The 72,089-nt window shown below is 44.1% G+C and overlaps 1 protein-coding gene across 3 annotated transcripts; it reads right to left on the reverse strand.

Annotated features, from left to right (window-relative positions):
* Positions 1-6,685: 6,685 nt before the first annotated feature.
* Positions 6,686-55,417, reverse strand: PRDM11 (PR/SET domain 11). Of its 3 annotated transcripts, XM_062575866.1 has the most exons (8): positions 55,365-55,417; positions 36,743-36,861; positions 36,093-36,196; positions 34,752-35,014; positions 33,768-33,835; positions 17,368-17,555; positions 13,638-14,288; positions 6,686-12,802 (listed from the first exon to the last, which is right to left on the reverse strand). In XM_062575866.1, exons 2-8 carry the CDS (start codon positions 36,856-36,858, stop codon positions 10,638-10,640), a joined length of 3,555 nt encoding a protein of 1,184 aa, XP_062431850.1. In that variant the 5' UTR covers positions 36,859-36,861; positions 55,365-55,417; the 3' UTR covers positions 6,686-10,637. The 3 variants fall into 3 exon arrangements, with proteins under 3 accessions (XP_062431850.1, XP_062431851.1, XP_062431852.1); XM_062575867.1 differs by lacking the exon at positions 13,638-14,288; XM_062575868.1 differs by lacking the exons at positions 6,686-12,802; positions 13,638-14,288; positions 17,368-17,555 and adding exons at positions 21,508-24,814; positions 26,584-26,996.
* Between the last annotated feature and the right edge of the window lie 16,672 nt (positions 55,418-72,089).

The raw sequence follows: 72,089 nt of genomic DNA on the forward strand, positions 1-72,089 counted from the left end.
CTCCAAGCTTTAGCTGCTATCTGAGCAAATACCTAAGCAGTGGGAAGGGAAGATGGAGATGGGGAGGAGAGCAAGGCGTCACCATAGAAACCAGCCTGCAACACTAATAGGAAAGTCACAGCCCTTTCTCTCAGCCTTGCTTGCTCATCTCAACTCATCTGAAACAGAGAACTCACAGCAGATTCAGTGCCCTCATCCTTAGCGTGTATCCTGAGATGCCCTGTCAAGTTTTAAGGAAATCTGGGAAATTATCATCACATGAGGAGGGAATTAATCCTGGAGCTAACAAGGGGAACCCATAGTTGCTACAGGAAAGGAAGCTGAGAAAAGCATTAACCCATCTACCCCTTCTCCCTCCTCCTCTCATGCATTGCTTCCCACATTTTATATTCAACCTTTAGAGAGGCAAATACCAAAGGCAGACCCCCAGGAAGCAGTGCGCAACCCCTATGATTATTATTAAAAGCTGTAGCATAGAAGGCCCCACAGAATTCCTATTTCCAGGAAGGAACAACACATTTGTTTTTTGCTAAATGAAGTTTTAAGTGCCAGCTGCTAGCAACAACCATCTCAATGAAGCATGCCCAGGACAGCAACTGAGCTAGGGAAGAGCACGCCAGGCTTCAATGCTATGGCAACCATCACAAAAGAGTTTTATGATTTCCTTTCCAGTGGTCTTACATACTCTTATTGGGATGAGAATCATCAGTCCTAGAAATTAAAGGCACTTTTAGCCATAGATGAGACAGATGACAGTAAACTTTCTTTTCTGACACTGACTTAGCATGCACTTCACTTGAAGGGCTCGTTCTTTAAAGTCCTTGGTTTGAAGCTGTCAGCAAGGAAGCTAATTACCGCCAACAGTGGTGGTGGTTTTGTGCAGTGGACACTTGACTTCTAAGAAATTAATTAAAAGTCAGCATGCACTTAACTCTTCACACACACAGTTGATCTGCTGAAAGTCAAGCATCTCCTTGCCTTACAAGCTACTAATTCACTAACAAGGTCAAAACCCCAAAGACTGAGTTTCTATCACTGGCTACTGTGTGCCCAGTGAATCCCTTTAAAAGTGGGAGACAACCCTTTGTCACTGCAAGCATTTAGCTGGGCCTAGATACTGCTCAAAAATAAATCATTTCAAGTCAGTGGAAGTTGCCAGAAAATGACAAAGTGTTTGTAATACTTGAATTACTCAATGATTTCAAGGAAGTCGCCAAGAACCATTTTTTTCTAATGCGATCACTAATTTTTGGCTACTTTCACCTCTGATTGTGCCAATGAACAAACTTTCCCCTCTTGTTTCTAGTCCCTGCAGTAGTTGTTGTCTTCAGTTAAAATTGAGGAGCATGTACTTTGGAAAACGAAGCTTCTGTATAGTGCACCATGCTAAGCTCCTGCAAATTTATTATTCCAAATGTGTTTTCCCCTCCAGGTCCATCAGCTACAGACTGCGACCCCCTCAAACCCCAAGTCTGACTCAACATCAGAATTCCTGTTCAAATTACCTTTTATTCAGGAATTCTAGTAAGCTGCAGAGCACCAGTGTACTTCTACATAACCAAAACACCAGTGGGACACAGCTAGCCACCGCTTTGTAGCACAAAGACCATATATGAGCTTTTACTCCCCTTTCTTAACCATACACATCCCATTGCATTAAATGTTTGCTACTTGGCTAAACAGCTTGTTGTTCACATAACACTAGTTCATGTATCCATTCCCAGAACCAGCTAGAGAACTGCAAATCCATCTTGGCCTCGTTAAATTAAAATGCAGATTTTGAGAGTTCTCGCCTCTAAATATTCAAGCCCAGCAGTATTACCAACATCAGCACTCTCAGTATGTAGTGCCACATTCAGGATCCAGGCATCAGCACAGTTCCTACCTGTGTTTTCTAGTTCTCCCCCACTGACACGTGGATGTGTTTACAGCTGAGTGAGCAAATGCTTTTGAAAATGCCACCTCTCATTCTCTCTCCATTCCCCCCCCCCTTTTTTTGCCAGACCTTTGACAAGACAAGGCACACTAATAGAAAGAAGGTACTTGCTTGTGGTTCTCCCCCAGTGATGATTTGGTGAGGTTTGCTCTGGAAGTAGTAGAGGTCTTTTTTGCCTCTCTTTCCCCCTCCCAGAGGTTAACATCCTTCAGCAGGGATGACCTAAACTTTTGAGGAAATCCTCCTTGTTTGCACTGAATGTGCAAAACTGAACTGAAAGGAAGAATGGGCCAAGATCCCCCTGCTGAGGTCTCTGCTGGGGGTTCAGTCTCTGAGGACGTTTGTTCAGAAAATGGAACTTGTGGCCCAGTATTAATCCATAAATGCTCATATTGGTGTCAAAGTTTGGCTCTTTGGCTCCAAACAATTTAACAGACCTAAGAATGTCTGTACAACAAATTACTTAGGTTTGGCTGAACAGGTTTAAAAATCATACCTTTAGTTAATCTAGTGTAGACCCAACTTCAGCCAAAATTTTCATGCCAAAGAAAAATATCCAAACTTAAAACACAGCCCTTTCTTTAAAGGGTAGAAAAAGCCCAGTTTCCCCTGCTTCAGAACACACAGAGCTCCAGAAAAGACTCTCCAGACTTCAAACAAACCCAACACACACCAGACTCTGTGGACGTACTCGAACAGGTGAGGGGGAGCATTTCAACTACACACCTCTGCAATGAAGCTGAAGATGCCACAATTTAGGTCACTGAAGCAGATGGACCCAAGGGGACACAGAGGTGGCAGGCACACCCGCACCGCGCTCTGATCCGGCTGCCGTGCACCCCGACACGCCTGCACTAGGTTTAACCCAGAGCAGCTGCTGCTGATGTTGAGCCTGTGCTGCTACAGCCTCCCTCGGGGCATAGCTCAGGCACAGCAAGCCCACATGGGTCCTAAGGGGCATCAAGGGCCCGCTGGCCCATCAGCTGGGGAAAGCATGCTGAGGGGTGCAAAAATGTGCCGGAGGTGAGGCAGTAAGCAGGTAAAGCTACCGTCACCACGGCTGGCTGCAGCTTGCTCCTCTGTATAGACACCGCTGTACCTGCTCATTGCACTCACCTGCCAAAGAGGACTGGGGAGCAGGAGGCATATTGGTTTAGGTGCCCTTGATTTGGGAAAATTACATTAACTTCCTACAATAATATAAAGAATTAGCAACCCAATTTGATAAATTTAAATGTTTTTTATTAACAATCATCTTACATTACAAGGATAATATGACAAAAGGAAGGTTCTCGTGTACATACTATGATATATCAACATAGCTCTATTCGTATCCAGTGTCCTAGGTCCTTTCACACAGGTACTATAAAGCATAGTCTGTAAAGTAATAACATTTTAATGTTCTCCAAAAGAGTGATATTAACATATTAATACATATGTAGTAATAGACTTCTAGATATTTTTCCTCTCAGTGTGTGTGTGTGTGTGTGTGTGTGTGTGTGTGTTGTGGGTGGGTGAGAGATAACTTCAAACAGTTCAGCAGGGCTGTGCTTGGATGTGGATATGGAAAGGTTTAAGACAAAACCTTCTGTTTTCTGGAAGTAAAAATGAAAAATGCATTTTGCAAACAGTTGGATGAGTCTATGAGGATGCCTGATCGGCAGAAAACTTTATAGCCCTCCTACAGCATTCATTACATTACAGCATATGAGACATGGTTCCCTCACTTAACCCAGGGAGCTTATTCAACATGAGGTGCAGTGCATGAGAATCCGATGCCAGGCAGGAATTCCCCACCGGCAGCACGTGGGCTGGGAGCAAATTTACTGAGTTTACATAAATGTCAGTGGCATGTGAAGGAGAAATCTGGGAGTGGGGAAACCATCTCTGAGGTTCACGAAGAACAAATGCTAGGGAGCTCTGCTCTCTGCTGTGGTGGTGAGGTGCCACTGAGCGCAGTATGCAGCCACAACAGAGAGGAAAGCTCTCGGAGGGCAGGTTGTGACTGAGGTGGATTACCAGTTGTGTGGAGGAGACAGGAGGCCTGGGAGAGGGCACTGAGGTGTGTGACAGAGTTTGTAGGGAAGCTTGCACAGCATCCGCTCATGCAATACCAGTGTAACTAGTCATTCAACTGTCAGAATTAAAATTCACCCTCCTCCCAACAGAAACTAAAAATTAAAATGAAAAGCTAGAAGCGAAGTGGGTGCTAGGCCTGACAAGAGCTGCAAAGCCAAACCGCCACCCCTCTCCTCTGACAATTCAATAGCTCGCTCTTGGGTGAGCATCAGCAGTGAAACTCTACCATTTACTAGCTTTGAATAAGAAGCCTCACAGGTCTTCCTAGGTGCAAATCAACAGCTTCACCACATAGCTGAGTCAGTGTGATAGAAACGGCTCCAAACAGTTTTTGTGTGATGAAAGGAATAGAGGGATAAGGTGCCTGTCCATCCTGCAGACATCAGCAGACACTCTGCAAAGGCTGATCCATGAATGCAATTGCCCAGATCCACCCAAAGTCCCAGCACAGAAATGCCAGTCACGTGAAAACAGTCTCTCTGCAAGGGACAGGTGAGAGGGCTCAACCCTTAAGTGCTTCAGTTTGGCAACATCAGCACTCGGTGTTGGGGCTTAACCGACCACGTGCATCACTGACTGTGTCTTCCACTTACCAAACTATTCCCTTCCCTCCAAAAAAGCCCTTGAGGTCACGAGCCAGGCAGGCTAACCACTAGCTAAGAAGCAGCCGCAAAGCCCGAGGAGGCGCAGCAGGAGCACCCTGCAGCCGCACTGCTACGGGCTGCTTAAGCAAAGCAGCGGCAACCTCGATCCGACGCGGCTGCACATGAGACTCGCAGCTTGGCTTCCACGCTCCAGTCCTTACGGCTCCTAATTCACAGTCCCTTTTCGTTCGTGCTGCTACATCTCCACACATCACTCCTTCCGTCTCTGACCATGTGACAGCGACTGTCCCTCAACTCAGTAACGCATTAACTCTCCTGTGTGCTTTATTCCAACTCCATCGCTGTGCCACTGACTGACAACCATGTGCGAAATACACTGTATAAATGAACTCTCTCGCACTGTGCTGTACTAGCGTCTGCAGAGCACAGGTTCTTCCCTACAGCGCGTCAGTGACTGCCAAGCAGTGTCAGGTAGGTAAAGCAGAGAGCCACATTTTCATGGAACTAGTACCCTCAGTTACCAAACACATCCATGCAGAGAGAGAAAAGTGCATATGAGGGTGGGATATGTATCTGCCCAAGTGTGAACACACAGGACCTTAGCCAAAGGCTTACTCAGAAGACAAGGACACTCAAGCATTTTCCCACACCAAGACATTCTGCTATTACACAAACCTTATTTAGCACTTGATTAACACACCAGCAAGGAATGCCCTTGCCCTAACCACAGCAAAGCCCCTCACTGTAGAGTGCTATACATGTAGGCCTCAGTGTATGGCTAAAACTCTTTCCAAAGTCCAAAGTCTTCAGTGTTACATGCCTTGTGCCAGAACACAGGGCCAGCCTTCCACAAGGGTGGTTGATACTATCTCTATATTATATCTTTATATCTATTGAAAACATAGAAATATATAAATATATAGGATTTTATTTATAGATATATAAGCACGTGATTTTGTTTTTTGTACTGTGTGTATATGTACTGGGATGTGCGTATATACAATATATAGACTGTATGCATATGTACTGTATACATACACTAGCTTACATGCACACACATCATACATGTCCCCAAGGGAGACCAGAATTGCATAGGCATTACTGCATTGAATACAATGGCTGGGGGAGCAACGTACCATTTCTCTGCTTTTAAGACCTCTTTTGACAGGGCTGAGAGGGGAATCTGGCAAAAGCAGAGGCTGTTGCTGCTTATTTGCAAGCCAGCTGCTAAGGCTGTTTTACCCATTGGTTGAACTAACAGCAATACTAACGAGATAAGAAAGAAGGGGGACCCCAAAAACCTTGTGGGCCACCTGGTTGAGTTTGTGCTGTGAGAAAGAAACAGACTTAGCCTGAATCATGTCTGAGAATTCGTATCAGCAGAAGTGCAAACAGCACAGAGGATGACGCCAAGGTCAGCCCAAGACCCAAGGTAGATGGCACACCAGGACCTTGTCCCCTGTGTATCCTCGCACTCCTCTGTGCCTCCCTTGCACTTCTGCTGGCACGGGAAGAGCTTTGGTCTCTTGTTCCATGAGGACTGTCCCTGTCATGTTCAGTCTTGTGGCCCAGAGGCCTAGACTTCTTGCAACCACTAGTGAGCCCTGTAAAAGGAAATGTCTGCATGTGCTTAATGGATTTCTGCTTTACAGCAGGGTAAAAGAGTAGAGGTGCCTGAGCAAAAAGTGGGCAGGAGAAATTGGCAATCAAAAAACCCATGGGCTAGAAATACAAATCCAAGGGTCTGGAGAAGTGCGTATTATTCACAGTCAGATGCTCTAGATAAGAAGAAAGAGAAAGAAGAGGATTAAAAGCTCATTTAAGGAAAATGAAGTCATTCCAGCTTTGCCACTGAAGCAGTTCAGGATGCTGTCATACGTTCAAAACAACCTCTTGGCTCAGAGTATCAGGGAGGGAACTGATTAAACCCGAGCCGCAGCGAGGTCCCAGCCCGAGGGGCCTCCGGGCGCTCCGGCTCCGGCCGCCCCCGAGAGCCGGGCGAGCGCCCCGGCCGCGGCCGTGCGCCCGCCGCCGAGCCGGGGCCAGCCCGCCGCAGCCCAGCCGCTCCCGTCCTCCTCGGAGGCTGGCTTGGATTTGCAAAAGGGCACTGAAATGCCCCTGCTTTCAGAAAAGCCTCGCTAGGCAGGGTGCTAAAAAGCCAAGGGCGCCTCGCATTGTCATTCCTCCCTGCTGACAGTCTCACTCGTGCCTGCAGTCACGTTTCGATCCGCAGGACTATCCATGTGAGTAACAGCCGCCGATCTGCGATAGGCGGGTAACCCAGAGCGAAAGCTTCCAAAGCACCTGCATTTGTCTTGTACAAAGGCTTGATTTATTTTTTTGATGTGAAGGCAATGAGGATTTCTTTGTGCTGCGCGACTCCGGCTGGGCTGGCTGCTGCACTGAGCGCTCATTTCCGCCCATAACCGCGGACAAGCCATCTCCGCCCTTTCCAGTTCACAGGTATCAGCAACACCCACTCAGAGCGGATCATTCTTCCTACTGACACCGTTTCACAGATGCATACAAGGCTTTTGCAAGAGAAACAAACGCTTTCGCTTTTCCGCAGGCCGCCTGGAGAAAAACCACGCTCTGCACGTTTCACAGCTGTCAGGAGTAAGAGCTCCCGGGGAAAGATGAACCTGACACTACGGGGATTTGCAAACAAACAGAAGGAAAAGGGGTAACGAATTAGCAGAAGCATTTCTGAACAAGTCTCTGGCAGCTTTTGTGTTGCCAACAAAGGCAACTAGTGGCAAAACCGAAGAAGATTAGAAGTTGTAAACGGGCCTTTTAAGTGGATTTAACACAAGCACTAGGGAAACTAGTTTCTCTTTACAAAAGTATCTGGAAACTGTCCACAACTGTCCCTTTCCAGCAAGAGGGCCAGGCAGTTTGATGGGCCTCTATGAAAAAGAGCCACATGCCAAGAAACTTTTATTGCTGCAAACTGAAGGGCAGATTTTTCCCCCCCCACTAAAGGAGTTATGGAGCTCAGCAAAGGAAAAAGAAAAAAGAAAAAAGAGGAGGAGCAGAACTGTCTTTACAGCTTCTTTGACACCCACAGCAGCTCATTTCAAATATCCTCTTTTGTTATTTTTGTTTCTGCTGCTGCAGTTTCCCAGACATCTGTGCATATCTAAAAAAGGAGATTCCTCCACCGTCCGCCTGTTCCACTCTGATGCGTGGACTCATTTCTTGTCTCCAACATCTAAGGTTACCTAGCTCATCTCCAAATTAGAGCCTAATGGAACACCAGTGCTTTTACAGGGACTACTATTTTTTTTTATGCCTCAAATCTTAACCACGGGAGGGGCCTCCCAGCCCCTCTGAAGGAAGGATCTGTGAGCTTTATGACAGCACCATGAACAAGGCTTACTCTCCAGGCCTGCAGGGGCTTCAAACACCTCCTGTACAGACATTCCTCTTTTATGGTTAAAGAAAGAACTGCCCCAATCTGTGCAGTGGCACATTCATTCTTACTCTTCTATGTGAATGGGTCAATTTGCTCACATAATTTGTGCAGAAAGAAAGGAAAAAATGCACATAACGTCATTTTTTGCTTGCTAGGTGTAAAATGCTGTCATGCCTGCGCAAACATGGAGCAACATCCTGACCTAACTCTCAACATTTCTATGAGGATGCCAGGGAGAAACGCTTGGGCGCCTGGGTCTTCATCCCGCAGCGCGGATTCACCCACGGTGTCACCCAGCAGACCCGCTCTCCTGCATCTGAACAAGCACACAAGCTGAATATACCGCGTGAGGCGAGGCAGAGGGGAAAGGGATTAAGTGCTATGGACTGTACCCCATCTGCCCAGCTAACGCGGCAACTTTTGGAGGGTCTTCTCTACCCCTTTCAACCTACCAAGCCAAAGAGCCCTGCTTTACAGCAAAAGCAGCAGAGTCAGAACAAAGAAGACAAAGACTCATCTTTACTAGTGCTTCAGATAGTCTCAATCTCTCCTCGCCATAGGAATAGAGGGGAAGCATTTCCAAAACTCTTGACATATATCAGTCTAGCCATTTCCACGGGTTTACAAGCTGAGCAAGTATGTAGTGGCGTAGTTGCGTATCTCTGCCTGACACTAACTGCACAGTTCTGCTTAGGGCGGGTTGATTAGTGGGAGGTGAGACTTAGGTAGAAGTGCGTGTTTTCTTGGGGAAGACAGTGCGTGAACCCTGGCAGTGAAAGTGACTCTGAGAGAGATCGGTTCCAAACATGCTACATCTCCATTGAAAACAAACAAAAAAGTTTAAAAAATAAAATAATATTATATATATATATATATATATTTATATAAATGAAAAGCTATCAACTAGCAGCAACGGTTCTAGAGATATCTTAGCACCAAGACCAAGGGCAGGGGGGTAACAGGAAAAAGGAAAGGTTCAGTGTTGCTGATACCACCGTCATGTTTCCAAACAACACAGCTTGGCACAAAGCTTGTCCCTCTGGGAAGTGAGAACATGTCAGCTTGGACACCTTCTGGACAACAGGTTCTCACTCCTGCGATGTTCTGGTCAGGTTGGTGCTGTCCATGCCACATCAGCAGGGCAAGGCACTAGCATCTCTGGAGTTTTTGCACCCTTTTTAAAAAAAATATATATTTTTTTGCTTTTCTAACCTGAAGTGATGTTGTGTGAGTGCATGGAGTTCATTTACTTTAAAAGAATAAAACAAAGAACCCCAAGCTCTCAGAACGATCTCTTTTGTGATGGAAGGTGCAAGTCCCCCATTCACATTTCAACTGGACTCTGCATCCCTTCAAGGAAGGAAGAAACATTTCACAGGAAGAAGTACAGCATCCCTTCTTCCTGCTGTCATCAGTCTGCTGTGCTGTGGAACACGTTACCTTGGTCACAAGAGAATACATGAACCTTTATAGGACATCATCACATGATTATAATCCAAGATAGATCTTGCATTGATAGCCCCTGCCACCAAACTGCAGCAGGTGTTTCTTTCACTCATTCCAAAAACAAAACAAAACAAAACAAAAAACCCACAACAATCTAGGATTATAAAGACATAGTATAAATAATGTAAATTAGAATATAATTTTTTAAGCCTTTGAATCTCTGCCCAGAGATGGCTATTGACTCATTGGCTGTCTAGCTTCCACAGCAGCCCTGGTTTTGAATGAATAGTTGTATATATATATTTTTTATCTCCTACAATATAAAAATATAAATGCAAAATTTTCCCCCTGCCTTCTCTATTTTGCTATTTTATAGTCTGCACATGACATCATGTTATAATATAGGTATGATAGACTGGTACTATGGTTATCATAAAAGGAGCTGAAAGCCAAGTACTACTCTACAGCCCAAAAGTAGGGAGAACTGAGGAAGGGGCATCACAGTTTAGTGGAGATACCTGTATTTAAATCAGAAAAAAGAAATAATTCCACCCCAACTCTTTTCCTCCTCCCAGTAATCTTTGTGAGTGAAGAAAGCTTCCACTCTAATGAAGAGAACTAGGGGGGAGTTGAGAGCAGGGGACAAAATGAACATGTGGGATGCTCTGTCGGAAATCGGAAAACTGACGGTTGTCAACAAAAGGCTCAAATGGCTCAATAATTGGACTAAACAATGAAAAGAGAGGCAGAGATTACAACCGAGAAAAATAAAACAAACAACCCAACGAATCAACAATACACATACAAAGGAAACCACCGGGAGGAGGAGGCTGACAAAGACCCGTCATCCAGCTTATAGATTGTTAGGGTTGAACATGTAGAGTATGGCCCCAGCACAGCTTCTAAAGAATGAAATGTTGCCACCTACACTGCAGCTGCCATGGTTGGAGACACCAGTAAATTTTTAAACATTGTCTCAATCTTTAAAATTCTGCTTAGCTTCTATCAGACGCACATCGCCTTAATTTTTAAATTTTCAGTGTGGGTTTTTTCCTTAATATATATAATATATATATATATTTTTATAATATATCAAAGTTTAGAGTATAGATTTAAAAAAATTATTCAACAGCTTTCTGATCTGAGGCATTCCTTCCTAAATATCGGGGTAAAATTCAGAGCCGTGGTCCATGCTCTGCAGCATCGGCTTCTGATCAAGAGACGACATCCTGCTCAGCATTTCAGCTGACAGTGCATAACTATTGCCCGACTTTTCTTCAAACCAACTATCTAGTGCCCTTTTGCAATCAAAGTTGGCAATGGGTGGCCCGTTAACAGCAATTGTCAAAAGATCACTGAGCTGCTCCAGCGTGAGCCGAGAGCGGTTGTTTTTGCGCACTCTCTGCAGCGCATTGCGCCCCTTCTCACAGCAGGCCGATGAGGTGGGAAGGACTTTGAGGATCTGAACTATTTTATTTAAGAGGGGAAATCTCTGTTTGTATTTACAAATGTGACTGAGTAAGTCTTTAAAACCATTTTTGGTATAATAATCCACCTTGAGTTCTCGCCACTCCATCAGCAAACTCCCTTGGGTGTCCATCCCCTCTCTGCAAACCTCTCTGGAAAACGATGGGACTGTCTCCAGGTGTTCAAATATTTGTACCATATCCTCCTTCCCATAGCTCATGAGCTCATCAGTGCTTCTGGGCCAAGCTGCGAGGTCAAATACCTGACAGGCTTTCACAAATGTCCGGCTACGGGAATCAAACCTTTGGGCTAGGATCACCTGGGTCTTCTGGCAGATCTTTTCTCTGATTGACTGGAATTTGGCTTCAGCCACCCGTAGGTTTTTCACAGCAATGCCGTTAAAGCTTTCACGGAAGTTTTCCTCAAATTCCTGCAAGTATTCCCCAGGTGAGTCTGCCAGCCGACTAATCTCCTGGATAGCCTCCTCGATTTTATCGTCCACTTGCGATACAAGAAGGTACTCCCCTTGGAAGACATAGGCAAGGCGTGAAAGCACAGCAATTACATCCAGCAAGAAGTAGATGAGCTTAATTGACTGGTAGTCCATCAAAAACTGCAGGAGGGCCAAGGCAATTGCGGAAGCATCTGCCCTTTGGGTCTGGCCACTGACATCTTTGAGATGGGCCACAACCTCAAGGTAATCCTTGATCAGAGCATTGAGCACGTTCTGCTCCCCAATGATCCACTTCACTGCTCGGATGTCTCCCAAGAACTCGGTCTCTTCGCACAGAGTGGCAGCAGTGACCCTCAACTCGCACATGAGTCGGGGAGAGTAACGATAGAAACTGAGCAATTGCTTCAAATTATTTTCTAGCTCCTCCAAGCATGGAAGCTCTTTCCCGCTAATTGCATCCAAAATTTCCAAATGGGGCCTGTGTACCATAAATGGCAAGCAGAGTAGCCATGGCAAAGTCTTTCTGATTGTCATGAACAAGTTAGCTCTCAGGCTGGCAGTAACGTTAGCACCATCGACTCCCAAGCCAATAGTTGGCTTCTCATCCTGCAATCGTATTCCTAGGCTGGAAAAAGCCCTGTCTAATGCTTGGAGGTAACTGTCTGTTGTAGAAAAGCCCAGTTCTTGAAGAGACAGGAATTCAGTTGCTGGAGGCCCATCACTACTTGTGTACTGCACATAAACTGCAACTGTATCTGCAAGCACGTCATCACTCTGCCCATCCAGAATGATGCTGAGGAAGGGAGACTGTCGGATCCGTTCCACCAGGTCCTCTCGAAGAGCCCGGGCAATATGGTGAATTAAGATTTGGCAGTCTCCCTCATTCATGTATTGATCGACCACCTTGAGCTCGCACTTTCTCAGTAGTTCTGCCAGTGGCCGAAAGTCATAGTAGGGCCTGCCTTCCAACGCCAAGTGGTAGGCCGTATTGAACAGCAGGGTCATATTTCGGCACATCTCTTCTGTCTTCTCTGGATGCATCCTGAGCTTGTAAAGCTGCAGGCACTTCTTGTGGAGGTTGCTCTGGCTGTGAAGCTTTATTGTGTGTATTTTGAATTGCTTGGAGCCAATGATGAAGGCTGAAGTCCGAGAGGATTGCACTGTGTACTGCCTGCAGACATGGCACCACATTTCATTCAGTGTCGGGGAGTACCGCAGAAACCAAAACTTTTTAAGCCACTCTTGCTTGAAACGCCTTATCCTCCGACCAGTTGCAGAAGACATTTTGGAAGGCTCGTCTGTAGCAGCAATCATGTCATTGGAAACTGATTCATCAGCAGAATCCACCTCTTGGTCATCGTCCTCCATGATCGTGGGAACAGAGATGATGCTTTCTGAAGCTGCAGAAAGAAAATAGAAGAAGGAGGAAAAAATAAGATATTTACAAAGTTGTTGAGCTTAAGAAGCACTCTACCGGTGACAGTAAAGCACTGCCTGATCAACTGGTTGTACCCTGCTTTCTCCTGCTCACAATGCACTACAGGTAGAATTTGAATCCTGGCTTTGAAAGAAAATAAATCAACGCTTCTGCTTATGAACTTTGTCTTCAACATGCCACGCTGTACAGCAAGAAATGGTATTACAGCCTGGTTACTTTCACAATATATGGGGTGACCCAAATACTCCTTTGGTGGAGGACAGCACATTCCTGGAGGAAATGAAATATATCTTCAGAAAGGGACACATTTGTGTGTAGTAAAGGCAGTGGAGCAACAGAGAGTGCTTTCCAACAAGGGACACAACAGGACATCATTTCATACACAAACAGTACACATTTCAGTGTTGCCACAGAGCCATTCAGACTTTCAAGCAAAGCTTTTCAGTGGCATGTAAGGCACCATGGAGGGGTTTCCGCTGAAAGAGAATGCATCAAAAATACAGCAAACAAACTGTCTGCAATGGAATGTCTTTTTTATTGGCACTGCATTATTGATTACAATGGAAACAAATAGAGCAAGTTATTACAAAGTCTTTCCCAGACAATGTCTTCCACTGTGCCAACAGCATCAGCTCCTGACCCACCCGTTTACAAAACCTCACCATGAACCCTCCACAAAACCAAGTGTTCACCTGAACATTCAGAGCAAAATATTTTAGATGGGCACACAGCACACAGGCATCTCACTACTTTCCTTAGGCAGAGTTTGGAGAATGTTCTTACTCGGCAAGGCTTACCTGTGGGGTCAGAGAACTCTTGGAGCTCGGGTACCTGAGGCGGTAACACTGCTGGCTCAGGTAACTTTCCAGATCTTAGCATATCTAACTCAGCCTGCAACTCCCGGATCTTCTTCTTCAGCCTGATGCAGTTGGGGCAGAAGGAGGTGGTGGGGATTTCATGAGAATTGCCTTGAGCAGAGGCCAGTAACAGCTCAGTTGGGCTGTCTGCTTTGAGTGACAGAGGCTCCTCTTCTTCATCTTCAAGAAGCCCCATCTCTTTGGCTGAGCTAAAAGAGGAACTATGGGGGATCTTCCATTCCCCCTCACCCCGGTCTCTGCTGAAATTCAGGGAGCTGTGTTGCATCGCACTGCTGCACCTCTCAAAGATATCTTCAGCTTGATATTTAGATGCTTTTCTGATGGAAATGGGTGTACTTGTTGCTAACTGGTTCTCTTCCAACTTGGCAGACTCTAAAGAAGCCTCTAGGACATCTTTGAAGATGAGGTCAATTTTTTTTTTCTTTGTTTGGGGGTGGGATTCCCCCTCATCATAGCTGCGTTTGTAAGGGCTCTTCCCTTGCTTCAGTGTGGTGAGCTGGGGCAGCCCCCGCATGTCCTCTTGATTTTCCATATTCTTTTCTGACTTCTCCCTCTGTAACTTTTTGTCTCCTAGAAAGGAAAATGAGGGGTGGGCATTATCACTGGGAACCAAGCAACATTTCTCAATATAAAACTCAAATGAAAAAAGAATAAAAAGGCAAGCTGAATCCCTGCAGGTTTGTTAATTGTGTTACAAACCAGGGAACTGACACAACCCAGTGGAAACCACTTGCGAGAGGAGGGGCCTCTGCAAAAACAGAGACAGTCCTAGGTAGCTACAGAGGAGTAGGACTCCCACACTTTGAAGAGAAGAGAAACTACAGGCAGCTTGTTTAACCTAAGAGGTATAACCAACCTGCGCTGAAAGGACACTACAAGGTGAATGACAGACCACAGTGGAACCTAATGGCCAGAGCCCAAATGCCAGTTCAGCTGGCTGGAAGACTTGTGCCTGTTTTGACTTGGTAAAAGGTATCAGGTGTACAGTAGGTGCAGCAAGAGATTCAGACTGTTTCATGAGAACCCCAGTGTCTGTGCATGCCACAGCACAATGTTTGCAAGCCCCTTCACTCTGTTTCAGTTTGGAGGCTGCTCCAGAAATGCAAAGGCAAAGGAGTAAAAATAACTTGTACTCTTAAACCCCAAGGTATGCATTGCCAACTGAGCTAGAACTGGTGAATGACCTCCAAGGATGGGACATCTAGCTTGTCCCAGTGGAGTCTAAGAGAGTGGCTGTTATTTAGTGATAAAAATAAATAAATAAAAAAGCAACTTCATAAAAGTTATTAACTGCTTAAAATAAAGGGAATAGCCAGTTTTCCTTACCTGGAAATTCAAAAGACGAAAGGTTTGGCTCAATTTCCATCTTTCTTCTATCTTGTAAATAACTTCAAGCATTGATGGCTTCCCAAACAAGACGCTGCTTTATGCTGACTTTTTTGGTTTTGTTTGCTTTTAAAGTGTATTCATGCTTTCATAAGAGTAATAGGATAAAAGCTACCAGTGCCTCTCTAAGGAGAGCAATGCTAATATGCAGAAAAGATGCAAAACTCAAGACAGAGTATGTCACTGTAAAAAGGGCTGACCTAGCTGGCAAGTTTTCTGGTAGGGTTTGATACTGGCTGGCAACTCCAGTTACTTCTTGAGTGAATCAGAAACAACAGACCTGGTTTTCAACACATTTTGTCAGAGTATCTCTAAAGGCAAAGCTTTGAGTTTCTGCCCTATTTCTGCCCTTTGAGTTTTCCCTATTACAGACTATTACAACTGTTGGCAGAGGAAGGGATTTAGAAGATGGATCCTCCTTCTTCCTGTGTGACTTTTTTTCCCTTAACAGAATGGTTCATACCTATGAAAAAGGTAGAAATGACAACAGGACCCCTCATATTATTAGTATCAACTCCATTGATGAAGTGGGGCAAAAACTAATAATAGAAACAAAACCTGGGAACTACGTTCTTTTTTTGTGATTTAAAAAAGTGCCATTGCACTTGAGAGGAATTTGCAGAGACTTAGGATTCTTTTAAACATAAAGTTCCTCAATGATTTTAAATACAAAGCTCCTCGACAGACTTTTATTTGTTTCTCTGATCGTCTCCCAGTGCCATCCGAGCTGATGCTGAGACATCTGGGCAGTCAATGTGTCTGTGCTCCTTTTGTGAATGTGTAAATGCAGTCCTGAGGCCAGTGCACCGTGGGATGAGCTCACTGGGATGTGAGGGGGCTTCTTGGATGGTCTCCAGAGTCACCCGGGTTTCTACCTGACTGTGTGGAAGGATGGAGGGGTCGTGAGAAGCCCACAGGCAGATCTTCACAACACTTGTACAGAGTAGGCTGTGAGTTATTATTTCAGTTCACACAAACCATGGCACTAAACACAAGTCTGTAAGCTAGGGCAATTGCTCTCAGCCTTGGTGCCCTTCCAGACCAACAGTGGAGCTGCACATGTTTCAAAAGCATACGCTTTCTCCTGTAGTACTTTCTAGAAAGTACTAAGCTACCTAGACAATTAATGTGTATGTGGGATGCAGCAAAATTACTGCAGCAAGTATCTAATGATTCAACGATCAATAAAACCATTAATATAAAAACAATAAAAACGCACATTCATACCAGAGTTAATTCAGAAGTGGGCATTGCCAAAGTATAGCCACCAAGATGTAATGCTCCAAAAGTATAAGAACTCCAATGTGATGGAGAATAACCAATTCTCTTAGGACATTTTATCCACCCCTACGTTTAAAGAGGAGACACCTTTTACCAAGTCAAGGCAGCAAGAGCAGCTGTGCAATAATATACAAGGGAATCTTAATCAGAAAGTTATATTTAGTGTGGCTGCCCTCTGAGGCCCTGCCATTCTGTTGCTAGGCCTGAAAAGAAATGCCTTTAATTCCCTTCAGGTCTCAGCATTGTATACATGAATAGATGCATTAAGGTTTTTTGTCTTCCTCTAAAGCTTCCTGTATTGCTGACATTACACTGACCTAAAGGATCACTGGATTTGTTCCAGCATGACTATTGTTAAGATTAGATAACAATTTTTATCCAGGGAAGAATCAGTCTGACAAGTACCAAGCCTCCTGTATGTTGTACAATCACTCTAAGGTTGTGAGACTAGGGAGTCTCTAGCTGATGTCGCGCTGATCCCAAATTATCTCTCTGAAGAAAGAGGAGATAAATTAAGCCAGGAAAATGGACATACAAACACACCAAGGATATCTCACCTTCACATGCACACAAAACCAGCCAGAGCTCCCTCAAACAGGAGCCAGAGGAAACAGCACATTCAAATGAAAAATCTAATGGCTGTCTGCAGGACCACCAGCTCAGCAATCTTCAGGCCAGAAAGTCTTCTAACAGGGGAGCTCTGAGATTCCTGGCCTTTGTATCAGGCCCTGATAGCACATACACAGCACAGCACAACACAGATCTTTCTTTTGTGATCTTTATGACCTTGGTTATATTATTCTTTTTATACATCCAGAGCTAAGGACTCTTGCCATAATGGGCTCTGCTTCTAGGAAGGCTAATCTCCTTGCATAGTCTGTATATTACCTGTTTCATCCAATGCACTTGGTGCAAGAAGTGTAGTGATCAGAAGGAATTAGGGGAGAGGGTGGAAAGGGATGAAGGAAAGGGAGGGACTCACCTCTAGTGAGATTTCTGTTGATGGTCTCCTGGGACATACTATGCAACCGCTTCATGTAATCCTCACTGTACCAGACCCTCAGTTTCTCGCCAGGCCGGATGTCACGACAGGCGCGGAAATAAATCCTCTCACTGTGCTGAAAGGCCATCAGGTTCTGCTCCCTCTCCTCTCGGGAGATGATCACATACCTGAGGGTGAGGTGACAAGGCAGGCGTGAAGTACAAACTTCTCTCCCATGCACCCCCGGCCTCAGAACTACAACCACGATCAAGCCAGAATGACCTTCAAGAGGGCCACAGACACAGCAAAGTTGGATAGTACAGATTTATAAATAATGATATGCACATTACTAGAGATACAAGACAATGAACAATGAACATCTAAGGAATAATAAACCATTGGGTTCATTTCTGCTGTGGAAGGGAAGTATGTCTGATGGTTACCACTACAACAACATATATCCAACCTGAGGGAGCATCTCTGCCAGTAATGGTGATGTAGACTTTCACCAGAGGAGAATTCTTTGCCTAGCAATAGAAACAAGGACTTCTGATTCCTCACCATCATTTTACATCCTAAAGTTACCCTTGCTCCCAGGATCATCCTGAATATGATAGGGTCCCTCTGCCAGTCTGTTTCCCAAACACCATTTTCCTTTATACTAGAAACCAGATTTCCTTGCTTCCTCTCCTCTCGGACAAGCAGAATGAGAGATGTTCAAAGGAGAGAAACACAGGCAAGTAATGTGCACAGTGGTATTATGTGGTAGTCCGAAAGGAAACTAAGGACGTGCCAATATTTGCACATTTTGCACTTGGGACATTCAGTGGGGTCTGACATAAAAATACAATCAGTCCTGCAAATTTAGGGAAACCTTAGCTGCTTGAAAAACCAACACTGCATAGAGGGAATTTCCTGGAAATTCTGATAGAAAGATCATTATCTGAGCATGGGATTCGTTCTTCTGCTCCAAAACAGCTAAACTGCAGCTCAGCAGAAACATTAATTCACTGCTCCCATCAACTGGTCCTCTGTGCGACTTGACAACTTAGAGATCTATAGGAAGGATTGTACTATTCATCCTTATATTCCTTGTTTTCTTGTTAGAAGAAATGAAAAAGGTTTAATATTAATGGTTCTAGCTGCTGCTGTACATCATCTCATAACAACTCCCCCCTCAGAGCACATACAGAGCTGAGAGCAGATCTGAACCGTTTATAGCCAAGGCTCTTTTCCTCTCTTACACCGTTTGCCTATGTTATTCAGTGCTCCCTATCACAGTCACATTAGCAAAGGCGAGCAGCATGTTGCCTCCTTTGACATCTGTTGCTACTAGTCCTTGTCCAAATGTTCCCTTGTAACTCTCAGCTATTTCTTTGGCTTGAGAAACCCATCAGTTTTTCTTTGAATGCCCTCTCCTTCTCTGGCCTGTGTGCACACACACAGACAGAACTCCACATGCACGCAATCCGACAAACCCACACATGTAAGATCACAAACTTGGTTGAACTTCCTGCAAAACACAGAAAACGAGTTTGCAGTGTCTCAGGTTGCCGGAGGCTCCAGTAATTCTAGTTTTAATGTAAAGCAACTGTGTTTTTGCTTGTAATCGGTTGTGGTTTTCATGTGTGTTACCCAGGGTACTGTACTCTTCAGTAATTATTTAAAAATCAGGCTCAGACATTGATTGCCAAAATAAGCCAAATGCTGACGTTTGTTAACCCTATTTTATGGTTTTTGGATCACAAGACAAGGGGACTTTTAAACCAACTGTTTGTATGTTTGAGAGGGAACACAGGCCTGGATCAATGCAATGGGAAGGAGATTATGGAACAGTATATAGCTAGTGCTGCTGGGATGTCACTTCTCTGGGTTACTAATCACTCCACAAAAGGTGGAGCATTCAGCCAGTCATGCCACAGCACCCTTGAGATACACCCTTTTGTTGCAATCAGTTTGATGTTCTACAGCACCAGTCATCCTAGAAGGTGCTCACTCCAGATCAAGCAAAATGCCAGGACGCTTTCTAAAGACAATTTAGGAGATCCTGTAGCTGCTCTGCATCTGCCTGCCCGACATCAGTGAGAGCAATGACAAGATCAGGTTGCCCCTGTGAATGAGCACGATTACCTTCAGAGAGGTATCACCCTCAGGTCACCCAAAGCTCCTTAATAAAACATACTTAATACAAAGCCAGTAGCTTTGAAGAATTTATAGGATAGTGGCTAGTAACACAGGACAATCTGATACAGCAACTGCATTTGACGAGATTTAAAATCTGTAATACTGCTTTGTACTGGGAGGGAGGAGACACCAGGACTCATTTTTATGCTTAAGTATTTTATTAACATACTTTGCCTATTCACTCTTATCATGCCTCTAAATCCCTCAAAGCTTCTGCCTAAGAGACAGGAAACTTGGGTTTTGTCCTTCAGCTTTGTATCCTCCAACTCCTGCTGCCTTACGACACAGCTGTGAGCTAGGAGAAAAAGAGGAGGCTGGAGAGAGAGCTGCAGTACTGCTGCATCCCTGCAGCACATCACCGATTCATTTGGATCAATCTATTGTCCAGCAGTGACTAGAGCTGCAGATTTCGCCAGGAGATACTGAGAAAGCCCTTAATGGACAATTATGGAATAATCCAGTCATAAACACATTTCTTTGCACCTGCTGGCAGTTAGCAATTGGTTTATGTCCTGAAGATGAAGCTTTATATCTGTAATATTTTCCCTAGGTAACGTAAATGTGGAGGATATCATCCATATGAATGAACTGCTTTCAAACCAATGCTGCCAAGCTCCTGGCTTAAGTGACCCCACAGGCACTAATTAGATGGGTTACGAAGGAGTGCGTAAAAAACAAATTTCACTTGTCAGTCTAAGACATTCACTGCCACTGAGTATCACAGATTTGAGGTAAGAACTTTCCCTAAGTCACAGGAAGTCACTCCAAAAAATAGCAGCCTGTTCAGCTAAGAAGGGACACAAACTGTCTGGTGAGGAGAGGTGAGATTATACGATTCTGCCTATACTGACACACCGTACCAAGGCCAAAACACCCTTGTCCTAAAACACTCTTCCCACTAAAGGAACTGCAAAGGAACCAGCCTCCCTCCTGACGCAAAACACAAACTAAATTGATGTAAGAAGATTGTCTTGACTTAGACACCCTGAAATGGCTGTACTGTCACAAGCTCTGCACAGAGATGGGCCTTACGCCCCACTTCCATAGCAAGTTTCCCAAGGCACTGACAATCCCTGGAGGAGGAGTGGGGATGAAAAAGGCCATTTGGGCTGATGCAGTCACCTGGAACCGCTCCCATTCCTGCAGAGACACACTGGTTGATCCCTGCCATGAACTACAAATAAGTCACTTTATCTCTCATTAGAGAGAGACCTGCCACCCACCTCGTTCCCTGCAACGGGCCAGCCAAGGCCCGTTAGGCTCATGACCAATGCAGACTTTGCCCAGCCTATTCAGGACCAGTTAGCACGACGTTCCTAGCACCAAAGGAGACTATGAGTCCTGCTGCCCCACTGCTGCTATGGGGGCTTGGATCAGTCCCTGTGCTGGCACCTTCCCCACAACATTTCAAACTAGCAGCTCCTGCTGTCCTAGCTGCCCTCTTTCTAAGCCACAGCTTGCCTGGAACACCAACCAGCCAAGTTTGGGGATAATTCAGTGAACGTGCTCAGAAAACATCCAACTATTTTTTTTTTTGGCAGAGACCACAGGAAGGAACAAGGGCTATGCAGCCGGAGGCTCAGTCCTCTGCTCCCTCTCTCCAGTATTTGCTCCACTCCTTTTGCCTCCCTGCCAGCCCCCAAGCGCTCATCCCCTCCAAGCAGCCCTGGTGGTGCCTTTGCTGATGTCCAGCCAGTGCAGAGTGACATAGGGAAATGGCCATGGGCCTTTCCAAAGTCACAGCTGGTTGCAAGCCCAGGGCAGGAGATCCAGTGGAAGAGAGTTGCCACCAGTCTGGATATAGGCACTGAGGGTGCCAAATTAGCAAATATACCACCTCAGCTCTCTGACCCTTAGCGCCTTGGAGGAGACTAAGCAACTGTGACGGATACAACCTTGAATTACTTGTTACAAGTTCAGGCAAAAAATCAGGAGAGAAACAAAGGACTCAACAGCAGCTGTGATAAAAGTGTTATATATTTATTGTAATCTTAACAAAAATATTTTTAAAGAGAGAATTTTTCAGCATATACAAGATATGGAAGTACTGGGGTTAAGCACAGCAGTTTGCTTTGACATGGGCCACTTACTTCAATAATCAGTTAACATGATGCATACAGGACAATATATCCTTTGCGAGCAAGTACAGAAAAGCCACTTCACTAAGGGATCTATACAGGGTAGGAAATCTGGCCCCAGATTTGGGCCAATTTGTTACATTCCAGAGAGGAAACCTGGGAAGACATCAGTCAGTTTGTAATACATGGTCCTTTCTCCTGAGCCCAATACTTGAGGAGTTTCTCTTTAAGGCTGCACAGCCTGCTGCTAGGAAAACAGGGTTCATCTCTAAGTGCTTCTATACACACAGACTGATGGCAGCAACCACCATAACAGTCCTCCCAGCTCCCAGCAGTGCTTAGCATCTGCAGGGGTCTCCTGCTGTGCAGATCTGAGGGTTCCTGGAGGGGATCCCCCAAGACAACAGCAAAGGAGCTAATCCCATCCATTTATCAACAGGAGAACATCAGCATTGACCTAATACTATAAAAATGTAAAATATTTCTTTAATACATAGCAGCAGCACTGTATTGACTCAGAAAGCTTTTAGAACACATCATCATTTTTCAGTTCTTTGTAAATCATATTATTAAATCCACTTCTCTCCAATTTCCCAATCTTCCCTTCAATTTAAAAGAGGACAGATTGTAACTTCTGCAGAATAAAAATGTTATAAACAGACATAAAACCACAGTCTCACAGAAAGGTAAGTGAATCCTGCCCTGGTCTGGCACTGGTGCTAAGAAGTACTTCTGTGTGAAATCAAAGAAGTCATTCCTCAGAAGGAAGGAGTTATTTCTTACCAGATCTCTAATTCCTTGAGCAATGGCCTTTTACCACAACATTAAGAATAAATTATTTGCATTAGGATTATAGAATAATTAAAAAGAAAAAGAAAAGAAAACCATGTCAGGAATGTTTGACACTGCAGTCATGCAGCAAGCTGTCCAAAACAGAACCTAACACAATATACATTTAAAGGAGAGGCCAAACAGATTAAACATCCTTTAAAAGCAAGTAAAGTGAGCCATCCTTCTGCTGTACTGTGCTGTCTATGGTCCATTCCTGATAAAAATTATACAACTTTTTGGCCAAGTTTGTAGCCCACACATGACATGAGGATCGGTTGAAGGGTTTTCTGCAACCAGCTCTACCTACAGCAGGACAGCCCAGAGAGCAATGGCATGCCATGTGTGAGCAACACCTTGGTCTTCTTCCCTGCTAGAACATGGCAGGATAATGGTCCAGATTCTTCCAGAGATGGAGGCAGCATGGTAAAGGCAGATATGCAAACCAAGAAGAAAACAGACAAACTGTAAAAAAGCTGCCATTTATGTCACTACCATGTGAGGAGAAATTATTAAAGCCTAGTTTCAAAATTGGGATCGCACATGGAATCCTCATGCAGCACTGAAACAATTAAAATATTACAACACAGTTCTTTCTTGCATCTTGATTAAAAGAAAAAGAAAAAGCAGTACTAAACCAACACGTTCAAGGTTTTAACCTATATAGCTGTGAATTTAGATTGTAAACTCTCCACGACAGGGGAACACAGTACAGATTCCACCCTAACAACGCAGAGTAAGTGCAAAGAAACTATACTGAAGTTGACAGAGTTACAGTGATATAAAACAGAAGTATTCTTGAGGTCAGAAGCAGGCCCTGTATTTTCCCATGTTTCTGCACAGTCTCTCACATTTTGAAGAGGCAGACGTTGTTCAAAATTGAGAATTATAACATGCAAGAAAACAGTATATTACAATTCTGTTCAAGTTCTGCCATATTACGTATAACAATATTTTAACCGCAAATGGGAAGGGGAGGTTGGGTTTCAGATAGATTGGAGAAGAAAAAGATTAAACTCTTCAAAATAAGTGCATGTGGTACTGCAGGGATCCAGGCACATGCCAGAGCAGCTCTTCTGAGAAGACTAATGCCACACAGTGCTCATATCTTTTCTTTTGCCATTTTGCTGGCAAAAAGTTCTCTCAGCATCACATTTTCTCCCCTTCCCTGCATATGCTCTGCTTTTATACCCTTCTCCCTGACTGAACCTCTGTCTAACAGTCACAGTAAGCCCTGAACTATTGCTGAGCCCAAGATAAAAAAACAATAAGCAATTAGTCTTTTTAGAGCTGTAAGGATACTGTTAGTTAAGACTCTGCACAGCGCATACACTAATTTGCAGGATGATGATAGGAAAACAGTAGTACAGTAAAATTGTGAGTTGACTGTAAAGGGAGTTCTGCAGTACGCTGTCTCAGTAAATAATGTCTCACAGGCATGAGAAAGAGATCAAGATAATGACTCCTATTGCATCTCTTAGCCTCTAAAGCATTTAAAGCATAGGGAAACTAGTGATAATTCCTAATCTCTAGGAACAGAAAGATGCTTACATCCCAAGCTCTATAATGTCTGAGATTCCTCTTTGTCATTGCAGAAGGCCAGCCCTACTAGTCAGCTCCCATAATTCAGAGTGTTTTATTAGATAGCAGGGGGGTGGATGGGGTGGGGGTGGCTGTTTACCTTCTCCACATAACACTGATCCACATGTAGACGCCATGTGAGCATGCAGCAGCTCAAAAAGGTGCACCTTTCTTTGCTTTATATGAAGCAGATTAAAAATGGTGTTTTCTCTTTCGTGACCTGGTAGTCCGTGCAGGTGGAGTCTGCTTTGGGGGGTTTGGGTTAGACTCTGCACTGGGCTCAGGAGCAGGTTTTGAGCAAGCTGCTTGCAGAAGAGACCCCTGCATAGCACTAGGATCCTGTATCTTATGGAAAGCCTGGACCTCATCACGGATTTCTGAAAGGGTCTGGCACATCTGACCAACTTGGCTGGTGAGGTCAGCCATCCTCTGACTGATCACATGCATGCTATCTGCCATGTCTCTGTGTATAGCCACCAGCTCCTGGCAGAACTGCCTGAACAGGTCGGTTTGCTGTGTGTGGGAGTGAAGAAGTTGGCGATCGAAGCTGGAGAGAGGTGGGCTCCTCGTTCGTGGGTGCACAGGTCTGCAGGACGATGGAGTGCGTGGGGATGGACGGTGCACTTCCTGCCTTTGGCTGGTAGCTTCTGAGTGCTCTGATGATGAAGTGCGGAGAAAGGAGGGCCCGGAGCGCTGGTTGACTTCTGCACCAGCCCTCTGCAGAGATGAGAAGCGATGTTCCCGAGAAGTGCCTGGCATCTCTTCATCTTCGTCAGCTTAAACAGAAGAGGAAGCACGAATTACTACTGTGAAGCTCCTCACAGCTCTGACTTCTGTTTCAAGGTATCTCAAAGCACGTGGGATTTTCCCCTTCCCCCAGTCTGCCATTCGGGACAAGCCTGCAGCTCCTGATGCATAATGCAACATGCATGTGATGCAACATTATCATCTGTGTGACAAGCTTAGCCACAAGAGGCCTGAAGAGTGAGGGAACTCAGTCAGCAGAGGAAGAATCCAAGCTGCCGCAGCATCCTGTATATAGTGCTATTTATTACTAAAAGATAGACAATTTTAATACAATAGCAACGACTCACCTTCTCCAAAACTGCAACTAGCTAATACACTCAAAAATTCTGGGGGGACATAGGCTCCTGGCCTTTGGTCCAGTTCCAGGACACCCCTGACCCATGCTGGTTCCTCATGGTCCCATGTTACTTCTTATATCCTCCTCACAGAGGAATGTATAAACACAGCACTTCCTATTCACAAAATCTGGACTGCATAGCCACTATTTGGCTAGGCATCACTGAGTAAAGTATTCAAGCATTAAGGGTTATCAAGCAACAGGACCTTCTGTTAACCAGGCAATAAACTTGAAGCAAAACAAAACAGAAGCAAAACCAAAAACTGAAGCAAAACTCCAAACTCTCAATGTTTTGATAAATATCTACTGATGTGCTATTTCATGGGTACAGGCACATCAAGTGTAAGAAGAGATGATACTGCATTTGCTGTAACTGCTCACTGTCTCCTTACACAAAGTGTATCCATTTTGCCTCTGAAGTAGTGCAACTGGCTTCCAGGACAGACATCAAGAGTCACCAAGTCCAACTTTGCAACTATTTGAAGAATTCTGCCTTTGTTTTTCCACTAGTAGTGTTAGTTCAGATAATAAACCTATGCCAGGACAACAGCACCTGTGAAGTATTAGCTCACTTCTCAAGAGAAGAAACCCCTCTCTCTCTCCTTTGTATCCCTAAAAGCTCATAGACAGATAAGTTCCACGTCCATACAAGAAAACTGCATGTGGGCAACTGGGGAAAGACCTGCAAAAAGCAGCTTGTGATTCAGTACTGGAAGGTGTTAGAGATTTGCAATGTAAGAAGGTTAACTTATACAGCAGGGCCAGTATTTTCTTAACAAAGAGCGGAGGAAGATTATCATCTACCCTTTTAATAGCACTTGTACTGAGACCTCAGACCACTACTGAGAAATCATTCGTGGCCTGGCATCACAGCACAAATACCAGTGATCATTTAAACCCCAACCTTGGCCTCCCTGACACCCCTCTTAGAAGATGATTACATGCAGCGATCCATTAGTGACAGCCACAGGGTTCACAGCTTGACAGCACTACCCTTTTATTGGGGTGCCTGCAAGATGAAAAGTCCCTAATGTTTTACAAATACTTTTCCACTGACTGGAGGTAGTTGCACTTCACCTACAGTTGCTCCCTCTCTTGCAGGATCAGTTCAGACTTGCATCCCTTTAAGAAAGCGGAACTCAAACAACGTCTGCCCTTAGAATACAGTAGGGTAAAAGGCTAGAGAGGCAGATACAAAAGATGACTTTAATTGGCAAACAACTTTCCCTCAATTCACCTCATCACCCCATGATCACCAGAGCAGGTTGCCTTGAAACCAAACACAGGTGGGTCCTGGGTTGGCAGGCAACCGAGCATCTCACAGAACACACAGCACTCTTCTGGTGTCAGACTAAGATATGCAAGCATAAGGTAAAGAGGTGTTAAGGCAGTAATACTTACAGCTTGTTGATGGGCTGTCAACCACGTCCAGATCCGCTCTCCGGAAGCCGTGCATCTGGCGAGACGAATGCAGCGTCGACTCGATGGCTCTCTCGTGGGCGGTCAGGACAATGGCCGAGGGCCGCCCCGTGCTGCTGGGGCTTGAGAGGGACCTCTGCATGAAAGCCAGTTTGTCCTTGGTCCTTCTCTTCATGTCATCCCATCTGTGTTTAATGTCTTTTACAGACCTGGGGACCTGGCTGACTGATGTGATCTGCCTGGCTATGCCTTCCCAAATCTTGTCCCTGTCAGCATGGGATAGACGCATTGTCTCCCTCCCAAACAGCATGGCTTCATTTCGGGTCACCTCAGTGACCAGAATGTCCAGTTCCTCCTTGGAAAACTTGGGCTTCCTCTTTCGTTCAGCCATGTTCCTTGGGTTGAACATCCCACAAAGCACAATTGGGTAAAAGGAAAACAGTGCAAAGCATCCCCCTGCATCCAACCACTTGGCCAGCGTTGCACTGGGGCAGAGGAGTTCGGTGGGATCCAGCTCCCCCCACCCACAGCCACCTTTCAGTTTTCCTCAAATGCACCAGGAAAAGGCAGCTGTTTTGTTTAAAAGAGGCAACTTTCAAGGTTAAAAAAAAAAACAAGCAAGACTAGTGTGAAGGAGCCTTTTCAGTTCTACAGTTAAAATGAAGTTTTACACTTTGTTCAGTCCGCTGACTTATGTGTGACAATTTCAGTACAGCCTCACATCGATTGCAGCACTTTGTGAACAGAAAAAAGTGTGAGAACTCACAAGCAAATTCATGAATTAGCCTTTAAGGTGATACTGCTTGAAAATGGCTTCTTGAGGAAATTTAGAGACCTGAAACATCTTATTGTTCTGCCTGGCAGAACATGTAATGGAAACTTTCACCCCACCCTTTCTGTTAGAACTCACAGAAATCTCTTGCAGAGGCTAAACTAAAATGGATTTTTTTTCAGGGAAGATTTCAAGCAGATTCACAGGCAGTTTGTGCATCTTGTTTTTCCTAAGAAAAAAAACTCTTCTTCAGCGTGAGGGGTACTGCACTTTGAACACTGGTCTGCTTCATAACAAGCTTTTGTTTTTTTCCAGAAATAGTTGCCATTTCCTATTGTTCTCAGATGGAATGAGGCCACCCACTTGCTTTTCCCGGCTAGGCCTTGCTCTCACTGCCGCTGACAGGAGCCTGTGCCTGTTTCTGGTGCTTCAGAAGAACAACTTGCAGCCTCAGCCCATTGAGAAGAAGACGCAGAGATTCTGAGAATGAGCAATATTTTCATGTGGTGCCTCTGGGGTGTGTGTGTGTTTAATGTTCCAGCTATAGTCAAAGGAATCTTTAAACAAAAGAGTGGTCCTAAATATGGCTTTTTTACTGAAAAAAAAATGCAAATCTATATTCAATAGGGAAGGAGAACACAGACTGTGTGAATATCTATTTCTGCCTATATACAAGGTGGGATTGAGGACAGAGAAATAATCCAAATCCTAAACAATGGAAATCTGTGTGTAAGCATGCAATAGAGCACTGAAGAGATCAGAAGGCCATGGAGAAGCAGAGCTGCTGGGAAGATTAGTGTACACCTTGATTGGAATTATAACAGAGTGAAGTAAAATGCAAAAATGAAATGGCTGTGATCTAAAAAGGACTATTTTTACACAATCTTCAAATAATCAGAAGCAGTTATGTTGGGGATTTTTTGGAGAAGATCAATGTTTTTGGTGTTTGTGTAGTATAGTTACTTCTGATATTTTAAAAGGAAGTTCTCAGAAATCTATGGTCGATTTATGGACCATAAATCTACGGGTTATAGTGAGAACACAATATTCATTTAAGGTAGAAGACATCAACGTTAATATTAATCACCTCAAAAAACAGTTACTACAAACCTAGAAAATTAACCTTTAAAAAGGGTATCAAAAGATGTATTATGCAAAAAATAAAATATCTGAATAGTTAGGACACCTAACAAACTTAACTCTGCTATGAAGTGATACGACGGGAAGGAAAACTCAGTAACACCTAGTATCTTCCCAATGTGCTAGCACTCCTCCTATTTACGTTCCCAAATTAAATGAAATTGAAGATTATCCTATTGTTACCACTCTGCAGTACTAGGGAAACAAATTCTGTCTAGGATAGCTCAGACCCTCCTCTTCCAAGAAGTTATATTTTATTCTAAAATCTTGGCTGGATGTCTTATCCATTCAAGCCAGACTTCAGCCACTCCAAAACACTTCTTGAAAAGCTGGTAGGACCTAAAGGCCTCAGCAGTTCTTCCACTTGCCTATTTTTTGTGCTGGCCCCTCTGGCACCTGGCTCGTACCTCCTCAGAGGCAGCCGCCTTTCAGCACCACTGTAGCCTAGCACATGAGGAGCGGGTTTGGGATGCGCTCATAGCGAAGGTGCTAGTGGACTGTGCACAGCGAAAAACATAAAGGGACTCTTGTCAGATGTCATCCTAGTTTCTCATTCGTGCTGTTATTCTGCTCTTTAACGAACCTCTCTGACACTGCTGGTTATGAGGCTGCCCTCCATCAGGGTAAGCGTCAGAAGCTGTTAAGTTCCCACCGAAAAAACAGCAGGAAATCCTGCTTAAATCCAGGCCACATGCAGTGAGAGCTGGGAGCTGAGCTACATGCACAGAAGCATTTCACTGGGACAAATGCAAATATATCTGTGGGATATTATTTTGGTGAAGCTGCATTTATGGAAGCGTAGAGGGAGCATTTAAGGAAGATGGTAATGAAACCATGGATAGCCAGCAAAGCGCTTGGTACATTAACCTCAAGAAAAAACACTTAAAGAAGTCTTCCCAGTTAAACAACGGCGGGATTGGGGAGGGGGGAAGGTTACATGGAACAGGGAGTAAGGGAATGTTTATGGTTCAGTTTTTATTGCATTCAGCAAAACTGGGCTTCACGTACGTTCTTTGCAAGTACCCACAATTGCACAGTATCATCAATGCCTCCATGTGCAGGAAACAAATCTCCACACTGACAAACTGCTCTGGTGAAAGGAGTAACAGCATTTTACAATCTGTCCATCAACAGAGCTGTGCTTGCAGAATAGAAATCTCTCTGGAGTTGCTCAGAGCCTCTGACGGGGTTAGGAAACTTATGTCCTCTCTACTCTGCTGAATCCATGGCTGCTATCACTAGCAAAGTGACACCAGTGGGGAATGACACACTCCTTTTTTGTTTGTCCTGGACAGAGTATCCCACCTAGTACATTTAGCTCAACTTGTGGCAGACATGGTCTCCTCATTAGATCCAGCAGGACACGGGTGAAAACAATTCAAGACAACCGAGGTATTGCAAGAGCAAACTCACCACACAGAGTGGTAAGTTTTGGCCAGTTTTAATCGTGAATCCTACTAGTGTTAGGTTCCCAGCAGGCACCTTAACCTCCTCCTCCTAAAAATGCAGACAGGAGGTATTTTTTTCCCGTCATGCATTTCCCCTAGCATGCAGGATATCACTGAGAGCAGTCATTGTTTGTTATGGAAGTACCTCTTTTGGGATGGTGTGTGGGTTTTATTAAGCTCCATGGGAAACCCAGCTGTGAGGCTGCAAATTCCCACCTCAGCCTAGGTGAATTTGAGAGTGCAAGACAACAGAGCTATTTCTTTGCAACTGAAAGTGAAGCTGCAGACTACAAGAACAGTGAGCATTTAATGTTCACCCCACAAAGATAAGAAACAACTCCAAAGACTCCTCTGTCTTTAAAAAACAAGCACACAATCACTTCAGAGTGGGAAGTGAAAACATTTTTGGAGGGATCACAGCCCTGTAGTATTTTAGGATCCATTTGCTCTGTATAACTTTCAGCCTATAACCCATAAGAATATTTGTTCCAGTTGCTAAAAAAGAACAGAGATGAATACATGCAGCTTAACAGAAAGACCTGTGCACAGGTTTGCGGCTTTCAGTTCCCCTGCACACACTGGCAGTCACAGTAACCTTGAGGTTTTTTTTTTTTTTTTTTTTTTTTAACGTTCCATTAAGTCAAAACAGTAGCTCTGTGAAGATCTACTGATATAAGCTAGTCCTGCTTTGATCAGGCCATCGGAGTGGATGACCTCCAGGTCTCTTCCAACCCATATCATTTTATGCAAAGCAAATCAGACATCCACATTACCAAGAAAAAAAGGAAGACATTCAAAAAATTCTTACTCCTCATGATGTCTTGTCACTGTGTTCAGAGTGGAAAGGAGGCACAGAGGAAGTCAAAGGGAAAGAGGTAAAGAAGTCTTGCACTAACCTCTTCACAAGGGCTGAGGGAAAGCATAAATTTGAATCATTCCAAAAATCCAAAAGCTCAGGTACTCACTTGTAACTTGTAAGTTCTTGTAACTGCCAGAATTAATATGGAAAACCCACATGAGGCACTGCACTCCAACAATTCATCTAGGCACTACCACTAGCTTGTAGGTGCTTCCTATCCTGCATCTCAGTCTGAGGAGAGCAATACACACATAGAGGAATGTTTCTTGGACTTTCTGAATTACTTACATTTTTTGGTCCAGTTTCCTTTTTTTTTTTTTTTTTTTTTTTAAAAAAAAAAATAAGGTCTCCAACAATGGAATAAAAAGACTTTCTCACATGTAACCAGGAACAGTGGCTGGTTCTGTGCAAGCCTTCAAAAGATCTAAGAACTTGGATCAATGGCAATTTATAGTTTGTGTTTGAGAAAGCACTGATTTTTGTTTGAGATTTGCTATGATTTGTGGTACTTAGTCACACTGAGGCCTCCCTCCACCCCAAACATAAAAACAGAGGAAAATGTTGACACAGATCTCTGCAGCTAAACTCATGGAGTTTTACATAGTGTTAGAAACAGTGCTTTATGCTAGACAGAGACTAAGAATGCATTATTCCTGTGCCAGTGGCCAACTTTAGAAGATGCCCCTCAGCATCAGGAGTTTGTCTTGACTAATTAAAGAAAGAAAGGAAAAGAGGATCTTGGACAGTTTATCTAGCTGTTACTCTGCCACCTGCTACGCTTTGTACTCCTTCATCCCTGTAATCCACTTCCCTGGGTATACGGGGACTTGAAAGTCAAACAGCAAGTGCTGCAGTGTACAAATTGTCCTCATTGGGAACATGAAAATGGACTCAGTGGTGGTAGTCAAACAACAAAAACAATATCCAGATCTGCAAGGAGAGAGAGGAGTCAGCCCAAGCTGCCCTCCCCATGCCATACCCACCTACCCAGAAGGTGAGTAGATCTGCTTTGCAAAGCACTCCATCTGTGAGTGATGGCAAAGAGCACCATCTGAAAAACAAAAAGACCGCTGTCTACAGCGTTCCTGGAAGTACGTTTCTCTGGGTAATCTCCACAACAGGTAATGTTCTAGTGTAGGATACTCTTGAGTATCTCTATTTGAAAGCTAGCAACAAACAAAAATAATGCTTTTTGAGAACCACTATCTCCACTTGAACTGTCACTCAGACTCCATCTACTGCTGGTATTTGAGGCATTTTTGCAAGAGTAAAACAGAAAGATCAGTTAGAATAGTATAGACTGTCAAGGTCCTCCGATACACCCTTCCCCAGAAGAGTTGCATACATCCCCTTAACTGTCCCTACCCTTTCCACAAAACTGTAATCCACTTGCCTTTCAAGGCTATACAGAATGGTTCAGACCACATTCATCCCAAGACATAAACATGGCAAATACAAGTTTAACCAGAGGTTTAAAAGAGAACATTCTGTTCTTATGGTGGTAGGACCAAAAGTAGTGCCCATATAAATCCAGTATTACCAACACCTAGTGTTGGTAATACTAGGAGGAAGAGTTCATTATAGAGTTGTCACTTCCCAAGACTATGTTTTGCCCCAATTTTATTGTCATACAGATCACATTAAGAGATAATATAATCTGAACAGCAAAATCTCACTCTGATTTTTGAACTTCTAATCCTTTGCTTCAAGATCTATGTCCTTCTACCTATTTGTCCACCACACCATTACTTTTTTCTGGAGTGACAACTCCAGCCTCAGCACAGGACTAGAGGTTTCTCTCATCAGGTAGCAAACAATTGTAATGGCTGGAATTCTTACAGAAAAATTAAATCTTCCGCTGAACTCCATGAATGTAGGTGTCAGAACAACTGGTCTCCATGTGAGGAGTCAAACTGAGCAAGAAGTGGTGCACTCAGCTTTGACAGGCTATTTTTGTATTGCATCCACAATGCTCTTTATGCTCTCTTTTCCATTAGTGAAGGGCAACTTAAAACCTAGCCATTCGGACCAACAGAACAGCTAATCCCCATCCTTCTTTACTCTTGTATGAAATGCCTTCTTGACACTACTTCCAAAATTCACTCCTGAAAGCAGTACTAGTCAGAATATGGGATGGGCAACAATACGCTATGTCCCATTCCAGCTATTCCAGTGACTCACCATATGCCCAAGGTACTTCAGTGCTTTGCCTCTGCTTCAGGAGGCTACAAGTGACCTACATTTGGCAGATATATGCAGACATTTGCAGCACTGCATCACTGTTAAACGTTTTCTCTTACTACTGCAATTAACAACAGAGCCAGCCACCTCCTGGTTCAGTATTAACTGGTATTTGGGTTCTGCTACTGTTGAGTCCCTGAGCCGGTAGAGGGAGTGCAAGCACACTGATGATTTCTATGTTCGGAGCTGCAGCAATTCACTCCAGTTTCTAACAGCACAGTAAAGCTAACACCACAAATGACAGTGCACCATGGACAACTGTTTCTAGCAAAGCCCAGAAAGAGAAACCACTTTCAATGTCTGTCAAATTGGAAAGGATAAAAACCTAGAACAGAATCAAATGTTACCTAGGGGATTATGCAAAGCATTTTGCAAATATTTGAAAATAAAATAAAAAAAGAAAAAAAAATGGGAGTGAGAACTGTCAATGTTTGTAAGTGTGGATAAATAGATCTGTCTTTATAATTTGTCCTCATCCCAGAAAACAATCATCTTTTATACACACTTCCTTATTTTAGCTCCTACAATTCAGCCTTACTCCAAAGGATTCTCATCACAGCAGATATCGCAAAAGCACAAGCAAATCCTTTAATGAAGAGATTGTGGCATTTTGGTTTGTTTTTCTGTCATGCAAAACAATGAGGAGTGTTTGATGGCCTCTCTTGGGAACATAAAGCCCCAAAAGGGAAGGTAGAACTGGACTCACCTCATCCAGTTTGCTTTGGTTTCATCTGTCCCATCTATGGATTTGTAGCGGTTGTTCTTATCAACGATCTGCAGAATGACAGATGCAGCAAGTGAACAAGCTGGTTCAGAAAGAAGTAAGACTTTGACTTTCAAATCACTGCTTCAGTTCCAGTCTCATGTCAGGACATGAAACTCTATGCCACAGATCTAATCCCTCACAGGTACTCTAGATTGCCACTCTGATTGCCAGCCTGCTTGGCGGCTACTCTGAACTAAGCGAGAGGTATTTTCCCATGTACAAATATCTACAATGCAGAACTATGGATGTAGCTGGCAAAACTGTTAACAGTCCTCAGATATAAAACACCAACTGTCCTTTCTCAGCAGGGCTGAGACAAGTGTGAGCAGAATTTAATACCAGCAACTCTGCACATATTTTTCTAGCTAGAATTCAAGTCCTACATCTGACTTCTCAGAGTATTTAGTATCTATCAATCCAGTGATATCTCTGTCTCACAGGCTGACAGAGGCCTGCAGGACTGGGGTAAAAAAATGCATTTTTGGTGCTGGAGACTGCATGTTAACTGGCTCCTGAGGAACCAGGAGAGGCTGAATTTCCTCTTTCCTGGCTCCTCCACAGTGGCCACCTGCTCTGCAGAATCTAGAAATGATCTTTTCTCTATCTTCAAAATGCAGCATGGGGATGATAAGAGTAGGGAAAGGTACTGGAAGAGCCTTTAAGATTGTGTGGGGATGGAATAACACGGCAAGAGAGAAAGGAGAAGCAAGCTCTGCTTTCCAGTCCTGTGAATTGAATTCAGATTCAATTCCTGATTCCTGTTAATGTATCTATACTTTTAAATCACTAATAATTATGGCAGATGCATGTTCACCTATTGCCCATATAGATCAGCAGGGGAGCTTCAGAGGAGGCAGAAGATGCCCCATGAGTCCCAGCTCTGAGCTGTGTGGTCAGAAATGATTTTGTTAGCAAGGTACTTACCAGCCAAGAGAAGAATCCTGCAGACTTGTCCTGGCTAGAGATTTGCCCCTCGTATGGCCCGAAGATGTGACCTTTAGGGATCACTTCGTTCATACAGCGCACGTCGTTCTCCCCATTGGGTTCTTTCACCACCTCCATACCAGGTGGGATGGTCAACGCTGCCCGGTCAGGGATCCCAATAGGCACAGGGGTGTCGGACACAAACACTGGGGGACCATGGTTCGGGCACTCATCGACAAAGTACTCCTGGCAGGATTCGCAAACTGTGGGTGTGAGGGGAGCAGATGGCACAAGTTAGGCAGGGTAGACATGAGATGCATTTAAGCTCAAAAGAGCTCATACAACACACAGCAGTGAAGCTAGCACAGTTTCTCATCCTTTCAGATTGCCTCTGCAATCTGAAGTGAAGAACTGAATCCAGCAATTCCTTTTTCTCATGGCAGAAAGTGTATTCTCCCTCTGCCTCAGCCTAGGTCATGAAAACAGAATAGGATGGTCCTCTTCTCTGGGTGCTGCAGGCCTGACTTCCATGCACATAAGCACTTCACAACCTTCTCACTTTGTTTTTCCTTCTATGACTCTCAACAATTACTCTGCCCCAGTTCATTCCTATGTGACCTAAATCTATGCCTGGATGCTTTGATAAGTAACATTCTCTTCTAGCCTCTCAGGTGAGTGAGCACCAGTGACATATAGATTTGTCATTAATGCTATACATGTGCAGAAAATTCTCTTCTGCAGTTTGCAGAGTCAGCATTCAGAGATTCCTTGCAGATAACAGTTAGCAGAGACTTCCTTTATCTAGCTAAAAGGTCTGATTCCCCACATACCAGAACAGCAAACAATGCACACTCTGAAAATAAACACCTTTGTCCTACAACCTTTTTTTCTGTGCTGCAGAAAGACATATAACATGCCCAAGTACTTGTGGCTGAACTCATGGTTTCCTCTAAGGCCTACAATATTCAGGGTATGCAAACACACCTGACACCACTTTTGTTTCACAGAATGTAGAGAAAAGGAAGGAGCTGTCATCCATGCAATGCTTCCTTTATGGTTTCAGGACTCAAACTTTTCAATTTTGCAGACTCTTGGGTTTTCCATACAAACAACGTTTTAATGTCTCTAGCACCCATCTCCCCCTACTATGTAGTCCTGTGATTGACAAGCTTCTTTCATGTAACAGCTTCCCTATCAAATAGGCCAGTCTTAGGAAATCATGTGAATTCATCCCAGGATTTTTTCCCCTCTTCTGCCCCAAACCCACAGGCTGTAGATTAAAAAAGACTGAACTCTATACAAGTGGTGGCATTGTTTTTTCTCCACTAACAGGACACTTACACCAAAAATCCACTTGCTGAAAGCTCTTAGTCATGATCAAATCCCGTTTCCCTTTCAGTTTCTTGGGTTCCACATCCATGGACTGTGGATCAGGCCTTCCAGAGCTGGGGAGAAAACAACAGAAAGACTTTAACCTACCAAGATCTCACACTGCAAATAAAGAGGAACAGAGGCAATGAGATAACGAGGTCTAAACAATTCTAGACCCCATGCCTGCAGCAGAAAAATGGTTCACCTTGCCATCTAACCTGTTGGTTTATGCTACCTTCCAGAAGCTGGTTCCTGACACAATTTAAGCCTAAAGCTTACAGTACTTAATGGCTTCAGTTAGAGTACTACTACATGATTCAAACCTGGTACATACCATCCACTCAACAGGAGACTGGCAGAGTGAATTCCCACCATTTTTCTACAGCCAGGAAAACCTGCTGATCGAAGGCAAGGCATAACCTTCAGACACTCGCATTCAGAGCCCTCATATAAACCAGTATACAGGCAAGTGCATCCATACATGACCATCCCTGTCACAAACCAGAAGGCAGAGTCTCACAAGTGAGGGTTCTAGTATCTTTCAGAGCTTCAAGTAGATTCCTGAAAACCAACTTCAACTTAGAGGAGAAAATACACACAATAGAAACTCAGCCACATACCAAGGTTGTCCATACTCCTGGTCCCGGCGCGGAGAGCAAGCCTCTGTTTTTATCGTCACCATCTCCCCTAAGGAAGTCTGGGTCTGGATCAAACAGTCCTTCAAGTTTTCACTCATGTTCTGAAAAAGAACGAAGCAAGGAAAGAAAACAAAATGAATGGCCAGGAAATCACAACCTTCATTCCCAAGGCAAGAATCCAACAAACAGGCTCCCCTCCTCTGCACAAAGTCATGATGTCTGTGCAGGTGCTGGATCACCTACCTACTCATACAGATGAAAATCCCTTCCTGTACCAGGAAGAAAGCAAACAGTAGTTCAGTTATAGATCAGGTGAAGAATATTAGATACAACGGAGCAACCTAAGGCACAGGGAATTTAAATTTTTCTCCACGGCATTCACAAAAATTGTTGGAAATGTAACTTAAGGCTGACAGATAGGATGTCTTACTGAAATGCAGCATGATTATTTCAGAGTAGATCTTTGCGACAGAATACCAAGAAAGAGAAGAACACAGGTGGGCACAAACCAGGGCCCATCTACAAATACGACATATGCCAGTCCCCTTCAGGGAACAGTGAGGTATGTTACATCTCTGAAGATGAAGCTTTCTATGTGTTTTGGACACTTTGCAAACAGTGAAATGTCTGCAGTGCCCTGCAGGATTCCAGCAGAATTGCACAAGTCACGTTCTCTCATCTTCCTATCCCTTGAGACAAACGGAGCTGAGCTATCATTACCCTTCTGGAACGCAGGCCCCTTTAATAAAAACGCTTCTCCCCTAGCTCATCACAAAAGCCAGAAACCATTTAATGATGTTTACAGATAGCAAGCTCAAAGCCAATAAACCCCCTCCCTCTCGTTTCCCCTGCCCTTGCCACAAGATGCTGCTGAGTAGAAAAAATTGGTATGGCTGGTGATGATAATTCAGAATTAGTTTTGTTAATACTAACATTTTTGGAATGGCCACTAAGCTCCAGAGTATCAGTGGTTGAGACAAACAGTTAAGCAAAGAACCTCTCATCTCTTCATTGCGCTGGTCTTACAATTTCCTTTAAGGCACATAGACTGACTGCTCTCAGGCAGCATAACAGATTGGACGGACTTCCTGGCCTTCGTGGCAGCTCTCCACAAAGTCTTCTTGCACCTCCGTTTTCCCTATCTGCTGACTGACACCATGCTCAGAGACACTGCACACTTGCAGCATCCAGGAGAGGGGCCTCAGCTGATAATCAGACTCCTGTCAGGAAAGCTGGTGTAAGATTCAGTCCCCGTCACCATTTGGCTCTGACATCCTGAAATTCATGTACTTAGGCCACACACTCCTGAAGACAGGAATTTTCTTATTCCAAAACACGTCTGTATGGAACCCAGCACCAAGGAAATCTGGTCGGCATTTGCAGCATGGTTTCAAAAAGCAGGAACGCTGTTCCTAGCTGTTGTAGATTTTCTTTTTGAGCCAGGGATAGATGATAATTTTTTCCACAGCCCAACTTCTCACATGACAATTCGTAGCCTGGAAGAATCTTACCAAATCTGTATCAAGGAAGCACTGGTTAATATTCATACTGTGCTTTGAAAGGGAACCCTCAGTATTAAATACAACTGGGTATGTGCAAATGCTACTCACTTTTAAGCCTTTATAAGATGCCCAAAACAAGATATATTTTATTTCAAAATGACCAGAGCCAGTCAGAAGAAAGAGATGATTTTAAGGGCAAAGGGGGAGCTGATTACTTCAGCAGGCTGCCAGCCCAGGCTGCACCTCTCTGCAGCGACAGGAAAGCTCTCCAGGCCTGTTTGCATGCGTTGGGGTGGTGCTGAAGGCAGGGGCTACCTGCCTTCCCTACAGGAGAAGGAAACATCTTCCCTGAAAAGTCTGCAGTAAAGCAGCTCAGGAAGGAAAAAGCAGCAGCTTGTGGGGGAGGTTTACAAACATAAAGAGTGAGGTGGGTCCTGACACAGCGTTGGTGAACTGTGGAGATCTGGTGCTCGAGCAGGGCATGCTGAAGCTGGCAATGGGGCAGGTTCCACAGTGAACATGGTCAGAAAATGGCATGCTCAGGAAGCTCACGGGACCAGACGTCTACAGCTGAAATGTTCACAACCCCCGTGGCATTTAGTAGGAAGAGATTCAGACGCATGCCTCTGCAAACAGACAATAGCTTTTCCTTTCCCACTCTTCCTTTGCAGAGATTCTTAGATTATGAACCAAAAGAGATCGGTATGACTGTACTGCCTGACCTCCTGCCTAATGCAGCCATAGGACTTCCTTGAGTTAATTCCTGGTTAAGCTATAGCATATCTCTAAGAAGAATTAAAAAAGACACGCAGTGTTGATTTTACAAATGGAGCTCCTCATTTTACTGCATGGCATATTTTCCTATCCTTTATTCTCGTGGTTTTCTCTGAACTCTCTCCAACTTATCAGCAGCATTCTTGAACACCGACAGAAATATTTCTGTGCAGACTGAATCAGTACCTTGTACTGAGATAACACCCTCCCTACTTCTGCTCAGGATTTCCATGTTTGTGTCCAAGTACTGCATTTACTTTCTGGCCATTATTCCAGCTGGGATTTTGTGTTCAGGAAACCACTATGTCCACTCTGAGAGTCCTAGCTCCTGCAATAGCTTCCACATCACCACACACTCCCCTCTGCCAGGCCATCTATTTTCTCTGCTCCTAGTTTCTGATTTTACATTTGAGTCAAAAAAATGTTATTTTCTCATCCAGCATTCATGGGATCACATCTCTATCAGTAACTCATCTCCTTTCACCACTTGACTCTCCTGGACTTTGTGTTGTTCACAAACATCAACAAAATTGACTTTGTGTTTTCTTCCAAGACATTGATATCAAACTTGTTGAATAGCCTCAAGTAAAAAAAAAAAAAAAGAAAAAAGAAAAAAAAATCCAAACTGACACTGCTAAAAATATATTTTATCAACGGTGGTTCCCCTTTCGTTATCACATTGACCCTTTCATTTATTCAGGTTTTCATGTATTCAGCGTACAAAATGTTGAATCATTCTAGCTGCTTGTTCAAATGATCTGTGGCACAAGTTAACCGCATTGCAGACGCGTGACATACTAACACTTTTAGCTTTAACATCCAACTTTAACATCATGTCAGATAAGACCTATTCTTCCAAAAATCTGTACAGATGAGAACCCAATATCAGGCTGCAGGTAACCTAACATCCTACTTTGCACAATTCGGCTTGATATTAGCTTACCTATTAATAATTTTAAATACTAGCACACAACATTTTTTCAGTCTAACTTATTATGAATACAAAAAAAAAAAAAAAAAAAGAAGAACATTAGCACATATTGGTGTTGAGAGGGGTGCTCACCAAGCCCTTTCAAAATTCCTGGATCCAAGTTATTCAGAACAGCAAATTAAAAGATGCACTGCTCAGTAGTTCCCTGACTACTGTTACAACAGAGAGCATTAGAGAGCTGCTGCAGCAGGTAGCACTATCCAGCTTTTCTTCCAGTTAGAGAAAACAAATATTCACCATTTCTCCTTCATCATACTAGATGTTCCAGGCCTCAGTAGATCACTGTGCTTTTAGTATTCCTTTGGCTCCTAATATATTTAAAGTTGCTTTTAAAGTATTTTTTTTTCCTAATTTTCCTGCCCACTAGTTTCTCTTTTTTGCCCTTTCTCCTCTGCCTTTAGTTTTCCACAATTACCAGATTCTGGTTCATATTCACTTTTCACTTCTCTCCACTTCACTTCTTCCCTCCACTTCTTCACAATTTTTAGGAGCAATTTTTAAAATTATCCGTGTTTTTATGCATAAATCCAAAGTTCCTCTGAAGATTTAGGATAGCAGGGAGAAGCAATCTGTAAGCAGAGTAGGCTGCTCTTACTACCTGTTTAAGGGATTCCAGAAAGTCTGCCTCCAATGGGCATGTACGTATGGCTATAAAGACGTTCTGCCCTCTTCTGATGTTGTGTGTACCTGACCTAGTGCAAAAAATCTAGTCACACATATGGAAAGATGACACCTAGGACAGAGGGATGCTGTGAAGATCCAGCTGCTGGCTGGACACAACAGCAAGTTCTTTGGACCACAAAGGCAGCAGCGGTGTGAGGCACAACATCCCTTGGCAGATCTAGGCACCGATGCTACTGCTGCAAATCAATACCCCCCTCCGGCTCATAGTCAGTGCCACATAATCTCTCTCTGTTTCATTACAAAATAGGTAGGAACCCATCATATTTCTGCACAATACACCTTAAGGTCTCCAACGGTTTTACCAGCTTGCTCACAATGAAGGAAATAAAAACACAAGAATATCTGAGCTGTTAATCTCAAGCATACATAAAACGTTCACATGGGGTTAAACATGAACGAACCTGTGAATTCCTGTCCTCAAGTATGCCCCCTTCATCACTGCCACTCTTGTAGTTATTAGTTAACAGTCACAGACTCTTATCTGTGCGGATCAGCCTCCAAAACAGAGCTTTAATTTTACATATTACTGGCACATTTCCCAGATTTGGACATTCTTGCATGTGAAACAGTCATGTAGGAATCCATCCTCTTCTCAGCACACAGCTCTTTCACTTAGTTTTCACTGCTGGCCTTTCAGAGGTCATCACCTCTTCTTTTAAGAAAGATCTTGGACAATGTATCACATTTTAGTTTTAAAGTGCTGGCCACGGTTAAAGATGGGCTTTTAATTTGTATGCTTCAGTTGCATACTATTACCAGAAATAGTAATCCAGAACATTCAGCCACTGACAAGCTGAGAAAGTGAAATAAAGCACAGTATTGAGCCTCTGAGCTTCCCCCATACTGCTACGAAAGACCCAGGGTAACTTTTCCCTGAAATAAATTCATTTACCAAGATCCTCAGCTATGCCAAGCATTTCAAGTCACTTCATGAAGTACCTCTTCAGGCTATATAACTCACAGTCGCAGTGCGTGCAAACATCAAGAGATCCCACCAAGTCAGAGTTAGAATCAATCCGTTCAGAGGATGACCACTGTTCATAGACAGCGACTAACTCTCGGCGAAGCTGTCCTCTACCCGGTGATACAGCAGAGCAGCATCCTGACAGGGTGGGAAGGCTGATGGGAGGGTAAAATCTAATGAACTGTCTTCTAGCTTGATGCACAGCTAGCCAGCAAGCTCAGGGGTCCTGCCTGACAGCTACACAGTACGACTGATCATAACTGGTTCAGCTGGAGAGAAGAGCTGGCACGATCACAGATGGGAAATTAATCAGCAAAAATTACAAGGCATGAGTGATGTCGGACTTGAGCAGCATAGATTATAATTAGGACTTATTTTAATCACTGCCTATTAGACCTGCACAGATAATAAGCTATACATTCACAAAAAGAGAAGTATGAATCAATCTCCTTGACTTTTAAACTCACAAAATACTGAAGAAAATCAGGACTACAAAAGATACCTGGAAACACCACCAGTTCTGCTGCAGCTTTCTGAAGCTTTGGGAACAAACCTCAAAACCAGGGGACAAAACTATTTTACAGCAGGGAAGGTTGAAGGTTCTGAGCAGACTTCTTCAAGATCAGTGACTTAGGTGACAAACAGCATTCAGGTGCCATGACACCAAATTTCTGATGTCACCCCACTGCAAATGGACTAAGGAAGGGGAAATTCCAGTCTGCCAACCTGGAACTCCTCTTATTATTTCAGAGAGATGCAAGTCTCATTCTCACTGTCACTTTTACTTTGTTAGCAAAACATGTCATTAAAATCTTCCATGTTCTGCTCCAGGACAGATGCACTTTAGAGGAGGAAAAAGGAAGAGAACCTCTGAAACTTAATTAATCTTAAATGTGTCTTAATGAATGCTTGCTTCTAGTCAAGGTGGAGAATGCTGCTGACTTTACAAGATTTGATACAGGATCATGTAGCATGGTCAATTCACAGCATTTGCTCTTTGTTGATCCAAGAATCGGAAGCAACTGTTATGGATCAACACAAGCCTCTGCAAAGAGTTTGCTATTCGGTGTAACTTCTCTGTGATAAGTGTTGAGTAAAGACCTACCTATAGATACACAGGGATGCTGCCAAAGGAAAGCTCTTGTGGAGCCTAAGCCTCTAAAAAAGTCCTATACACAGCAGGGCAAAGGCAGATACTGTGCACAAAGAACTTCCAAGTGATTTGAGTTTTTAAAATATGTTAGAAATAAATTCCCTTAAATTGGAAGCTTCTCATTTTTTGATATATTAAGGCTTCTGCATTGATCTCATAGATTCACAGTTTAAGGGCAAGAGGGAGAATTAGGTCAACCTGACTGATCCCCTGTAAATCACGTGCCCTTACCTTTTACCTATAAGCAGGACCAGATCTCCGTCTGAGGCGAGCAAGGCAAGAGAAGCCAACATCAGTTGTTTATTTCAATTCTTAACCACCATCACTGCCAAGCTGCATTTGAATCTGTCTAGTTTTTGACCCCAGGCAGCCGTTCATTTAAAGGGTCCTGTAACCTCAAAGAGAAGAGCTGAAATAGCTGGCATGTCAGGGTGCTGCTTTGGAAAAATGTAAAGAATTGCTTCCAAAGTAACAAATCTCACCATCTTTGGTCAAACTGAGAGCGGCACTTCTTTCCCTTTGGCTTCCTCAGTGTAAATATATACCTACAAGTATAAAGGTAAAACAAGCAGACAAGACGACCCAGTATTAACACCAGATGCCATTCCACCAGTATTTTTCTCCCAAAGAACAGAATAAGAGTACAGTCAAGGGAGAGATGTTAGCCTTGTTCCTTAAGGAACTACTGGAAGGTCTTTGGATGACAATAGCAATAAGAGCTGAATAAAAGCACATCCAGAGCAAGAGCCCCAATTATGTTCCCATACAGTATCTTCTCAACTTTCCAGCAACTTTTACGGTTCTTCTGTTTAACTTTTCCAATTTTTTAACAATATTTTAAGATGCTACAGAAAGCTACACTGATGCAAGACTGGCATCAAAGTACTATAAGGGCTACTGACATAAAACTACCTCCTTACCCCTGCTCACTACCTCCCTCTTTGTAGTTCCAAAATCACAGTAGCTTTTTTAGCGACAACATCATACAGAAAGCTCCCTTAAAAGTGGCTGCCTATTCTGACCCCGAAATTCTTACAAGATACTGTTTCTCAGGGTACGGCCTCTCCTTTTGCAGTGTGTGAGCAGGCCACTCCTTTCCAAGTTTATAACTCTCCACTTCTCCATATTAAAAATTATTTCACTTCAATGGTCCATTTACCAAACAACCTGGATTACTCTGTGTAGCCATCCTGTTCATATCAATAGCTACAATTCACCACACTTGTTCCCTATACACATTTCCTGAGTGGTCCGTCGTATTTTCTTCAGCATCACTGAGTAAACGTCAAACAGAATCTGCATCTCTCTCCCCCTCATTTGAAGAAAAGCATCATCAAGCCCATTTCTTTGCAAACAGTCTCCACATATCCTGTTGCAGAAACTCTTCGGTAACAATCAAGTTCTAGCTTAAAATAGTTGAATTATTTGCTCCCTTCATGTAAGGCGACAATGCCAGAGCCTTGATCTTTGGATGGTTAGAAAAACGTTTTCTATGTTCATCTTAAAGTTAATCCACAAACAGTTGTTTTATTTTTGTGCTAATATTGTCCTTTACCTTAGAGTATCCTTTTTCCTCCTTCCCGCTTATACTGCCGCTTCAATTTATTTATTTGATGATGATTCTCTATCACTCACTACTTTCAGTTCATAATCTACTTGCATTTTACTGATATTTTTTGACATTAGTTATTAGTTGGCTTCTCATGCACTAACTTAACTGCCACTTACAATATCCAAGTATATTATATTGGCACAGCTTTCTTTAAATCAACTGTAAGCTTCTCATAGAGCAAAATCGGACCTATTTGAGAAGTACCAGACACTTTCTGTAACATCATGTTTCAAAAATTAATTTTGTATTTTGTATTTACCCAGGTCTTGTGTCATGTGATCCAACCTATCATTTCCTGGGCCATTCACACACCCTTTTACAGAATTGTCCCAACATAATCACTCTTCCAGTCATCTGGATTTTCTGTGATACAAAAAGACATTAAAAATTTAAATCAGCAAGCTTGTGATCTCCTCTCATCAAACTACTGTTTCCTTTGTTTTGAAGGAACATGCTTTCTCCTAAGCCCAGCTGCCAGCAAAACTTTGCATACCCAAAGTATCTATGCTATGCTATGCTATTCCAACAGACCTCTTTATCCATAAGCATCAAGTTCTGAATGATCAACTTATCTTCTCCTTATTGCTGACCCAGATGGCAGCCTTACTGACAATCACACATACACAACTACACAAAGGGAAGTTATGCTTGGGTCATCAAAAGGCAACTTTTGATTGTGCAGATGCTTTTATAGAAAATGGAGAAGATGTGAAGTTACTGCTCAAACAGCCTTCTATTCTCATCCATGGAAAGATAAAAAGATTGGAGCCAGGATGCGCTTGGTACACATGCTGCCAGCTAAAACACTGCATCTCTCTTGCTCTTATGTTGCGTTGGGAGAGGGGGAAGATATCAGAATGCTTTTAATGTTTTATAAGGCATGTGCCAGAAATTGAAGAAGCTCCACCAGGTTTTGCCAGCCTCGCTGCAGAGCTGGGACCCTGCCACATTGTACTCATCACACTAACCAGAAGCATCCAATGGCTGCTCTGCTCCTCAGGGTGAACATCTCCAGGTTGCTTCAAACTCAAGCCCATGCAGATCCTGAGGATTCCTGCACTTGTGCAAGCTGGCCAATCTAAAAATTTCCGTGGTAAGTGACACCAGTGATTCATGTATTTTAAAACCTACTAAGGTAAAAAGGGAAAGGAAAGGGAAGAGAAGGCGTAGGGGTGGGCAGGAAGCAAACCTCAGACACAGCGTTCTAAATAGCAAATGTGGCTATTCTGGCTAGTAAACTTCCACTTTAATTTCTAACCCACAGAGATGGGAAATGATTCATGAAAAATCAACAGGATAAAATTAGCTGGAAGGCAGAGAGATAATTCATGCAACCCAACCGTCATGGGTTGAAGTACCAGCACTACCAGTGCTGCCTGGCATTTCAGCCTCCGGTGCCCTTCAGTGAATGGCATCCAGCCAGTGATCAGCCTCACATATATTTCCTTAGTGTCTAAATTAGCCCCTCTGGAGAGCATATCCATCTTATAACAAGGCAGCCTTTCACTCAACACTTTTCTAAACGTTCCAGACATTTTTTTAAATGCTACCTGCAATATTGTCTTCTTTTCCTTCCCAGGGTGAATGCTTAGTGGTGTTGGAAGGTATGGACTGATAGGATGGACAGACTCAAACACACACACATCTGTAAAGTATGGCCAAACTACATGCAAAATTCATGTAGTTTGAAAGTTAATTGCAATTTGCCAGAGCATCCTTATCTTTTCCATATCAGGGCCTGCATAAAGCTGAAAACACACTCAACAACGATCTGCTGTACTCCTTGCTATATGAGCACTGATCTGCTCTTCTACACACTGGCGATTTTTATAAAACTACTCTTAAATTGTGTTACTTAAAAAGAACTAAGCACAAACCACAAAATCCAATTCCATCCTTGATACAACCACACGAGACCAAGTTTCTTTAGCAGATGGTATTATTTACCAATCACAGCCTTAAGCTGTTTATTGTAAAGGCAGGTGAGAATCGAACCTCCAAGAGACCTCTTGACTTCCAGTAGGCATTTTGTTATTGAGCAATGTCATTTCTCATCACCCAAATAAAGATCTTCGGGAAGCAATCCTCAAACTGTAAAGCCTTTACAGCAGAGAACATCAATACTTCAAAGCAGAAAGTCTCAGCTACGAGAAGAACCCCATTTAATGTACAAACATAACATCAATATAAAATCTCTGCTTTGGTTCTATTTGCCCAATTGGTGCCTTCTAGTTTCTGCAGAAGGATGTTACATTACAGCTCCTCTACATTTAATATAGTGGCCTCTCTACTTGGGCTGTAGGACACAGTAATCAGCTCTCCTCCTGCCCCCACCTCCTCCAAGCAAAAATGGAAATAATATTTGAGGGAAAACAAGATGGTAGGGGTAAATCAGAGTTTCAGAAACACATGAAAACATAACAAACTAACTCAACCTTTTAAAAGCGTTAAAGAACACACCAGCCAGAACAAGAATAAATCAACTGTTCTACAAACTGCAGAGGAAGCAAAAGCAAGAGCCATATTTACTTCTTCTCATTTGTACCCTTTTGCAGGCCATTAGGGAGATAAGATCTCACAGTACAACAGACATTATTCAGGGCTGGTAAATCTGTCTGCAGGTTAGAGGCTCAGATTACACAGCTTGGATGAATACTGGTGGAGCATGGGTCACTCCGACCCCCTTTTCCTTGGTGTAGGCAGCAGTCCAGATACTCCCAGTGTCAGATCTGCCAAGAAATCAGATATCCATGTGCTGAATTCACCACCACCACCATTTGATCTGCACATTCCCTTCCATACAGAGAGAGGCATGTTTGGACCCTGTATATCTTAATGCAGCTAACTGTAGAAAAATTTCCATCAGGGTCCAGCCACATCTAGTCTGTTCCTTCAACCCTTGGTCTTTAAGTATGTCGTATACATAAAGGTATTGGGTTGCACAGAAATACCTAATCCTTTACACTGTGGACATTTTTGAAATGCTCACTAGCACAAATATGGAATGACTCCAAGAATTCATTTCCATCCAAAAAAAAAAAAAAAAAAAAGGAAGAAGAAAAGAAAGAAAGGAACACGTCACAGTGTCTTCACGCATGCAAACTACAGAGAGGCTACAAAAATTCACCAACTACCCCAAAGGAACTTAGAGATAAAGTTTCAAACGCCTGACTATGGAACAAGACCTAGTAAAAATAAACCCAAACCACTAGTTAAGTCCATCAGACCTAAGTAGGATATGTTAGCCTCTGATTTAGTTGGTGCTAGCTCTCAACACCTCTAGGAGACACAGTAAGTAGATCCACCTTTGTGGAGGTACTGTGTTTGCAATACCAATGCAGTGTTCACTAGTGAGATTCTGCACTGCGATTCAGGTACTGCTGCACCTGCCAAGCAGGCTTTCACTACATGACTTTGAAGACAACTTACATACATGCTGAGCATTTCAACACACATGGGGTGAGGCCCTGGAGCAGTAAAAAATTGGGACTTGGAAAATTAATCACAAATTTTGTTCTAGTCTCGGGACGACTAGCCAAGTTCAAAATGCATACCTACAAACATTTATATATGCTTATACACACACACACACTTGTATTGATATTCTGGCTCCCCAGACAGTTCAAACATCACTTAATTTATTCACCTGTTCTTCACGTTTGGAAAATTTTCTTTGCAATCATAAAGGGAATAGACATTCAGTAATTAAAAAGCTTCCATCCTTCAAAAGCTGACTGACCTCATCTGAGCTCAAAAAAAAAAAAAAAAAAAAAAAAAATCTGCATGCCTAGGCAAGTACACATGACAACTCTAGAGCATACTTTACTGTTCACAGAAGTATGTTCTCAACATGTGTCACCAGTACTGATTTTTCCTGCAGTCTGTTTCCAATTGTTCTCATTAATTTCCTCGGAAGAGATGAAAAGATTGGACTCTGCAAACTGCTGCATATTTAACATCTGCATTAGCCTTTCCAAGCAAAATGTATCCTATTAAAGAAGGTAGCAGAACACAGGAAGTACTCCAGAAGCTTTGGGAAAGGGGGAAAAAAAAAGATGTACATAGATACCATCAAGTCAAGGCTTATTCAAGTGAAAGGTGTAAAGAGGAACATGCTAACAGTAAAAAGATAATCCCAGCCAAATGTAATGACTTCTTTCAAGGATGATGCTGTGTCTGCCTCATCTGCTCAGCTATTTGTGCCTACAGCTTTAGCACTGTATTTAACTCTACTCAGTATATTATGATACAGTCTAAATGGTACATTTTCAAAATAAAGCTTCATTGTATCGAAAAGGAATGTACTGGACAATATTTCAAGTAGATTATCAGCCTGAAAACACCTGATGTCCCTGACCAATACCAGCTCCAATTACTGGCCTTCAACCTGCTACACTTCGAAACTATATTCACTGGGAACCAGTAAAAGCTGCACGTCTGCAATACTTTGACCCACCTTCAGAAGTGTGGACCTAACATTCCCAAACATGTATTTATGACCTGGCTCAGGGATCTGGAAAGGAGTGAACATGGATAGGCTCCCTGCCTGCATGGCAGCACTAAATACAGATACTCCTCTGACCCTCAGTAGGAGTTAATTAAAGTAATTCCAGAGCCACCATATAAGATAATCCTCTACACCGCCTCCCGTGCGCTTTCACCACTGTATACTCATACATCATCCCCAAAACCCACATTCAAGCTTTTACTGGCAACACAAAGCCCCTAAATACCAGCAACACAGCTTGCGAAGCTGCTCAAAGCGCCTGTCCGGCGTGCACATGCAGAACCACAGACACTCGGCCTCGCCGCTGACACTCATTTCCGAACCACGGTCCCTCCGCCTCTGCCAGCCGTGGGCTCCCTTTCCGCAGTGCTACAGCCACACCGTGCCCGAGCCCGGCACCCGCAGGGCCAGGACACAGGCCCTCTCCTGTAGGGCCCCAACAAGGTGAAGGAAGCAACCTATCTGCAGCACATCTGTTTGGTACCTAAAGAGGGTGAAAGCAGAGGAGACAAGGCATCTGCGGTAGACGCATGTAATTTTGGAAATCCTCCCTCCCCGTTAGGCTGAGGGTCTCAGTCCAAGGCATCTAGGTCTTTTATAAGACTTTTAAAGGGAAGACATTCATTCTTCATGCTAACATTGCACCAGCTTAAATTTATTTACCAGTATGTTCTTATTAAGCACACAAATGCCTAAAACATATTTGCCAGGGACACTGCAGAAACAGAAATTATAAATAAGTGTTATGTGGGACATGCTGTTGTTTGTCTACTTACAGAAAATACAGATTTGCTGAGAAAAAAAAATCAAATGAAGTTAAACTATCCCATCTAAACACACAAAGCATAAGGAAGAGATAAGAAAGGGGGCAAACTAATCCATTTGCTACGAGCGTGTCCAAATTAGACGAGTTCACGTAAGATACCCTTCTGGTGGGCCCCTTACTGATGGCTGTTTGTGACCTAAGGATTGCACTCAAATGGTGTTCTGCAGTATGCATTACCGATCTCCCTCTGGAGGCTGCCAGTTTCTGCAGATTTCAGCTTCAAACTTAAATTATATGTATAATGCTTTTACCTTCTGACTGCAGAGAAACTGTTGCAAGTATGAAATGCTGGACTGCTGCCTTCCCATGTTGTGCACAGAGGAGGCCTTTGAACAACAGCTCTCAGGGATGTGAACTATCTCATTCATACAAATGAAGCATTGACCAGGAAGCATAATGGCAAAGGTTTAAGCATCAATATTTTGAACTGCTTTACTGTCTCAGCAGAAACATGTAGGCTCTTACAATTATGTGCAGAGTTTGGGATGGAGGGAGGAAAAATGCCAGAGTTAGCACCGCCTTCACTGACTCTGGTTGAAGTCAGAAGCTTATACAGTAATGCAGTGACTAGACCTCTACAAATCACACGGTTTCAGATGGTAAGTCAAAATTTACACTGGTCCCCCTGCATCACTGCCTTTTTGTTCCTGGTCCTTTTATCTTCCCAATCTTTTTTATTATCAATGTAGTGCCTACATGCAGTGTAGTTGTGTGTTATCATGCAACAGGTACTTTAAAGAAAAACTTCTGTAACATGGAATGGTTCTGTTCCTCTCCTCCCCCAGTTGCTCCATCTACCTTGCTGTTCCCACCGGCAAACGAAGACAAAGAACTGTCTTGTTTTCCCCAGCTCTCTTCCTGGCCTTTCTCCCTTTCTGAAGCACTTTCCTCTCACTCTCTTTCTGAAGATGACATCCAGGATGATGCAAATCTGTTTCTCATGTTGTCCTCTCCGTTTTTAATTCAGGCAGTGTGTTCTGCTACTAGAATCCATCTTCATGGTCAACTAGTAGAGGATTCATGAAAAGCACTATTTCACTATTGCCCTACAGGCTTTATTTTTTCCCCACTTAAAAAAACCCTTCAGTAGCAGAAAAGAAGTCACAGGAAGAATGGAAGTCAAAGCTAATGAAACGAAAGTCTTCTTCATGCTATTACTGCAGAGAAGATCAGTGCAAAAGGAGACACCAAAACTGCAGCTGCACAACAGTTTTTGGTCCAAGAAACTTCATTCTGAATGACAATGCTTCAGGCAGAAAACGTGGTACAAAAGTGCATGTGATGAAAGGTGTCACAGACTAACATGATGGCAGAGAAGCAAGTGCAGGAAAGCTAGTGTCCCAAACCAAGGCGGCCAGGGCACTCTGAGATTAAGCAGATCAGGATTTTATTCCTAGCTCTTGCTCACACCCTCTTAGACAATTGCTCAGTCTTTTCATTCTTCTGTTTTCCCTCTCATCAGACTGGAAACACTGACATGCACACTACCTCTTTCTAGGAGGCTGTAAAACATAGTGATGACACCAGGATAGTAAATATCCAGCCTTCAGCATTCAGGTGATTTGTCCAGTGATAGCGCTGAACATGCTGACTCTCTTTCACAGATATATCTGTGCCTTAAGCTCTTCTCCCTGGAGTTGGAAGAACCTGTGATCAGATGTGAACTGTGATAAGAGAACTTAACACTGTGATACGAAAATACATCAAGTCTATCTCAAAGAGTATCATAAAGAATCCAACTAACTACTGATTTCCTCAGATGCCAGAAAGCTACAATCCAATCTCAGGAATAACAGCATTTTTTTTTGCTTGCTTTGGCTTTCTTAGGAAAATCAGTTGTTCATAGGGCTTGGATACACATTCTCAATGTTAAGAGAATGGGCATCATAACTTCCTCTCCGTGCTCAAGCCACTGGGAACAAGAGTCATTACATCTTGCAGCTACCTGGCCCTTGTATTGTACCTTCAGATCAAGTTTAGCAGCTTTTTTTTTTTTTTTTTTTACCCCCATTCTGGAGGTTCCTCAGTTTAATCTGCAGTATGTCAACTGAAAGAAAATGACTTTGTCTTTGGGAAAGTATTTAGCTTCTCCATGAAAATCTTCGCACACATGCCAATAATATCAGATCAGCAACAAGTTTTAAATGTGCTATTCCAAGATATCACAATAATAGGCATTTTGTGATGGTCAGGGCAGTATTTTCAAAGCTCTGGAAACAGTTAGTAGCATTTATAGCCAAACCAGCAAGAGAGAGGCCCTGCTATCTAGCAATGTTAAGAACAGAGAAATACATAAAAGCACTGGCTTCTCTTGCATAAATGGAAGGGGAAAAAAACTTCAAAAACCACAATTTTACTGGTGAATTAATCACCATGACACAGAAATTACAAAAGAAAAAAAAATCAAAAAGATACAGCGCTTAAGATACTTTCTATATAGGGCAGAGACCTCTCTTGTCAAAGTATGTTGGTTTTCTCCTCAATATAGATACTTTATGCTGACTTCTGCCTCAGGGCATCAACTTACAGCAATGCTTGCAGCCCTTGATCCCAAAGCCAGCCTGTCACACCAGGGGAAAGCTCCTGCTTCAGCCCCTCTTTCAGTGCTTACAGGGCCACATTCGGCTCCCCTCAACTAATCATTTTGAGCAGCTTCATTGCTTTCTTGCAGGCAATACAGACAAACAGCCACTCTTCCCGATAAGACTAACCTTAGTACATTAACTAGTAAATATAAAAGAAATGACTTGTCTGAAATCAACTTATTTTTAAAAACAGATATGATCCTTACAATAATCCTTCCCCTTAAATCGTCAATAAAAACAAGTGATCGCTGTCAGCAACTAGTAAAGCTCACAATGAGAAAGAGTACCCTACAAAATAGCCCCAAAAGCACTGTGCTTCACGCATGCTCGACAAAGATACTAGAAGAGCAATAGGCCAGCTATCCCACGCTCAGCAAGCCCTATCCCAAAACCAGTACATAGCTGAGAGCCACAAGTCCTCCCTCAAACCTTATGACAGCCAGAAGGTGCAGCAGCTTCCGAAACGATTCACAGATAGGGGAAACGCTGGCTTTTCTTGGCCTTGCTGCTCTAAGGCACTGGTGCTGTGGGACTGCACAATTCAGCATCTAGCCAAGACATGGGACAATCTTCAGCATCTTCTGTCACTACCTCAAATCCTCCCTGAGGAGCAATTCCAGATAACCAGTGTTTGCTTGGCAACACAACTCTTCTGCTGGTCACATGCATAGCCCCGACACAGAAGCCAAACTTGAACTCTGCTGACTGAATATGACCCAAGAGCCCTAGCTTCTTCAGCCCTGCGCTAAACGTCAGGCCAGGAGTAAGGGGCATCTTTGGTGGAAGCATCCCTTCTAAGAAGCAAATATGTATCATACAAATATTTCTGTTTCCAATTACAATCTGCACTTGAAAGCAAAAATGTGCTATGTAGATCAGGGATGCATTTCTATTGTGAGGTTTATACACAATGTATTAGAAAGTTTAAAGAGTCATTTCCTTTTCCACTTTCATTGCTTATAATGTTTATCACTGCACAAACGGAAATTTAGGGCATGCCCAGCCCAAGCAGCAACCTCATGTTCCGCTAGTCAAAACTAAACAGCAGGACCAGATTCATGGGACTGCTAGAAATTTGGACCTGGGACTCCTTTACTATTTAGTAAACAGCACATAGAATAAAACACAATGCACACCTGCAGCGCTAAAGAATAATTCTTTGTTATGATCAAGTTGGTATTTTTTAATGTCTCTCCAGTTTATGGGAGACACTAATTACAGGAAAAAGGGGAAGCAACATTGAGCCAACAAACAGTTTTGCCCATAGGCAGGTTTAAAGCTTTCTGAACTCAGCGAGCCAAGGATCTACAGTAGGACAGCTGTAGTTGGAATATTCCAAGAGGCAAAGGAATTGGTTTTCTCACAATTCGAAAAATCATGCTCTCCTGCAGTGTTTGCAAAGAAAGTCAGGCAGATTTAATAACTAAAAATAGAGGGAACAATACCAAAAATACACACTCAGCTCAGACCAGGTGAAGTTTTTCACATGAGTAAATAAACTATTTCAGCTAAGCGATGCAGTAACAACTTTTCCATTTCACCGTGCAAAGGAACCAGGGAAGAGAGAAAAGAGAGCTTCCAGTATTAACTTTAAACCCGGTCAAGACGAGCTGTACTAACATTAGTGCTGGACAAGCGAATAGGCAGCGAGCAGCTCTCACTCCGCTCTGCGAGGGAAGTGCAGACCTCCCTCCTTTTATGTAACAGGATCCCTAGAGAGCCCGAGTTTCACTTCCTCCCAAGGAAATTTACTCAGGGTAGACGTCGCTCTGAGCAAACCTAGATTTAGCGTACACCTCAGAGAGGAATGGACTGCTTGGTAACGTCTTCGACGCAGCGCGCACGCCCCTATTAAGATGAACACACACGACACCGTTGTATCAAAGCTACGTTGTTGTCCCCTCTCGCACGCACCCACTTAAAAATAAGGTCTGGAAATTACCCTAAACTTCCCAGATATGACTTTGTTCCACTCTTCTTTTCCCTGCACTGAGTACTGAGTCAACAAACCCGAGGCACGAAGAAGTTATTTCAGCTCATCGTCATTGTTTAAATTACCCTATAGATTCCCCGGGAGCAAAGCCTCAAAGACTGTCTCCAGCAAGCGGAGAGCCTACGCTGAACCCTGGCGCTGATTTTCCGCGGAGCCTTGGGCAGGCTGCTTTTCCTCTGAACCTGCCTGAACCCTCTCCCAAGGGACGAAATAGATGTTTAATTTGCAAAGTGCTTTGAAGACTTGATTACTTCCACGAGCAGGCTGCAGCGACCGCAGCAAGAGGTGCGGCGCAACCGCACCGCCAGCCCTCGCCGAATGGTTCCCTCGGGACGGACCGGCACCGCCAGGGCCGGCTCGAGCCGTCTCCGGGCTTCACCTTGCCGCTCTCTACCGCTCCGTGAGCCAGGCGCCGGGCGGCCGCCCACGGCCGCGCCCGCCGGCACGGCTCGCGAGGCGCCCCCGCCCCGCCGCGCGCACGCAGCCGCTGCAGGGCTCGCGGCCCGCGCACGGCCGCCCCGCAGCGCGGCCCGCAGCGCGGCGCGGCGCCGCGGCGGCCCCGGCCCCGGCCCCGGCCCCGGCCCCGGGCGCCGCCCCCACCCCCGCGGCCGCCCCGCCCCCCGCGTTCCAATGTGGCGCGCGGGCCGCCCGCCGCCGCCGCCGATTGGCCCGCGGCCGCGTCACTCACGGGCGCGCGCTCGCGGCTGCGGGAGGAAGGGCGGGCGGAGCGGCCGCCGCGGCGCGGGCGCGGCGGGGAGCGGAGGGGGCCGAGCCCGAGCCCGCCGCGGCCGCCCGCGGCCCGCGCCGGGGGGGGGGGGGGGGGGACGCGCCTACCTGCCCGCCGGGTCGCCGCCCGCACCCCCCGCCCGGCGCCGCCCCCGCTGCGCCGCGGGGCTGGCGCGGCCCCGCCGCCCCCGCGCCGCCCCCCCGCGCCGCCGCCCCGCGCCGCTCCCCTCCCCCGCGCTCCGCAGCCATTTTCGTGGCCACCTTGGCTACCGAAGGGGCTGACTCACCTCGGCGCTGCGGGCGCGGGGGGCCCGCCTCGGCGTCGGGGGGCCGGCTCCGCCCGGGGGGCCGCGGCTGGCTGCGCCCTGCCTCCCGGCCGGCCCGGCCGGCCCGGCTCGCTAGTCCCAGGCGAGGACAGGTCCCGGGGCCGGGCCGGGCTCGGCGCAGGCGGCGGCGGCTCCCTCCCTCCCGGCCGTGACCACCATCTTATTAGCACAGGAAATGACATGGAGAACGGAAGAGAGGGGCGTTCGGGGGCCGAGCCCGGGGACCCCCCGAACCGGCGGAGGGAGGCGCCGCCGGCGCGGCGCGGCGCGGCGCGGCCCGGCCCGGGGCGCCAGGGCTCTCCCCGCGCCGCCGCGCTCCCGCCTTCCCTACAGATATCCGCCCCGTCCCTGGCTCCGGCGCGAAAAGCGACGGGGGTGGGGGGGGAGGAAAAAACCTGCAGAAATCCAAAAAAAAAAAAAAAGAAGAAGAAACCAGCAACCGAGCCCGAGCCGCCCTCGATGCGGCTCCCGCCTCCTGCTCCACTAGCTCTGCGCGGCCCCCGCGGCCGGCGGCGCTGCCCGAGGCAGGGGCGCGGGGGGCGACCGGCCGCGGGGCGGCTCGGCCGAGCGGCGGCGGCCGCGGGGCTGCGGCGGGGGGCTGCGAGGGGGCTGCGCCGCCGCCGCCGCCGGGACGAAGCGCCTCGAGGCGGCGGGGCGAGCGGCGGGAGGCCGCGGCCGAGCCGCAGCCGCGGCGCCGCACCCGCCCGCCGCCGCCGGTGCGAAGGGCGCGGTGGGCGGTCGGCGCGGGGCCCCGCTCCCAGCTCTGCCGCCTTCCCCCTTACACCCTCCGCCCCAAAAAGTCACAAAAAGCCCAGGGGCAAACCCAGCCGGCGGCGGACCCTACCCCCGGGCTCGGCGCAGAAGTCAGGGGCGACGTGAATGGCAAAAAAGTAGGCACAATCCGATGAACAGGAGAAGCATGTCTCACCAGTAGATCAAATTCTAAATAAAACCATCTGCAGGCATTAAACTCGGGACAATGCAAACTGCTCGGCTGCTTTGCCAAAAGAGGCGCAGTGGGGGGTAAAGAGAGGGGTGGGTAAATAGCCGTGATTTTCCAGTTCCTTTGGCTGGCAACAGGGTTGTGTGTGAAGGGGGCTGCAGTGACAACGTACGTGCTTGGATGCTCGGAACAGCTCCCCTTTTCTGCAGTCCTCGGAAATACCCCTTTTTTGCAGTCCTGAGAAATAAAATTGTTTCCTAGTTTTCCCTATCCTGAGGTGCCTGCTATAAAAGAATGGATGAGGTGTGGAACAGAAGCGCGGGAAGGTGTGAAGTGAAAAAGGAGGTAGTCTGAGCAAAATAAGGGCCTACTTCTGCAATCCTCAAACCGCTTGGATTTCCACGAGCAACACTGAGGACTTCGGGGGTGGCAGCACTTCGGGATCAGGTCTTAACGTATTACTTAGATCCGCAAAAGATAATCTTTCTGGCAAAACGATCAGAAAGGTGATCGGCTCCCGATCAGAATCCGCTCGCTTCGCAAAGGCAGCCCGTGCGGCACAGGTTATTATGCTGAAGTTCAAATGGGCATTGTTAATGGTATCTCCAACTGTCGTGGTGTTCCCCGTTTCTAACCTTTCAGCAGAGGACCCCTACTTAGAGGGTGAGCTTGCTGTGTAATTTTTCCCCTTATCACAGATAGATGGAGTTTGAGGCACTTGCACTTGCCTGGGAAAGGCAAACCATAAGCTGTCAGCACCTTCAGACTCCTCAGAAATACTAGAGATCCTAATAAAGCTGCAATTTCTGTGCATGTGCTGAAATGTGTAAGAGTATGAAACCAACAGCAAGTACAATAGGCTTGTAAATATGATTGATGAATGAACTGAGAGAAAAAATAATAATTAGGAAAACAATAAAAATCATGGAAGTAGTACAAATGCATGCTCGGTGCTGTATTATGTTAATGTGAATTGATAGTTTTGTTGTAGCTGTTGTAGTCTAAGGCTGTAAGAGCAGGCTTGAAGGGAAGCACAGAGCTTTTTCAATTTTAAAGAAAACGGAATATATAAGTTCAATATAAATAAAAGTTATTATATCTCCTTGCAAACAAGTGCATGCTGATTTGTTGAGGGGGAGGACTTCCCTCATCTTAATGTGTGCCTGTTGTTTCTATATGTTCAATAGTCTGGCAATAAAATCTGTGTTACGAAGATTTTGCATCTTTTCTCTCTAGAAACTAGTTACAAAAGAAACAAAGTGCAAATTGGCACTATCTTTGCAAAAATCTTTCTTTCTTGACTTGGAAAAAAAAACCTTATTCATTTAACTCCCCCCTCACTTGTTAACAAGACATCATACAATTAATTTTTTTTAATGAATGCTTCAGCACCTTTTCCTTGCCAAAATCTGCAGTATTCTGACCCCACTCCACTACCAGTAGCAATTCTACTGGATCTGCCATGCTCTTAGGAAAAACTTTCTGAATGGCAACATTAGTATAAGAATGAGGTAATTAGGTGTGGATTTTCCAGTATTAGATGTCAAATCTGTTGCTCCATGAAATATTGGATCATCTCCCAGAGAGACAAAAGGGTTCTTTTACTGATACTTTTAGCCAACTGAGCTTTTACTGAGGTTTTAGCCAACGGTATAAAAAATAATTTGTACAAAAGTGAATATAACAGAATCTAGTTTGTCAACAGTTATGTTTACACATCTTTAGAGTCTAAGAAATTAAGGGTTGGCAGGTCTCTTGGCTGGGACATCTGACCCTTGGAGTGCAATCAACTGGACCACACTGTGCAATGAGCTTGTGATTTCACTAAAACTAAAAACACTTGTGGCTCAAGCACAGGACTGTGAAGGTGGGGAAATCAGCGCATGCGCTAGCCGCTGGGCTGGTTCATGGTGCCTCCCACTTGATTCCTGGTACCAAGTGGCTACATCACTGTCTCCAATAGGAACACCAAAGGACAGGCCAAAAAGCAGCAGAGTCCTCCTATTAGTGAATGTACACAGCAGTCTGCGCTACTGAATATGCTCATTTAAGAAGACTGTGGCCCAAATAGTCAGTCTCATGTTTACTTTCACTACCTGCCTTTCACTCACAATATTTCTGCTGAAATCCTCAGTTATGCGTGTATGAGAATCTGTTTCACGTGGGCAATTTTCCACATGATTCAGTAACTAGTTTCATTCAAAATCCCGCACAACCGCAGGGCACAGCACCAGCACTGAGAGGCTCATGTTGGTGTCCTGAGCCGAGTGTTTCAGGCCAACATGACCAGCAAGCTTACTGAGTGCTGCTTTCCTGCTCTGAACTCTTACAAAGTGCCGCTGTGTCCTATGCAAAAGCTGGAGCATCTCATCCTCCAGGTTCCAGCACTGTGGCGGCCTGACCTGCTGTTCTGCAATTCCACAGGAAAAGTCCCGCAGACTGAAATGAGGAAGGATCCACAGATAAGGTTAATTGCTGATCCCAGGGTGGCATTGCCAGTACCTGAGTGATAAGGATGTTCTTCCTCTGTTTAACATCAGCTGGCAGAATGAAAATAACTCAAGATGAGGCCGTGACAAAGTGATTTTTCATTGCTTGTTTACCTGTTCAAGTCCCTCTGGATTAACAGTTACTGACAGCTGTAACCATCCTAGCAGCATTTATACGACAGGCTTGAAGGTGGAGAATATTAGCCGTGTTCAAAACCTCGTAGTACCCCTTTTGGGACTTCATCCATGAACACCTCTAAGGTGGTGTTCCTAGGGGCAGGACTGCCCTCTTCCCTCAGGAAAGGTCACTAGGTTGCAAGCAGAAAGGAAAATTATGTTGCCATTGCCCAGACAACACCTTCCCTGCATATGGAAAGGATTAAAATCTGCAGGACCATCATGCTGATACTCTTGAAATCAGCTAGCTGTCAGGTTTGTTAACCAGCTTTTACTGTAAGAAGAACCAGTAAGAAGCCATTGCACAAGTACATGGCTTCCTCTTCTACACTCGTGGGTTGTTGGGTGTTGAATCGTAATACAGAATTTTCACATTGCAAGTGTGGAGGTGTCCCACAAAGACCCCCCTCCCCCCCCAAAAAAAGGGGGGGGGGAATTACTTGACTGAGAAGGAAACTCAGCCAGAAACTCATAGTTACAAAGGGCTATAGCAGGGTGGGTCATCAGGCCCAGAAAGACACACTGGGGAAAAGTTATTTGAAGAGAACGTAACTGGAGAACTGCAACATCTGTTTACTTCTGCTGTACAATAGAAGTGGTGATGACATTTACCCAGCAAAGCTATGTGTTTTTCCTGGTTTTGTTACATGAGTCTTTTGCTGTTAATAGTAGAAGGGTACAAGTGATTCAGCAACCCAATGCTCTCAAGAAATTTTAGGAATGCCACCAAATTAAGCCTGATGAACCGGCCCCCAAGGAAGCAGACGAATATTGCTCAGTAGGAAAGCAAGAAACCCGAGGGTGAGGTCCCAGGCAGCTGCCTGTGCCCAGGGTGGCTGGTACAACCTTGTCCCCCTCTTTCTCTCCTTCGGACTCTGGCAGCTGTGCTATCATCTGCTGAGTCCATTTTGGGCACTAACCTGAACACCTTTTCCCCAGGTCAGTTCCCTGATCCGGTCTTGACACAGTCCTGCGACAACTTGCCTGGGGCGGCAAGGGCAGCGGCAGGAGCAAGCAGTCAAACCCTCGCCTGAAACGCCAAGATCGGATCATCTGCCGAGGCCAGACCTAATGTCTTTCAGACTAGATGAGGCATGTACAAATCATGTCTTTTAAAACATGCGCATTTGAGAATTTGGTGTGTTTTTAATGTATAATCAAAACTGCTTTTCAGTATAAAACGGTCTTTATAGCTAGCTCCAAGGAGTGGAGAGTGAGGGATGTCAAAGCTCCCAAGCACTTAAGAACTCAGTGGTTTGTCTAGGCATCTTTCATCTTTCACATGATTCAGTAGTCCCTGGCGTGTACACTTCTGTCTTGAGCCAAATAATTTATATTTAACTAAAAAACTATCTATAGGAAAGACATCAACAAAGTTCTGACCTGAAGAAATCAAGGGAAAAAGAATTTCTCTTTCCCATTGTGTTCACCTTCCCTGTTAGGAGCATGCGCTTTCATTTGCGATATGAGTTTGTCTGGATCCACACTCTAGTCATTAGTTCTTTTTAATGCTTTTTTTTTTATATAGTCTCGATATTTTCTTCTTGGGAAGATATATCTACATTGTAATCAAGCTAACTCAAAATATTCCTTTCTGGATAAGTTAAAAAATTTATCTCTTTAAACTTCTCACTGCAAGGCATTTTCTCCAACCCTTCCATTGTTTTTCCAGTTTTACTGTGAACCCTCTTCACTTTTTCAACATCCCTTTTAAAATATGGATGCATGAACTGCACCTGACATTCTAGGTCAGGCTAACAAAAATACGTACATACATATATACATTTTCTTTTCTTTATGCCTATGTTTTCAGGATCATCACAGCATTTTGTCATGTCATTGCACTGTAAGTTCCCAATGAACTGTTTTTCCTTTTCAGAGTCACTGTTGTTAGTGGGAATGTCATGTGCAGGTATCATTATGCCTTTCACTGCCACAGAAACCACTTTCTACGTATGGCCCAATTTAACAAGCAATCTCACACCAAATAGTTTAACACCTCCTTTTCCCTGTTTACTAGTTTGTTAATCTTTGTGTCACCTGTGTATTATCAGTATTGTGATTTTATCAGTAGTGATTTTATATTTAACTTCCCAGTCACTGATAAAGATACTAAACTGAGTAGATGTAGGCACCCCTTCTTAAAAGCCCTGCCATGTGAGCATCTCTGTTTCCTGGGGAGTCTCCACCAGTAATTTAGTTCTGAGATCTGAAAGGAACTACTTCTTAATCTAGTTAACATGTGCATTATTAATATGCTATTCTGATCTAATTGAAATGTCATCATTATTAAGTTACTAGGTTTCTGTAATGCTGATAATATACAGTTTCTTCTCACCCCAGAGGATTTTTTGCTATGGGCTCCTTGTGTTGGCTTCGAAACAGGAGAGAGAATAAATTCTCCCTTATATACGGCTAAGTGGGTTCCGTTTGCTCATGAGACGCTGAATTTGAGTGTGTACCCCGCCGCCTGAAAAGCCAGCTCTCTCTGTGCAGTTGGCTTGGTGACAGTCTGGCTGGCCCAGCCAGCCACCAGCTGCCAGGGCTCAGCCCCTCTGCAGGACGTAGCGGTCCTGCTCCTGGCTGGGTGTGCTTCAGTCATCCACTGAACCCATGTTTGCCTTGTTCCAGCTGTGTGCCAAATTGTGTGACCCCCGTACCGGCTGCTCCTCTGTCCCATGGGACCATCATGTCTCCAAAAAGAAAACTGGGAGCCCTTTCAGCTCCTTCCCAGGATCCATGAAATTATCTGTGGTATGGGGGTACCTCCATCTGATGCTACACCATTTGTCCGCATGAGTGTCATCTCCTGGGAATATTTATCTGTTCATTATTGATTGTTTGCCCATTGCAATACCTGTGAGGGTTTTACTGAGGGGACCACAGGACCCTTTTTGCCAGATGTTGTCATCGCTCCAGCCTAAATATCACCACATATCTTGTAGTTCTGTTCCATGTTGACCTTTGCTGACTCCTCTATCCACTCTTTTTACTGGGAACTTGTAGCCCCTGTCCACTTGCTGCTTTTGGGAAAGCTGAGGGACCTAGAGAGGATGCCTTATTGGGCAGATCTCATAGAGTTTTCTTTCCTTAGGACTTAAATCATGGTATATATCTGATAGCAGTGTGAAATATAGTCAGATTGAATGCCTCTTGCACAGGTCATTCGTTAACATTTCATTTTGTTTCAGCAGGGAGAATGTTGCATTTCCAGAATTGTTAACATTGTATGCTGCAGACAGTTTGTGCTATGGTTACCTATTAGCTGTATGTTAGCCTTAACAGGCTATTTTATTGAAAGGAGGTAATTCAACTGCATGAACAGAGTGAAGAGCTCTAAAGCAAATAGTTCCAGCAGTTTTTCACAGGCAGAACTTCCATCATTCACTGCTGTACCAGGGATATTATGTTACAAGCACCACATCATGAGAACATGATCAGTAAATCTCAGGGTTCTCCCTTCCAAATTAGAGACATGTAGATCAAATTTAACTCTAAATTAAGGTTTTATTTAAAGTAAACAAATGAATCTACATTAAATAAATACTTTCGCATAGTTTTGAAGTCCCAATGAAAAAAAGATTTTTGGAGCTAGTTACTTGTGTCCTCCTTTTTTGCAGTCCAAGCCATTTCATGCTATTCTAATGCACTGGTCTGAAAATGATTGTAACAGGAAACTAATTACGAACAAAAAGGGAAAAGACCATTCAGGTATTATTGTCTATAGTGAGAAGAAAACTGGATATAACTATAAGCCTTTGATTTTTACTAATCTAAGCTGTTGAAAATAGCATAATTGGGATAATCAATTTTCTTTTAGAAAGAGTGTACATTTAAAGGGCACCACATTGCACTTAACAACTATAGTATTGAAGAATATAGGGGAAAAAGCTTTTAATTTTGCAATAAAAACAGGATCTGAAGAAAAACAGTGGTACAGAACTATAGTGTTGCCAACTCCCATGACACTTGGTATTTTCCTTAAAGCTTCTGATTACATGGGTTTCTCAGCTTTCATTTTAAAAATAGTACTTTCTTGTCCTCTGGTCAGAAGGTTACGGAAAGCCTGAGCTTATGCACCAAAATATTTAAAGATTTGTAAACCAGGAGTAAATAAAGGGAATCCACCATTATTTCTTTAAATGTCACAGTTTAGAAGCTCATTCTAACTGTTTAGTGACTGGCTCATTTTTTTCTAAATTCTCACGACTGCCAGTACTCCTGCCTGATGGTAATGAGCCTGGGGCAAAGACCCAGCATGGCACCTGGATCTTCTCACAGTTTATATATCTTACATTAATGCAACTAATAGTAATGATGCTGGGAATTTTTAAAGCAAAGCAAACTACTTTATCAAAAGAGGGAAACTTGAAGATCTTGTTCAAATTGAAGCATTTTTTCCCAAAAGTCCCACTAAGCTGAAATAATGTTTCTGTGCATAAGAGTTGCACTAAAAGATATTTTAAAATATACCTGAAGATTCTTTTCTCATTTTATTTATCTTTCTTTTTTTAAGTACATGAGCTGCATTTTTGGGGTGTATTTAAAGTCATATTGGGAAGAGGAGAATGTCAACTTGTTTGATTTTTTACAAAGAAAAATTTTTGGCTAAAACATCACGTTTTTGCCAAGTCAAAGCTTTAATTTGATTATTGATCAAATTGTTGATGATTTGATTTTTTTTTATTATTTCAAAAATTTTTAAATTTTAACGCTTTCAGAATTTTTGCCAAAATGAATTTTCATGTCTTTATCTGTTTTAAGAATGTATGGGCAAAGAAATTGCCTTAAAAATATGGGGTAGGTTCAGTGGACTTTCCTACTTAAAGATCTTGTATTTTATTTTAAAATGGCACCAACAGTTTTGTCCAGATTTGTCTGAAAAATATTTCTCCCCTGTTTTTATAACTAGCCCTTATAGTAGGAGTTAAAAATAGAGTTTTTTCCAGTTTACTTTGTGAATATGATAGCACATTGTGTATATTCCCTTTCATTGTTTCCCCACTGTGGTCATTCAAGCAATTTCCCCTGTTTGTGTGGGTTTTTCATGCTGTAAAAAGAATTGAGAAAATGTCAAAACAAGCCCACAAACACTTGCAGGTGTAAGACTTTGTTGGCGTCAAGTCATTTTTAAAAACTGGCTGGTGCCACAGTTTCTGAACACCCTCCTCAGCTACCCGAGCTCCTCCGTGGGGCAGGCTCCCCGCTGCCGCTGAGCTGCGGATTGCCCACCTGAGACAGGAATCAGCCCCTGTCCCGTGTCGCGGAGCTGGATCCCCCCTGAGATCCCTGTTGCACCTCTTGCGTTTCGCCGGGCGAGGGCTGCGCCCTTCGCAGTCCCCCACGCGGGTCCTGCAGTTGCCTTCTGCTGCAGCTGGGCTTGGCGAGGAGCTGGCAGACCCGGGCAGGCTGGTGAGCTTGCAGACCCGGGCACGCTGGCTTTGCCTGCATTGACTATTTCTTGTTGCAGCACTTGGGTGAGCAGGCTCAATGCCAAGCACTGCAAGGGGAGGCGAGGTTGTTCCCTCTGGTGGGTGTTTTCGTACTTACAGTGTGTACTGATGGCCCAGGAGAGAGTGCACATGCAAACAGGGAGAGGAGTGGGAAACGAAGGGAGCAACTGAGAGTGCTGCTGTGAGGCAGAAAAGCTAAAACTGCTGGAAAGTGGTATTTGGACAAATAGTCACTGATATTTAAAGTCTTGCTGACAGCTTTTTTCACTCTCTGGTACCCGGGGATTTTTAAGGAATAGTAATTCTCACTGTGCCTGGCATATGCACTCCTGTCACACTGGTGCATTGCTGTACCTCGGTGCATTACTTTATTCCAGTTTACGGGGAAATGTGCCGTCCCGGCTGATGAGAGGAAGGAGGGGCCATCTGTGATGTACTCTGTGAAGAGATGTGTATTCCTGCTTACATGCAGAGGAAAAGCATCAACCTTGTAGACATCTGGTGCCCACAAACCTTAAACACTTAGAGGTTCTGCTGGAGCCACTCATGACTGGAAACCCTTGGCATGCTCTGCTTGCCAAAACAGGACACTGCAGCGGACTTAGCTGGCCTGGCAGTGCCGAAATGTAAGTAAAAATTGGACTAGTTTTGTTTTTATTTTACAAAAAGCAAATGTAACTTCTAGTTGCTTCTTTTGCTACTTGTCTGAGAAAGGATGTGATGAAAGACCTAGATTCTGTAGCTGTGATTTTAGGCATGTAACTCCTCAGTTGTACCACCCAAGGAGGTTTTTTTCTCTAACAGAATGTGCTGTGCTATAGTGTGTTGTACTGGCAAGTGACTGACACACTTGCAGGACAGTGAAGGGCAAAGCATCTCCCTCTCCCTTGATCAACATGTTCTAATTTAAAATGACTTATGCAATAGGAATCTCTGGCATTTTCTAAGCATTCATTTCTTGTTTTTTTTCTTTGTTTTTGGCTGGTTTTATGTGCCATTTTCAAACATGTTTTCCCCTTTCCACTGTCTTGTCTGACATTCATATTCCAGACTCAGTTTTTGATTATTTAAGTTTTTATTAAAGCTAGAAAATCTGTGAATTTCTCATATAATACAGATAATTCTTTTGATCTTAAAAAACAATCTTATTCCTCATTTGCAGATGTCAAAAATATATGGCTACTACTGCTTTTAACACTGGAAAAATATTAAATTAATATTTTAAATATAAATTAAAATTAAAAAAAATTAAAAGAATTAAAAAAAAGACATCAGAAATGTGTTTATGCAGGACCTAAATTAAAAACAACTTTGTTTTGTACTACTACAGAAATTTCATTACCAGTTCCTTCTGGACCACTCTGTTGCCATCAATATCAATAGATAAAGTATAAAGAATTAAGTGAAATGTTGAAAGACAAGTCCACTCACTTTATGCTCCATTAGGAACACATTAAATACCAAGCAGCCATCATCATGTTTGCCAAACTGGACTTTATTCAAGCTTCCAAAAGACTCTGCAGGCAGAATTGCAATCTTGGACTGGCACTTTGCAAGGTATTTTTTGGAGTACCACGCTCAGCTAAGCATCGCAAGTAAAGCATAGTATTCCTCCCACAAAGAATGGCATTGTTTTTCTGGCCATTGTTTAATCAGCAGGTGCAAATTAATTTGGGAACAAAGTTGTGAGTCCAGTTATGGGATTTTCCCTATTTTTCTCAATCAGGCTAAACTTCAAGGAAGAGATCTCCCTGAGGATGGAAAACAAGCCCCAGAGAGAGAGAGAGAGAGTTGTCAGGAAGGTATTTTGGGATTAGGACAGGCTGTACCAGAAAGAGAACAAAGCGTAGCAGTGGAGAGCAAAAAAAAAAAAAAGAAAAGCACTGGCGAGAGAGAGGGGAGTGTGGAAATACAAGTATCACATCACGCGGTAATAGTGAACCCTGCAAAGCCCCTTTCCATCGAGCACCACTGATCCCTCGACCAACAGAAAGCCGCCGGCACCTCCCGGGATGGCAGCCGCAGAACTGGAACTGCCCGCTTGGATGAGCAGCTCGTATTTGTACGGCATAGACATTTTCTAGGTAGCTGCAGCAAATCAGAATCCTTTCCCTTTTTAAATTATCTACCCTTCTTCTGCCGTTAATTATTCAACTCTGTGCAAGAGCTGCTCCAAAAACGTGGCTCTGCCCGTGCCACAGCCTCACACATGGCGCCACGTGGAGATTCCTTAGCTGGCTCCAGGAATGGAAATAGCCTGCAGCAATGCAGGGGCCAGCATGGGCCAGTAAGACATCTGAGAGCTAAAAAGCTCTCAGGACACCAGCTAGTTATTCTGAAGCTAATTTGGATGCCTTCATACTACAATACAATCATTTCTGTGCCTTCTTCTTTATGAGCATATCACAGACTCTGAAATGCTCTTTCTGGTTTTAAAAGTATAAAGAATATCCACTACATTTTGTCAGGTACATAGGGCCAAAATGTGGTAGGCCTCTCCTATTTCACATTTTAAGTTGTATTGTTCCCTTTGTTAGTTTTTACTACTGTAAATGAGTTTGGGGCAAACCCTTTATCCACTGGGATACTGATCCATGATATACTTGGCTTTTCTTTACCATTTGCATTTCTGTTTGTCTTCTCTATCCTAAACCAGACTTTGTCAAGAGCTCTGTTATTGCACTATTTCTCCAGCAAGGGGCATGGGAGGTCTTTAGCTGAAGCTGAACCCAGCAACCTGGGTTCTTTGCAAGGCTATTCCTTGATACCCAGATACTGCACATTTCTGTGTGTCTCTGAGTAACTTAGAAGAACTGAATCAAATGAATATTCAAGATACTTTGACAAGCTGCTCTCTGATGCTACCCCAATACTATTGTTTGCACTAGTTTGGATCAGGAATGCATTCAAATAGTGGTGGACTGGGGGTAGATAAGAAAATAATACATTCCTCTTTCATTACTGTTGATACACTTACAGGCTTTCTGGTTACTTGCAGCTGCATAGCACATCACATTTTTTAAGTGTGTATCTTACAGTATAATTTCACAAACACCTGCACTGAGTTGTTATATCATTCCTCTCACTGTTTCTAAACAGCAGCCTGACCTCTGTAGCCTCCAGGCAGCCATAATCCCTCTCAGAAAGGTGTCAGTGAATACTACAAAAGCCCGGAGTGTTATCTTTCTGAGTGACATTTAATGGGAGAATAGCTTCAGTTTTCCCCTTCTTTGTGTTCTTCCAGCTCCCAGATGACGCACTTGCCCTGCGAAAACATCATCACCAAATCAGAAGATTCAGGCACATGTTACCTGCTTGTTGCTTGTTTTCATATGCACCATGAATATAGCATAATATATGCAGTTCAGACCTGGATGCAGCTGCAGGGGCAATGAGGTAATTGCAGTTTGGCCAAGCATTTCTCCATCGCAAAATCCAGATGTGCCCAGCTAGGTGGCAGAAGAAGATATATGTAGCCTCTGCCACCTGTGGTAAGCCCACTGGTATGGGGTATGCCTGTCTAAGGCGTCCTCACGCAGGATACACAGAGTAAATCCAGGCCAAACAGCCTGCTTACTGCATTTCCTGCTGCTAGCTGTGGTAGCTGAGATACAGTGTAATAATCCAAATCCTGCTCCAAGGTATGGTATAAGACCCTGCCATGGAAAGCAGAAGAATTAGGCAAATGGCAGAGCTGGAAGCAGAATGCAGATCCCAGGACAATGGTCCAGGCCCCAACCATGACTGGTGCTGCCACTTTACATTCCTGGGGTGAGTCACAAGAGCCCTTTCCCAAGACGGGGGTTTCCTGTTACAATGACATCTGTCACTGAAGAGAGAAGCTGAACCTGCCCTTTGCAAAGACCTCAATCTCTGTGAGTTTCTACTTGTCTTCTCCATCCCATCCCAACCCCACGATGAGGTCACAAGACATATAAGAGCCGACTGGCCAGCCATGAGTCAAAGTGTTAGAACAGCTCTGATCAACTGGCTGCTCATCTGTAGCCCTAGGGGCAATTTTTTGGAGTAATTTCTGAGGGATGAGAGACTGTGCAAATATTACTCATGGCGACAGAATAAGGAGTATTGTGTCCGACGGAGATGCAGCTCCTCAGAGGTCAAGCTGATTGCTGCAGTTAAGCAGGACACATTTCTCACTACTGGAGCTTCCAAAACTGAGGGATTTATGCTGTTTGCTAAAAATCATGTGCTGGGTACTGATGCTGCCTAAGGTTCATCTTCCATTTAGTCTTCCCATCAAAAGCTGACAAAGCTTTTTCCCTAGGCCTATGTTTATATCTCTGCATAGAGAAGCTGATGTAATGGGTAGATAAATCAGCCCTCATACCCAGGAGGGAGGTGGGAAGCCACATTCAGAAGAAAAAAGCTATGTTTGGAGCTTGACAAGAGCAAGTATCAAAGGAAATACAACCTATTCAAACACAAAAAAGAGAACAGTGTATCTTGCAGTGCCTCAGCACAGACAGTTTCCCTTACACCCCTCCCAGTGCCTGAGAAACCTGAGGTTTTCTCTTTTCTATGTGAGCACATTAGCGTACCTCTCCCTGCAGCCTTTTCAAGTGCCCAGGTGCTCCTCCTTTAGCACGAGTATTATGGAAAAATAAAGGGGGGACCATCTTCTTTCTTATGACTTAGTGCATGACCTCAGTAGTTTCCTTCTGTAGTAGAATCCATGATAGTCAATGTTCCCTAAGAAAACCTGAGCAAAGAGAGTGGGAGTGAGGATAGTTACTATAGATTTACCCTAAATGGTGAACTAGAGGAAGGCAAGGGTTAATCTCACCCATTTGATGTTTCAAGCCAGGCAGTAAGACCACGGATAAGCTCTGTTTACCTACATTTATCTTTGATTTAATCAGTGGGCCTAGGTCCAGGTATTCCTGTTTATGAGGGCTGGCATAAGGGAGTGTGCCCTTGGGTCAGATATCCATGAGAAAGTGAAACTACAGCTAGTGGACAGGAGAAGAGAAAAGTATACAGGTTGGGTGGAAAGGTAGAGAACCCCCTGAGCGCCTCGAGAACCTGCCAGTATCAAAAAACAGAGGAAGTTTCAATGCTGAAGGAAGATATGACATGGAATTTCTGGCAGTTCCCTGAGATGCTGGGATACGTGTTCTGTCATAGCCTCTCTCCAGCCAGCAGAGACCATGCACACTTGTGTGCGCTGCTTAGGCTTTGCTAGGTAACACAGAACCAAAATACCAGCTTGTCACCATGCCTGTGTCCTTCCCAGGACACAGATTGCTCCTCCTGCTGGCTCAGATCTTGCAATTCTTGAAAGATCTGCCTTATTCAAATTCTGCACTTCAGGAATTTTCTTGAAATAAGGAGAGCTTTTTTGAAGAGCTACTCTTGCAGAATTGCTGGCTTTTCAGCTGTCCACATTTGCCAGTAGTTGCAGGTCTGGCCAATGTCTTTCACAGACATATGCAGGTTACCCATGGAGGGCACCTGCTTGGCAGGCTAGTAAGGGCCACATTTTCCCTCTGGTCATAGCAACTCCCTGGCAGCCTGTAGTCTGTGTTCGTGTTCTCATAGTGCTGTTCAGAATATCATTTTCCAGAATGCAGTCTACTCTCTGTCAGTATGACCAAAACTTACCTTTGTAAATACCCAGACTTCATCATTATTTATCAGCCTACCAAATAACATCAGCTGAGAACTCTCCTGTCAATTATTTTAGTCTTCCTTACAGATCACTGCTAGAGTATGGACAAACAACAGGTCAGGAATGTACCTCTATGAAATCTCACTAAATAATGATTATCTTGAATTAAATAATGAATATCATGTTGATGATTGCTGGCTGATGAAAATGCTTGGGGTCTATAAATTAGGCAGGCTATAATAGATGAAATATCTAGTATAATTTAACTAGTTTAATGATGGGCGCTATTCCAGGATCCCAGTGCATTTATAATTCTCCTTGCTCCCAACACGAAATGACTCCAGGTACTACCACAGTATCATAATATCTGTAATACCTCCCCTGTACAATAATAGCCCAGCCCCATACACCACTGCTTCCTTCTCACCTCCTTCTCCCTAGCGCTGGGTAGCGGCACAGGGGATAGACTGGGGGCAAGCCTTCCTCTTCCTTCTCACCCCATGGTTAGCAGCGTGTCCCTCTCTGTCCATTGAATCATCAGAGCAGAGCAGAACAGCTGTGAGGATAGGGACAGTGGGGGACACTGGGGGTCCTGGAAAGGGAGTGTGTTTGTGGGAATGGTAGGGCTGGAGTAACTGGTCTCCCACTTGGGAGTGGTGTATGAGAGAGGGAGGAGAAAACGCACGGCCCCCGCTGCCACCTTATACTCTGGGTCTTGCCATAACAGGAAGCCTTTAAGCACAGTCCTACCCTTTCCAGGAGCCCTCAGCCCGCTGTCTGCCACCCCGGCAGCTGGCTCCACACCTCGCAGCACTTACTTATGATGATGCTTATTTTGGTATCAATGTCGGACTGCCTTGTGCATCAGTCCCACGGCTCCATTTGGCATTCTGCATTACATCTTTCATTATTTTGGTCAGGATTTGCTTCAGGTAAGCAGGCTTACAGTTAACCCCGTTGTCCTGTTTATACTTTAAAAGTGCTAGTAATAATACAACAATGCCTTCCTTACAGTCCGCAGGATATTCCCAGTTCTCCAAAACTGCAGTAAAAATTGTCATTAACTATTTGGAGAGATCTTCAGAGAGCTTTTAAAAACGTTTTGAGCATTATCTAGATGTCCTACTTTAGAAATATTTAACACTTAAAAATGATATTCAACAGCCTTTGTTGTTAATACAGAATAGTATAGAAACTATTTCATCATTCTCACAGGATAGTAGTATGTCACTTAGTTTCTTGCAGAACACAAAAGATAAATATTTATTAAATATTGCTGTCTTTTTCTTCAGGAATATTAGATATATATTATTATCTTAATCTGATGAAAGATATATAACAATTTCAAGATTTCTTTTCTTCTCAAGCCATTTTTTCCTCTAGATTATATATCTTGATCGTGTTGAGTCATGGATTTTTCGCTGCTTCTTCCAGCTCCCTTTGCAGCCTCCTTTCTTCCCTTTATTACGTATTTGCATATGTACTCGTGGACTCGCTTTGTGTATATTACTCACATTGTCTGTCTTCAGAGATCCTCTGAGTCAGGATGTTTTGAAGGAACAAATATTTTTTAGTTACTGAAAAACTGTGGTAACTTTTGTTATACCTAGGGCATTTTTTTAAACTGCCACTTTTCCTTTCTTGATTTTTTGCTCATGATTTCATTTTCGCTCTTGATTATTTTTGCTTTATCTTGGAGAATTTGTATTTTTTTTAAATTATCAGGTAAGGACTGTATGCTGTATGGCCTATTACAAATTCAGCCCAGTTCGGATCACATATAGTTTAATGGCCCCTAACCTTTCATTTACTAGGTCAGATTCACCTGTCCTCCTCAGAAAAAGGCTTTCCTGGAAAAGCACTCCATTTCAGGCACAGAGAAAGCTTGTGGTGCTGAACTGGAGGCTGCAGAGCTTACCTCTGGCAGTTTAGGTTTAAAGCCCAGCCTATCAGAGAGGGGCAGCAATGGCAGAGCCTGGTGTCTTAATACAAGGC

Source organism: Rhea pennata, chromosome 5 (genome assembly GCF_028389875.1).
Source record: "Rhea pennata isolate bPtePen1 chromosome 5, bPtePen1.pri, whole genome shotgun sequence".
NCBI classification, from domain to species: domain Eukaryota; kingdom Metazoa; phylum Chordata; class Aves; order Rheiformes; family Rheidae; genus Rhea; species Rhea pennata.

Coding starts and splice junctions, on each gene's coding strand:
- PRDM11 (XM_062575866.1), bottom strand. CDS start 36,858: ATGAGTGAAAACTTGAAGGACTGTTTGATCCAGACCCAGACTTCCTTA. Junction 33,836..34,751: donor CAGGATTCTTCTCTTGGCTG/GTAAGTACCTTG, acceptor GTCATTCTGCAG/ATCGTTGATAAGAACAACCG. Junction 17,556..33,767: donor ACCAAAGCAAACTGGATGAG/GTGAGTCCAGTT, acceptor CCTCACCCTCAG/GTATGTGATCATCTCCCGAG.